The 72,089-nt window shown below is 40.6% G+C and overlaps 2 protein-coding genes across 5 annotated transcripts in view; both read left to right on the forward strand.

The window, feature by feature from the left end:
* The window catches only part of LOC119657553, an 11,738-nt gene extending 6,011 nt beyond the window's left edge, over nucleotides 1-5,727 (forward strand). For both annotated transcript variants that reach the window (XM_038064510.1, XM_038064509.1), the window contains exons 5-6: nucleotides 3,622-3,844; nucleotides 3,915-5,727. In XM_038064510.1, coding sequence (XP_037920438.1) covers nucleotides 3,622-3,844; nucleotides 3,915-4,082 — 391 coding nt within the window. In that variant the 3' untranslated portion in view covers nucleotides 4,083-5,727. The remainder of the gene's footprint in view (nucleotides 1-3,621; nucleotides 3,845-3,914) is intronic.
* Nucleotides 5,728-15,548: 9,821 nt separating this feature from the next.
* Nucleotides 15,549-55,899, forward strand: LOC119657262 (CREB-binding protein). Of its 3 annotated transcripts, none has more exons than XM_038064091.1 (17): nucleotides 15,549-15,976; nucleotides 17,361-18,765; nucleotides 18,925-19,151; nucleotides 28,785-28,971; nucleotides 29,057-29,374; nucleotides 29,541-32,855; nucleotides 32,950-33,239; nucleotides 41,189-41,346; nucleotides 42,015-42,125; nucleotides 42,272-43,217; nucleotides 43,285-43,518; nucleotides 43,581-43,811; nucleotides 43,886-44,283; nucleotides 44,381-44,654; nucleotides 44,717-44,989; nucleotides 45,091-45,570; nucleotides 52,181-55,899. In XM_038064091.1, exons 2-17 carry the CDS (start codon nucleotides 18,696-18,698, stop codon nucleotides 52,754-52,756), a joined length of 8,088 nt encoding a protein of 2,695 aa, XP_037920019.1. In that variant the 5' UTR covers nucleotides 15,549-15,976; nucleotides 17,361-18,695; the 3' UTR covers nucleotides 52,757-55,899. The 3 variants fall into 3 exon arrangements, with proteins under 3 accessions (XP_037920019.1, XP_037920021.1, XP_037920020.1); XM_038064093.1 differs by having other exon boundaries at nucleotides 42,045-42,125; XM_038064092.1 differs by having other exon boundaries at nucleotides 18,943-19,151.
* Nucleotides 55,900-72,089: the final 16,190 nt, after the last annotated feature.

A 72,089-nucleotide genomic window follows, 5' to 3' on the forward strand; every position in this document is an offset into this window, starting at 1 on the left:
CTCCATGTCAACGCAACTAAAATCGAGGAAGTAGTAAAACGAATGGAATTGGGGAAAGCAACAGGATCTGACGACATCATGTCTGATCTCTAGAAAGCGAAGAGCTGGGACCTAACACTGTGGCTCAGTGAGTTCTTTAATCGGGTTATTGAGGAAGGTAGAACACCATCTGACTGGGAAAAAAAGTAACACAGTTCCAATATGGAAAAAGGAAGCTAATCCAGCAGAATGGCCAAATTACCGTCCGATACTTTCCCATACCATGAAGATTTTTGGACGCATTCTTGACAACCGTATTCGCGAAATCGTTGAAATACTCGTGAATCAAGCGGGATTTGCCAAAAACTACGGAACAACTGACGCAATACAGGCTGCGTGATTACTAATGGAGAAGAATCGTCCTCTTTACATTACATTTCTTAATCCGGAGAAAGCGTTTGGCCGTGTACCACACGAACTCATCTGGTATGATCTATGACAATACTTAATGTCATAATAACTCGTGCGCTGGGTTCAATTGCTATACCACGATCCGAAAAGTAAAGTTCAAAGTGTGGCAGGTATATCAAAACCGCTTCGTGTCTCTGTTGCTGTTCATCAAGCAAGCGCTCTCTCACCACTCCTCTTTGTTCTTGTTATGGACACCGTCACAAAAAAGAATTATCTCAAGCAACTTATTCAAAAATGGAATGATCGCCTCATGCAACACGGTCTCAGATTGAATTTGAATAAAACTGAATTTTTGGCAACCAATCATTATAAACAAGCACAATTACTGTCAGCAGTAGTGACCTGCCCAGAACTGAGCGATTTAAATACCTCGGGTCAATACTATCAGCCACTGGGGAACTGCGTTATGAAATTGCTTCACGCATTAACGCAACCGAGAAAGAAGAAGAACAAGAAGAAATTGTTGTTTTCAGTGTGTGCACCCACGAATCTTTCTAATAAATTATCAGAAGACAGATTCTTGTATATCGGTTTCACCAATTGTACAATCTGAGATCGATGAGAATTCTGGCATGGTAAAAACTCGTGAAAATCCCTTGATCTTTAAGGCTGATGCCACTTGATGAGCGAAGCGGTCGTACACCACTGAGTACTCGAAAAGGCCGCACGTGTTCATATTCCTCCCTTCGAAATACCTATGAAAGAACGTGTTTTTTACGAAATCCTTCTTATGACGTATTCTCAATATTATCTACTTTCAAAAAAGAATCGATTTGTTGAACGACGGTAAAAGACTCCCTTAAGTAACCCGGATGTTATCCCTACTTCTAAAATTCTCATGTCACAATGTTAGTTACCATACTCCTCCGAAATGGCTTGACCGATTCTTTTGAAATTTTATATGCATATTCAGTAGGTATGAGAATCGGCTACTATCTATTTTTTGTAGCCCTAAGTGATAAGGGTTGTCCACTGTTAACATTTTTTTTTTAATTTTGGACAAAATTTTTTATTTTTATTTTTCTATAATGTGGCATTAAAAAATATATACAACCCTAAATTTTTACAATTCTATCACCAACCCCTATTTTTTAGTAATTTGATCATTTTTCATCCAGCTCGATAACTGATCAATTATCGTCTGTTTTGTAAATGTTTTGCCCTCTATTTCGGATTTTCCTGTTAAAATTTCCCTGAGCTTAAATTTTTTTATTTATAAAAATAAATATTTGTTTTTGTTATTATAGTTTATTCCTGATATATACTTAGTGTTACCAGTGCTAGATTTTTAAAATATTCCGCGCTTTTACTGGATCAACACTCATTTGCCAGACTATATCGGTGTCACTTCCCAGTAAACAGCACGGAGTAGAAAAGAGACCAAAGCCGATCTCCTGTTTCTCTCATACAATAAGACTTCTCTCACTCCCTACAGAGTTTTCGGCCATCATTATTTTTTATGCATCAAGTGTAGTAGTAACGTTTACAATTATCATTTTGCTACCTCAGTGTAACTCTCATATTAACTATTAATTATTCCTATTTTATTAATAATTATAACATTATTAATTTTGAGTGTATTTTGCACGATTAGTTAATCAAGTGATTTACATAACCTCGAAAGCACTCAAAACGTACAAACGCTTCCCGCCATTCCACGTTCAACATACGCTGATGAGATCAACGCTTGCTTAAAATCATCTCCATTGTGGCGTAATGTTGAAAAAGTACAGCTGAAAGTAAATATGCGCGTTCAAATGCTTCAAGATCCATCCACTCAAACATTCTCAAAACAACTCTTAGACATCGGTGATGGGAAAAGTTGCTATAGATGAAACTAGATGCATAAAATTACCGACCGATTTCTGCACAATCGTTGATTCGCAAGATACTCTCATTGAACAAATATTTTCCAATGTGCACACAGTATGTTACATAAATCATAAGTGGCTTGCAGAAAGAGCAATTTTAGCGGCAAAAAATATAGGCGTTGACAATTTAAATCTGAAGATACAACAGTTGTTGCCTGGGAACTTGGTATCATACAAATCTATTGATACGGTTTGCGATGCCAGCGAAGCTGTAAATTTTCCTACAGAGTTTTTGAAGTCACTGGATTTGCCAGGCATGCCACCGCATAATTTACAATTGAAAGTTGGATCTCCGATTATCTTGCTTTGTAATTTGAACCCGCCACGACTGTGCAACGGTACGCGATTAGTCATTCAAAAATTGGCAAGTTCCGAGGTGAAAATATATTAATACCACGGATTGCTATTATACCTACAGATGTGCCAATTCAATTCAAACGTATTCAGTTTCCGATTAGATTGGCATTTGCAATGACTATCAACAAATCCCAAGGCCAAACGATGTCTGTTTGTGGCTTAGATTTGAGCACACCATGTTTTTCACACGGACAGTATACGTGGCATGCTTTCGAGTTTGTAAACCATCCAGTTTGTGTTAGCAAAAGATGGGCGGGCTAACAAAAAATATTGTTCACGCTATAGCATTAAGATTGATATTGTTTGTTAGTGTTACTGTCGGAATTAATTAATGATATATAATTTTAAGGAATACAAATTATAATAACTTAAAAATAATAATGTTTGGCGTTTGTTATTTTTATATTCCCTCATCGTTCACAGAGCACCATGCCTATTTCACGCATATACCGCTTCCTTACACACTTCCAATAAGTTAGTTATTTTTTGCCTACACTAGAAATTACCTAGAAATAATTCATATGGCAAAACAACGTTTGCCGGGTCATCTAGTTATTCTTATAATATTACTGGGCCATTTTATATTTAACTGCAAGCTGGCGGTGAAGTTTCAATTCTTGTTCCTTTCATACTTGGGACTGCTTTCAACGGAGCAAATGTTATTAATGACGTGAAATATTTTCAATAAATATATCCAATTTGCAAACCGTATAAAAAGAGTTAAAGTTAGTTCAAGGTGCAAATTTACAGAAATTCCACCTAGCCAAAATCTTGCATTCAACTCTAATCTCTAGAAGTTCTTTAAACTGTTTTGAAGCAAAGCAAGGAGAATGAATTATTTGTTCCTGCTTTGCCATATTTTTTACTGAGACTAAACTGAAAGAGTACAACAAGAAATTCCATTGTTGCTGTTACTTATCACAGGTTGCTCTTTTCATTCCAGATCTCTTGAAGTTCATCCACCAGATCGTAGCGCGTGGCAACAGTATTTTACTTTGGGTGAAATTTTCAAGGCATACGGGCATTTTCACGAAGCGTTGCAGAACTTTCAACAAGCCTCCTTGCTATTTCCTCAGCACGAACCTATTTTAAAAGCTTTGCGTGAATTTGAGCCGACACCTACATCATCGCTGCACGTCTACACTATATTTATAATAGTCGCTTTGGTAAGTCGCCTGAAAATTAGAACTTACTTGACATATTTCGCTAAATTCATTATTTCACTAACTCCACTAGGTACTAGCCGTTTTTATTGTAATCATCACATCCAATGACAATTCGGATTCAAATAATTTTCAATCCGAATTTGAACCAAAGATGCAAAGACATTTCAATCGAGCGATGGCCATGCGCTCATTGAAAGGATTCTCCTCGCGAAGCTTTAAACATCATCGGAAATACTAAATTGTTTAAATTGAAATATTTCAAAAGCATATAATATTTATCCCAAAAAGCAATGAGAATGGAGCAACAATTGGTTAAGAGGAAGCGAACTCGGAACAGCATTAAGGTGGAAAATGTTTAGTGAGTCGAAGATCAGGAATAATTTTTATCTTATTGGTTGTACATAGTCTGCTATATTTGACACTGTAAATTTTTCAATGTGATAATTTATTATAATAATTTCTCATCGATTATTGGTAATTAGAAAGGGAGAGGGAAAACGTAGGAGTATGAAAATCGACAAGAGAAAAATCAATGGGCGGGAACTGAATACTCGAAATTAAACGGCGAGCCATCAAGTAAAATGTAGTTTGATTAAGGCGGAATCAACACATATGAACAAATTATCAGACTTCAATGAAGTTTTGCTTTTGTTTTTCATTATTATTATTATTGTCTACTCGATAGGCAAACGAATTGTTTAAGATTGTTATATGCCTTGACGCCACTGATATTTGATTTTCATGAAGTTCTATTTAAAATTCACGGAGATCGACAATGTGCAAGTACTTAAAATCAAGAGGATGCATTACTTTGCGCGCTTCTCAGTTTTGTTTGACTAAGAATTAGTGCTTCTGGTAAAAAATGAGTTCTCATATCATCGTGTTTTTATCTATTGAACGTTGAAATTGATACTTTGTCATAGAACGGAGATTATATTGCTACGAATTTGAGTTGTTTCAATCAAACCTTGCTTAAAGGGTTCTCTAGCGCAAGTTCAAGAATATTTCCTGATGAAATTCGTTGATTCTTATCACTAGTTCTTACCTTCGGAAATGTGGCGGCATTAGAAGTAAAGATAGCCTTAAAGCCAAAAACATTGGGAATTATCATTAGGTTTAAGTACATTTGTGATCCAAAAGTAATGCTCCCCTTATTACTTTACTTAACTTTAGTTGCCATACACGGTTCTTGTTTGAAATTAAACAAAACACTCATCAGTCATGTAATTATTTATTAATTACTCACGGCTTATCACATGAATATTTATTTTCGTTTACATACGTACCAAAGAGCACATAATTTCGTATCTCATGTTTAATTTTAATTTAGTTTATTTTATTTCGTGTTTCGTTTCGGTAAGAATTTCCGTTATAACTGAATGACACCGACGACAACCAGTTATGTGAATGCACATGGGAATAATTGAAATGGTATCCAATTTGGTTCAGTAAAGCCTCGCTTTCAGTAAAGATTTAATGAAATAATGACTAGTTTAGTAACAGCAAAGAAAATAATGTTTGCAATGCGTTACGTTCTCTCGTGTTTGTTCAATATGAAAAACTGCAGGATGCAAGCTTTCTGTTAATTCAAAAAGATAAAAATACTGCATACATTGAAACTTGAGTAAAATAATGTACTTCAATATAGGGTTTTGAATTCCTTAGAACTGGATAAAATGTTTTCCGACATAATTATGCTCAATTTGATAATTGAATTTGATCAATAGATACCTATTTCCATTATATATTTCAACAAGTTGAATTTTACATTTGAAACGAGACGAGAAAATATGGTGATAATGAAGAAATGGATGTATAACACAAAAAAGAAAAAAAAGAATAAATGCGGCAGATATTTTCTTTCGTTTTGAGCAAAAATTAAATCAATGTATTTTCTTTCAATATTTCAGGGTTTTGTCAAATAATTTGTTTATTTTCTAGGGAAAAAATAATGCTAACTTCTTTTCCAGTGTGAAGATTAAAGAAAATAACCTCACCCCATCTGCGTGTTCCAAATAAAAAGATAAAACATTATTTGTGTAAGTACAACGTGACAGCAGGAACAACAAAATCGTTTCCTTTATACATGTTCGTTGTAATCTATCTCGTTTAGAATATTCCGAAGAGGGATTATAGGCAAGAGTATACGAAAGCGTGGAAATATGGAACAACGTCCATTACTTTCCAGGTTCTACTCCCATATAAAATACAGAAATGCACAGGAACTTTACATTAGTGTAAAGTTACAGAACTTTTAAATATTAGTTTGAAATCATCAACGGCGCAACAACCGGTATCCGGTCTAGGCCTGCCTTAATAAGGAACTCCAAACATTCCGGTTTTGCGCCGAGGTCCACTAATTCGATATCCCTAAAAGCTGTCTGGCGTCCTGACCTACGCCATCGCTCCATCTCAGGCAAGGTCTGCTTTGTCTTCTTTTTCTACCCTTATAGGCTTTCCGGGTTGGTTCATCCTCATCGACGGATTAGGTGACCCGCCCACCATAACCTATTGAGCCGGATTTTATCCACTACCTAACGGTCATGGTATCGCTCATAGATTTCGTCGTTATGTGGGCTACGGAATCGTCAATCCTCATGTAAAGGGGCAAAAATTCGCAATTTTTCTTGCTATACTTCTTGCAATACGAAACTGAGGCCTGCTTTGAGGCTAAAGACAAATCGTACTATAAAAAGGGTATCGAAAAATTATATAACCACTATAATCACTGTGTCGACCTTGAAGGCAATTATATTGAATAATAATATCAAATTTTATAAAAAAAAATGTTTTCTATGCCTAGCCTACGAACTTTTCAGCTCATCTGATAATCGTTTCTCAGTTTGCCAGTCCCAAAGATGCGATTAATTATCAAAATCGTGCTCCTTTATACCGTTACAGCTGGTTCAGATGTTTGGCTTCTCGAATTCGTTTCCTTCAAAAATCTCAGATTAACGATTGAGTCTGCCAGTTTTTTTTTAACCGAATAGTGAAGCACTGCCTGTGCGAAATGACTCCCACTATTTTTTTGCCTGGACTGATCATCATCATCATCGATTTTCTCCTTGAACACTCTCTTGAGTATTTTCAAGTCGCCCATTCATTAAACGTAGCCGGTCCATTGAAGCTTTCGTAATTATTTTATAACTTGTCCGAGGAGGGTGTTTAGTGCTCGATGTCTCTATAAAGACTGTACATTCCAAGATCCATGAGAATAGTCCAGTATCCATTGCATGGTCGTTTCCATTAATTCAATCCGTTGCGAGGTTTATATTCAGAATAGGGTACAAGGAGTTAGCGGTCCCCCCACGGATATTCGAAAATATAGCATGAGGAGTTGGTGGCTCGATTTTGTCTGCCTAGTCGTGGAACAAGCACTTTCGTAAGTGGACCAACAGAAAATCGAAAAGAACTCCAAAAAAATCAAAGACAATATGATGAGTTGAAATTATAAGACATATAATTGTCAAATTAATTTGGTGAAAAAACGGCATAACGAGGCTTTTCGTAGCCGCTGCAGTTTCTATTATATATAAAAGATATTTGGATGGATATGGCCGCAATAGTCTCTGAAAACATGCCTCTTATTTCAATATTGTTGTAAAATCAAATATAATGTTCAGTTTTTAAGGTTTTGTTTGCAAAACAAAAATCGGTTCAATGTCTGTCTGTTTGTCACACGTACTTTTCTTAGAAACGGCTATACAGATTGACACGGAATTTGGTGAAAAGGTGGGAACTGTGAACGCCTACACATGCGGTAAGTTACATGTTTCTAGGTTGAGCGTAAGGGGATGTCCTCATACATGGAAAAGGAGATGTAAATTTTTTTTATTAAATTTAGCCATGTTGGGTATCAAAAGAAAGGTCTCTTCGCGAAGCTAGTCTTAGTTTTGACATTTGTTGAAAAGGAGGGGAGTGCGGGTAGTCGAAAGTGATGATTTCTTTAACGGACCCATTCTGAGAAACTACCCAAACGAAAAATCTGAAATCCACATCGATATCGGCTTAAATTAATTGCCACCAGTGAGATTTGAACCGCGACCTTCCGTACGACAGCCTTGTGCTCTAGATTTAGGTAATCCTTTTCCGAATCAAGTTAGATTCTTAAGATATAATTAAACAACGAATATTATAATAATATGTACTCCTATGTGTTATAGGTCTTATATATCCCTAAAAAAATCAGAATAACTGGAAAATTTCTTCGTTTTCGACAGAGGAGTAGCCTTCCATCATAGAAGATTGAAATAGAAAATAAATAAAAATCGGTAACAGTAATCAGGTCATTAAAACTTTCATTTTACATTTAAATTTTAAATCGTTTGGTAGAACTTCTCCATTATTCTCAGCTATTCGTTTTTCGCAAAACTTCAAAACAGGGCCATTTTACATTTTTAAATAAATTTTGTTTTTTTTTTCGGTGAATATTTGCTGATTTTTAATTGAATTGTTTGTGATATTGGGTAGAGCAAATAATATCAAAATTTTAGGAAGTCGCATGTTACGTAGTTTTTTTCTCTTCCCTTCATTCACCCATTAACGTTTCCAAGAAATTGGGCAAAAAAGGGATATTATATTACATTCGAAACAAGCGCTTCGACAGTCACATATTTCAATTGTAATTCGTATTCAGGAATAGGAAAGTCAAAATTAGTCAGCCTACTATGTCTAGAATATCGAAAACCACCAATTCCCTGAATGTCCGGATGGTCCAGTGATTAGAGCGCTGAGCTGTCATGTATGTACACACGCAAAATCATTGGGATAAGGAGAGCATTATAAATAATGATTCTTTTGAAATTTGGTGAAGTATCCTTCAACCATATCATTTTATAAATATTTTCCTATTTTTTGGATGATCTTTAGTGACGAATGCCGACTGGAAACGGTGACACCGGTACCCAATCAAGTCGGCGCTCTGATTGCGGTCACTAAATCAATCCGTATCCGCTGAATTATGCCTACACATCAGGTACTCACGTTAAACACCTAGGGTCTTCACGTACTCAGCGGGATGACCCGTTGACTAAAATTTCTTAAGGAATTTCCCTTTTAAATTGAGATTCATATCAAAAACCTACATAGCAGTATGAATGAAGGAGACAGCCCCTTAAAAAAGAAGAAACCGAGGCAAACTATTAATTTAAAAACAAAAGTTAATGTAATTACACGTTTCGAAGGGGGAGAGAGTCGCGCAAATTACTGTTCCCATAGGATTGAAAGAACCTACTGCCAGAACGATAAGAAGGAATGCAGAAAAAAATCGCAAAAACATTGAGGAGGAGGCGGGTTACATAGAACAACCATGAGAGTTCGAGCCAACTTATTTGGAAAATCTCACCAAAGTACTTGAATGAAACCTTTGTCATCGTTGAGATTGCAGTTTATGTGGCAGCCTGTGCCTTCAATGAAGATTATTTGCTTTACTAACCTTTATACAAGGCATGTGAACCAGTAGTGGACGCACTAAGCCGAGCGCAGCCGGGAGCTGAAAAACAAACTAAGGAAGTGACTGATGGTTTCGTCTAGCCCAGAGATAACTCATCAGACGCTGCGTCACCTCTGCCTTGGGAGCAGCGCGACCGAAAGTGGTTATAGGTGGTAATCGCTGCTTTATGTATAATCGCAAACACGACATGAATGCGAATTATATTCAAGTGAAATCCGCCTTATACCACAAATGTTGAAGAAAATTTCTTCCCAATGGCCCGCTCAGACATCAACTATATGCAGACTTAAGACTCCCTCAATCTTCAAACAAAAATAAAGATTAATTAAGGATTCATCGTGCATAGAAGCCAAAAGGTGCTTTAGATATCATGGATGATAGCAACATCCTTTATGGGCCCAGCATCGATAATTCAGTGTGAGCTAAGTCAACAAAAGTCGCTTATGGACGTTTTATTCCAAATTTTTTAGTGCTCAAAGCGTTTTTCCCATAACTCATGTTTTCAAAGGCGGTACCCCTCATGTAGCCAAAATGACTGCACTGTTCCTTTTAAAATTTGGACACTATTTCTGTATATAATTTGTGAAGTAACGCTGAATATTTTTTTTCCAAATTTGTTATTTTTTTTTTTTTATTTTGTAATAATAAATTAGCCGATTGTTTTCCACAAAAATCGCGCTTTTCACTTCAAAGTGTTCCCAAAAAGTATTAAAATGAAATTTCGAAAAACCCTTCCAGCGTTAGCTGAGGAAAGCGATCATCTAATGAAAGAACTTTAAATTTTTTTGATTTCAGATGATCCTGCACCGAGTTATGAGGTGCCTCGCAATTCTACTTCTTTTCGGAGATGCTTCCGAATAATTGCCACCCCTGCTTTTTTTTTAATATTTCTTTATGAAAGTTTTACACAATATTCTTCGAATGTCATACCACTTTCTTTGTTCACACGAAAAACCCCTGCAGTAATGTTGGAAAAGCGGAAGTGCTTGCAGAATTCTTTGAGTGGTATCTCAATGTACCTACCCCTGGAAACAACTCGGCTGGAACTTCGATTGTTGAATCAACAGGTCAAAGAATTCATTTCCATAAATTCTCAAATAACTCACTCACTACCTTCAACTAAACCCTCGCACTCGTAGAACTTTCTAAGTTTACCGCAACTTACAACTCTCACCAAAAGTCTGAATGGTAAGAAGTCAGCTGGCTCTGGAGAAGTTCCTAACTTCATCATTAGGAATCTTTCCTACAGCTTTATTTAAGTCTATTTTTGTGGTTATTCTTTCCCACCATTTGAAAAATAGTCTAAAATAATTGCCATTAGAAAAGAAGGTAGGTCTCACGAACCAGAAAATTTTAGTCCTATTACCTTATTAAAACTTTTTGAGAGAGCATAGACATCTGGGTTGGTCCAGCACTGTGACCTCAAAACCACCAGTTTGGATTCCGGTTTAAACATGGAACACAGCACGTTTTTAACTACCTCCACAATTCCGGGAGCAACCGACTTAATCGGAATTGGTGGTCATCGGCGGAAAACCGGGATGTCTAGAGTTCCTTATTAAGGCAGGCCTAGGCCGGATACCAGTTGTTGCGCCGTTGATGATGATGATTCTTCCACGTTCCACGTCCAGCCATTACGGCTGGAAAGTGAGATAATTTCTTCTTCCTTCTCACGAAACTGCCTGCATATAATGCATGGCGGATCAGTGCGTTCCTCACGCTGTTTTCTGTTTAAATGTAAGTCACTATTGAAAAATAGAGTCATATCATATCAAGAAGCACTTTCAAGTCACAATCAAAAATATAAAAAAAATCTGTTTCCTTAAAGGGTTATACAGTTGCAGTAGGTGATATAACAACGTTTTCTCTATTTTTTTTAAAAAGCTGAGTAAATGTTGATTAAAAACTGGTAGCCAAACCGATTAATACATATTGCGGGGTCTTGTGCATTTTTTAATTGTTTTAAATTTAAAAATAGTAAATCTACAGCTGTTTCCCAGAAGTTTTTGGAATGGCTTGTAGTGGACACGATAACTCGATAACGGCTAATCCCAAATCAGAATTTCAAATAATTTTCGTTAGTACTATCGTACTATCTAGTCCCTGAACGAAGGATTTATTGAAATAGGAACTTTTTAACAAATGGGAGCCGTTTTAACTAAATACTTTTTTAACTACTAAGAAATAATTGAAAATGCTCAGTTCAAGCACTAGCGACTATTATAATAAATAAAGTAAAAGTTTGTTGTTGATTAGACTAGTAGTTTTTCCACCGCGAAGTTACTTTAAAAAAAACACGATTATGAGATAATCACCTTTAACGCTTCGATTTTCTTCATACTAAAAATTAACTTGTTCACTTAAGTCGAGTCTTCAATTTCAGGGACATTCAGTATCCCTTCTAGAGGATAATCAGATTCCACATTGAGGGTAACTCCGAAATAAAAAGAATAATAAGGTATCCCAGGAGGAAGGATTGGGAATCCTAGGCAACGCACCTGAGCAACAACATCGCCTACCTTCAAGGAGGCGGTGAAATCAGGAGCGAAATGGAACTAGAAATATTGGTGGAAAACATCAACACAGTCGTCATTGACGTATATGAGGCCAGCTGTCCGGCTAAGACAGTTAAGTCATCAAGGGATGTACCATGATGGAACAAGAACCTGGCCAGAATGAGAACAGAGGCACGAAAACTCTTCAACCGGGCAAAACAAACCGGGGACTGGCAGAGGTACAAAAATGCACTGACTGCGCATATCAACACGATGAGGGAAGCGAAACGAAACAGCTTCAGGGAATTCTGTGAAGGGATCGAACAGATCACAGAAGCAACCAGGCGGTACAAGGCTGTAGCCAAAGACGGGGGAATATCCTCTGTCTGTTTGAAGAAGGAGGATAGAACATTTACCGAGAATGAGGAGAAGAGGGTACGCCTGCTTCTCAGAATTCATTTCCCGAGGTCCTACCCCACGGTGGCAGGCGACAACATTGTACCCGACACCCCAACAACGGATAAAAGGGGAAGAAAGGAGAGCTGGAAACTAGCAAAATAGGTATGCTCAGAAGCTAGGCTAAGGTGGGCAGTGTGAACTTTTAAACCACTGAAATCTTTCGCAGTAGATGGCATTTTCCCAGCACTAATCCAGAGAGGCCTAGGAATTATCTTAGAGTCTCTTCTGAGGGTGGTAAGGGGGAGCATAGCACTGGGATACATACCAAGGGCATGGAGACGGGCAAAAGTGGTCTTTATTCCGAAAGCGGGTAAAAAGGATCCTTTTCACCCTAAATCTTTCAGACCAATTTGCCTAACATCGTTCGTTCTCAAAACGGTGGAGAAAGTCATAGACAACTATATTAGAACTAACGTTCTAAAGCGTAATCCCCTACCCCAGGGGATGGGGGCAAGACGGTCAACTGAAACTGGTCTAGATGCCATAGAAACAAAAGAAATTGCACTGTGCGCGTTTTTGGATATCGAAGAAGCATTTGACAGCACATCACACACAGAGATACAAGATGCCCTGAGCCGCTAAGGAGTGGGTAACACAATGGCATTCTGGATGGGCAAAATGCTAGAAAGCAGGCAAATATAAGTACCGACAGGTACAAATTTTATTGTTATGAACACCACCCAAGGCTGTCCATAGGGTGGGGTACATCGCCGCTGATGTGGAGTATGGTAGTGGATGAACTCCTGGACGTGTTAACAAATACTGGAATACAAGCCCAGGGTTACGCGAACAACATTATTTTAATCTGTAGGGTCAAATATGAAGATACCCTATGTGATAGAATCCAAACTGGATTAAGGGTTACTAGTGCCTGTTGCAGGAAGGTGAGACTGCGGATCAACCCAGCCAAAACCACCATAGTACCATTCACTAGGAGGCGTAAGCTTGATCACCTGACAACCATAAGATTACACGATATGGAGGTGAAACGAGAAATAGAGGTCAAATATTTGGGAATTACGCTAGACCAAAAATTACTCTGGAAGACACATGTCGGATAGCCACGAGGGCTCTGATTACTTGCAGGTCCACAGCAGGAAAAAATGGGGTTGCAGCCCGAAGATACTACTTTGGATATGGACTGCAATAGTAGGGCCAATGATTACCTGTGGATCGGTAATCTGGGCAGAAAGAACCAAACTCAGCACACAAGCCAGGGATTTAGATAAGCTCCAAAGGCCCTGGAGGTCCTTCTGTGATTAACCCCTCTTCATTTGCACATACAGATGCAGGCAAGGAGGGCAATATTCAGGATGGCCGGTAGTATGAGTGAGGCGGGGAGCTGCCTAAATCGAAGGAAGATTGATATTCTTTCTAGGCGGTATCCCGAATTACTGATACCAAGGGATAACACGATAACGAGGTTTCATTTCGATAAGAAGTTTGAAACACGTTGGAGTAGCAAGGCAAACTGGGAGATGATTACTTGGTACACAGACGGATCCCTCACAGCAGAAGGAGCGGATGCCGGTGTCATTGGTCCAAGGAAAATGTACTTTGAGCCAATGGGCAGGTACACTAGCATATTCCAGGCGGAAATATACGCCATAGACAAATGTGCCTCGTTTAATCTGCAAAGGAACTACAGGGGGCAAAACATAGCTATTCTCACCGATTGCCAAGCAGCGACCAGGGCACTTAGGTCCAACCAGGTTAACTCTTAACTGGTGTGGGAATGCCTTGAGAGATTGAATACACTCGGTTCGTCCAACAAGGTCTGGATACTTTGGGTTCCAGGCCATGCTGAGTTGGAAGGCAACGAGGCAGCGGAAGAACTAGTCAAGAAGGGAGCAGGGACGCCTTTACACGGGCCAGAACCCTTCTGTGGAATCAGAAATGGTTTCATGGCCATGAATCTAAGAAATGAAGAGGAACGGTAGAGAGAACTATACTGGGCGGGTCTACCAGGGATGGAGCAGTCCAGGGTGTTATTGGGGGATACGAACCCATGCGCACAAGGGATTGCTTAAACCTCACCAAAAAGACCCTCCGAATCATAGTGGGAATTCTCACTGGTCATTATCGGCTGAACTATCACCTAGGGAAGTTAGGGATATCTACGGACAGTGCCTGCAGGTTTTGTGAGGAGTATGACGAAACCTCTATACTATAGTAGGTCGAGGCATCTGGAAGAACACTTAATACCAGATGCAAAGCTGAAAGATCTGGAAGTAGCGAACATACTAAAGTTCCTGACGGTTTTAGGCCTGCTTGAGATACTATGATCAACAGGTACACTATATCCAGTAAAAGGGGCACAATAGTTCTTTAAGGACGCGGTGCGATTTTCCCTTAACAGAATAATAATAATAATCCCTTCTAGAGACTCTTAAAATCAATTTGATGCTCCCTACAAGCCACTCCAGCTTCTCTTGTGGCTGCGACCACAAGCGTTACGTAAGGCGATGCAGGTTCGAAAGTCTATACACAACTACGCTGAAAATAATGCGAACCTAATGCTCCAATCGTTATGAAAATATTCTTGTTATGATGCACTTTCAGATTATGCAATAAAATGTTTTCGACTTGGAGGAGGTTTTCGCCATTCTGTAGGCCATGGCATTGTATGTTGCCATTTTCTGGTAGAAATCTTTTCTTAAAATGTATGAAATTGTTCATTAGGCACTTGCCGATTTTCTGAAGATTTTATATTCGATCTTTTCATCTTCCCGGAATATCTTTTCCCATTGTATACTGTATGTTCTTGTGTGCTTCGTTCAGTTTTTTTGTACCCAAAAACAGCATACGCATGGTTCTTTTTCATCAAATTTAAAGCATTGACAAAGTCGCTCCATGCTTCACTTACGACAAAACCTATTATTTCTGAAGCCTAAAGATTTCCGTTTCCTAGCTTGGTTTTATATGTACCCAAGGGAACACAAGCGGGAGGAGCCCAATTTTCCGGATAGAAGTTAAGGGTTTTGTTCTCATGATCATTGTAACTAAACTTCAGAAGAGTTTCGCCTGCCTTTTTTAATTCCCCGCGATGTTTAATCTCTGAAGAAGGGTTTTTATCCAGTAAGATGTACACAACTCCGAAGAGAGTTCTTCTGAGAAGTGACGATTATGCCATTTTTAAAATCAAAATGCGAACAGGTCATTGGATAACAGTTCATTTCGATTACTCTGGAGTCATCAACATATTTGTAGATATTTATGTTTCGCTGGATACGTTTATGTCGACTGAAATTTGTTTAAACAATTTTTCTTTTCAAACTTTTTGTATTTTCACGCGCCAACCATCACTTCCCCTCACTGAAACATTTTTAGCACATGCTCTTTTCACGTTTCCATGTGGCATCTCATAACTCGCCTGTACTAAACGCACGTGCTGCCATCTCTTGTCTTGCGTAAGAACCGACCGCCTGGACCAATCGCATCTCTTCGTTTAGGTCACGTGCACGAAATCGACCAATCACAGGCGTCGCCACTTAAAAATTGCCGCGGACATTTTCCTTTATGACAATCGTAGAAAAAGTTTTTCACATCAACACAGCGGCCGCCATTTTGATAAATCTCGAGTCTCGGGCGAGTTGTGAATTTTCGGCTGCAAATCTACAAAAAAATTCCAATTTTATCGTCGATATTTTATACCTAATTCGTAAGGAAATAGTGCGTGAGTGGTGCGGAAATGTGTTTTTGGCGAAAAGATTCGCGTGGAAAATGGTGAGATGTGAAAACTTTTCGCTGTGAAGAAAAATAATAAAAAGACGTTTTGTGCTGTGTTTCGTCGTCGCGGAGGAGTCGAGTCAGAGGCAGCATTTAGAGCAGCTACGGCCACGGACCGAGTCGCAGAGCCAGAGTCGGAGTGCGGACTCGGGTCGGTTGGTTCGCGGCAGCAATGGCAGAAATCAGCGGGAATGAAAGAAAATCGGCGTAGGAACGGCCGCGGCCATGGCTAGGGCGAAATAAACGCCAGCCAGCCGCCGAGAAAATTGGCCGCAGCTTCTGGCCGTCTGGCGGCCGAACTTTTATTTTTATGTTGGTGCCGAAATTCACTGTGCCGTGCGCGCCGTCGTCGCAAGTGTCGTGCGCTCGAGCAGGCGACGGCCAAGCAGAAGTCGTGCGGTCTGCATTTGCCTCCCGAGTTCATTGTGAGCATGCAAGTTCGATAAGTGGCGGCCGCGGTCAGTCGGCCAGTGGATTTCCTTCCATTTTGCCGTGGGTCTGCCGGAGATGGCCGGGCCGGACGGCATGGGCCAGGTCCGACCCGCACAGCTCCTGCCATGTCCGTAAATAATGCGAGGCGGAATTGTGTATTTTCCTCAAGTCGGGTTCGGGCGCAATTTGGCGCTTCTCGCCGCCGAGACAAAAGCAACGCACGGGGCAGCGATGAAAACTTTCTTCAGAGTTTCGGGCCGCTCGCTTGACGGACGGACGGCAGTTTTGACGGCTGGCGCGGCAGCGACTCGGTCCCGAAAGCTCCGCAGATTCCTGCAATTCCGCGAATTTCGGCGCTCCAAGTGCCATTCCGACTCGGAAAATTCGCGTTCGCACCCAAGGTGTCCTCGAGGTTTCCTATTGCATTGAACTCGGCGGTTCCGTGCCACCGCTCTAGCCCTGAATCTTCTCCGCGAACGCACGGGTCGCGCTCTTGGCTCACGTAATGGAGATCAGATGCGACGAGCGAATTTTCGAAGATTGTTTTCTAGGCCACCGCTCGGTTTTGGGTGTCTTCTCATTGCTGCCGAGATGTTGACGTTCCTCGTGTGCTCTGGGGTAGTTCGCGAAATTGTTTAGCATTTGTCAGGCCCGGAAAGGTTTCATGCAATCGAAAAATGTTTTGAAGTCGAGCACTTCGTTGACATCTTGCGGGAACGCGCACAAATGTGGAAAACAAAGTGCTCGCCGCTCGGGCTCAGCCTGCTCCGCGCGCAGCTTTCACATCGCACGAAACGCAGCACAAAATACGGCGCAAGTTGCTTGCCGACATGTTCTGACTGATCGCCAGCGCTCTGGCGTCTGACGAAAACAAAACTTTGTTTTCGCCAGGCCGACAGTGGCCTGTGCCCATTCCAGCTTGCTAAGATTTTTGATTTCCTTTTGACAGAAAAACAGCGGCGATTTGCAGCACGCCTGACAGCAGCAGTCAAGCGAGGGTTACAGGAACTCCTCGGAATTATCAGCTCCCGGTCGAGTCCCCAAAGAATCGTTTGGGTTCCCATTGGTGTTCCGGATCTAATTCGACCCTGGAGGACTGACTATTTGTGTTCGTGTTGAAAAGTGACTTGTGAAGTGAGACTTACATGCCCGGGAAGGTGGTGGAAATGAACGATTATAAACGGACTCGCCTACGTGTCGCGGCCAAGTGAAGTGTGAATGTTTGTAACCAGACGTGAGTGCTCTGCCCTACGTACGGGAAGCATGCGGTCTAGTGCGCCTGATTAAGGTGATCCTCCCGCCCGTAGACACGAGGGAATGATGTGATTTGCAGCAAGTGAAGACTCTATGTACGCTAAGGACAGCTTCCCCAGTGCCCCCGAAAACACAGACTAAAGACTGAACTTGTAGGAATCAGTTGGCTAGGAATCGTCTAATTTTAAGGTGAATATTCTGTCGGGCCGCAAAATAAATGGAACTCTTAGTGCATTGTGTTCGCGAAAGGTTGGTGCCGCATTTTGCGGCTGCCCGGCGACGATCCTTGTGAACGTGTGTGGCTCGCGTTACGTCGCGCCCCGCGAGTGACTGACAACGTCAACAACGTCGCGAGGAAGCCGTGCGTGTGTGCAGCTCGCTCCGAGGATTCCCGGCCGATGGATTGGCAGTTCAAGATGCATTCGTCGCCACGCTGCATATCTTTGAAAGTCTTGAGAACTCGAAAGAAATTCCTGTACAGGACGGCCACCACTGCTCAGCTGAGAGCCCATCGCCGACGAACTCTGCCAGTCCGTGCGAACTTGAACGAATCACGCCACCGCACCGCATACCGGCCGTTGTGAAGGACACAGCCGGCCAAGTAACATTCAGTCCATCTCCCGCTAGCGATCCGGGATAAACTCGGAACATAGCGTCTCCAGCTTTTGCCTTGCGAATTCGATTTTGATGTTTATTCGAGTTGGTTTTTGTGCATCAAATGTCGTTCGCGACAGCCTGAACGCAGCTTTTGTTTTTTTTTCGCGAAATCCAAAATATTTCCATTTTTCGGAAGGGCAAGGATCCTGAACTAATCAATTCTTTGAGTAAAACATTGAAATATCAGAAAACACGGCTCGACCTATTAACGCGGGAGTATCTGAGTGCAAACTAGAAAAGGACATAATTGAACCGCGATCAAATGTGAATCGCAATCAATCCACATAACAAACTGAACTTAAATTCGAGACGAAGAGACGAAAAGTGAGTGGAAAACATTGGACGTCAAGAGGAGTAGCAAGAAGTTGTCAGGATGGCGGATCATCTGGACGAGCCGCCTCAGAAGCGAATGAAGTATCAGCAGACGGGGGTTGGCGATCAAGGTAATTGGCCTCTCTTTACTATTTAACAATTCTACATTGCGAAATCATCTCCAAATTAAAGAAAAGATTGAATTCGGGCAAATATTCATTCGACTCATCAAAAAATTGGTCATGCACGTTTTGAACGCTTCTTTTGAATTCCCTAATCTCCACAACTAGGTGCCTATCTCGTTTCAGATGGCCTATCCAACTACGATATTCTCGGGTTGGAGGAGAACCTACCGGACGAGCTGGTCTACCAAACCGACGCACCAGTCGGAAATAAGCCGGGACAAGGCCCAGGAGGGCCGCAACTAAATGGGGAAGATACTGGGGTACCGAATGTTGCATTACGACAAATGCAACAGCAGCAAATGCATCATCTTCTACAGCAGCAGCAACAACAGGTGAGTGTGATTCTTTTTATACAAATTCGTTGAGGGGTAATTTCATGTGTTATCTTTCGATAAATTCCTTTAAAAATCCTGATCTAAAAGTACTCGGTTAAAATAATGATTAGGCATTAAGTGGGAGAGTCAATTTTAGAAGGATCGCTATCAGACAGATTAGACAATTCGGGGGTTTCCTCGACTTAAATAAGGCAGCGTTGAGGGGATGAGAACTACGTCGTCTGCGGCACGAAGCTAGCCGAAATCTACCTCTCCTTTAATAGAGAGTGGAACGGAAAGCGGCTAACTATGCCTGTAGGCTTGATACAATAGGTGCATGGAAAGGCAGCCAATTGTGTAGTCATGCGTCCATCTGAAAGTCATCAGGTGATTTGATGTCTGCTGATTTGGTTTCCAGATTTGTCTTTGAGAATACATACTCCGTGGTGATCATACGCCTTCTTTGGTTCTGAATGTTAGTCGATTATCAAAGGGAATGAACAGTGCCCCGCGGTATTTGAAACGAAGATGTTCCGTTGGATCAGTTGCGTAATTGCCATGATCATATTCAAAATGAGGACATCAGCAATTGATATGGGATTTTACCTATCATTGAAAAATTTTAAGAGGCGCGTTTTCCATGGTATGGATATGTAGTTCCCACTGATGAGATCTCACTCACTAAGGTTGGTTTGAGGGCCGAAGTTGATGGGAAATGACTAAATGGTCGACCGAAACAACGATGGTTTGATTATTTGGATGGTTCTTTCTTGAATCCGCCTAGATCATGCCTATGGCCTATGGCCGAGAAAAGTGATGCGATCCAGACGAGCCGACCCCGCTATTGAATACGAAGAAGAAGATTGTGTCGTAATGACCGAAAAAGTGGTTGGAAAATGGTCAAGAGTCTTTTGATATTACAGACATAATAATGTTTGACGGACTGAGCCGATCCCCCGGAAAAATGATGACGATATTTAGTGTAAACACAAAACCTTATTAAAATCGGTTTACTGTCTGTCCGTCACACGCATTTTGCTCGGAGACGGTTGTAGCGATTGACACCAAATTTGGTAGAAAGGTGGGAACTGTGAACGCTCACGCATGTAGTGAGTTACATTCTTTTACGACGAATTTAAGGGGGGCTCCCCATACATGCAAAAGAGGTGTGTAAATTTTTTTTTCATCAAATGTAGTCATGTGGGGTATCAAATTAAAGGTCTCGGTTAGTACTTTACGAAGCCGGTCGTAGTTTTGACTTCTGTTGAAAAGGTAGGGAGTGCGGGGGGTTGAAAGTGGTCATTTTTTTAACGAACCCATTCTCAGGAACTACCAAACCGAAAAACCTGAAAAAAATCAGGGGGCTACCACTATATGGTGCCTAAGCTCCGAAATACCCTCCATATCGATACCTTTTCAAATAAAGTTAATAATAATATATTACTATAATTTTTAGTAATTGACAGGAAAACCCCCTTAAGTTCACCCCAGAATCACAAAATTTTGCAGCAATGTAGGCTACAGTATAGAGCATAATCATGCCAAATTTGGTGAAAATTGCACTATTACTAACAAAGTTATACTAGGTCAAAACTGTCGCTCCTCTGCAAATTCAAGACTATGAATGTCAATATCACTTGAAAGTAGCTATTTTCAGATAATATATGCATAGTTCACGTGCTACATGCTAATGGGGCAAATGCACACTCAAATCTCTTTATAAAAGAAATACACAAAACCTTTCATACCTGAAGCGTCTAGCTTCCGGTTTCCCAACTTGTTTTTTTTTGACTATCGTCTTCGGCGTTTATCCTGTGGCCAACCATTTTTCTTTTTATCTCATATTGACGTATAGGCACCATTTCTTATCCACCGTCACGATTCAGTACTAGAAATGTTTATTTAATTTAACGGACAACAAACAGAGTAAACTCCAATTACTTATTGTCCTCGGGAGGAGGAGAAAGCAATAATCTTATTTTATGCTTAAAACTACTGATAGTAGAGAAGTTAAAATGGCCAAACTATTGTGCGTTGTAATTTCGGCAAAGCCTAGGAATTCGGGGAATGAAAGTAGACTTCGAGCTCTGTGAAGGACACGTTGAAAATGTCTGCGTTGCGTGTGTTATAAGACGCAGAACGGCAGGTGATATCGTTAGTGACGAAGCAGTCCATCAGACCCGAGGAAAGTTTAAAAAAATGTGCATAGACCCAGATAGGAGGATAGGTAGGAAGGGAAGGTTCAGAAAGCGGAGGCGGGAGGGGTAGTCCACACGAGGGAAGCTGTTGTTAAAGAAGAGGGAACGGGTGGTTTTACATTGCACATTTTCAAGGGCAAGACGAGGTTTTTATTGAAAATAAGAGATAGGGAAAGGGAGATGGACTTACCAGTTTTGAGCAAAAAGGGAAGCCTATCGTATCGGGGCAAATTCCATGCATCTTCATGCTGATGACTCGCATATAATACTATCTCCGCAAATGTCGCAAATGTTTCGACCAGCCGCAGCAGGTTTTTGACCTCGATGAAAAGCGAATAACAGCAGACGTCGAAGATGTAGATTTCTACCGCCTCTGAATATACTATTCCTTAGAATAAAAAATGACGAAAAAAAAATTTGCTTAAAAAACAATTAGCAAAGTTGTAGAGCAGAATAATTATAAACATTTTCCCGAAAAAAAATTGTTTTAAAATAAATTAAAACAAAACGCCACCAGTGTATTGGCCAACCGAATATATATGTCAGGTGCTGAGAAATAGGTTATTTTAATTAATACGACATTCTCAGAAACTACTCAGCTAAAAAATTGAAAAAATTCTAATATCTGCTCAAATAAAACTAATAAAAGAATATGACATGAAACCCCCCTTAAGTCCATGCTAGAATTGTAAAATTTTGCAGCGATACAGGCTAATGTACAACATTATATTGTCAAGTTTGATCACATTATCACAATAAAGGGAATAATCTGATATATTCAGTATAAATGTGCTAAAATTTAGCACACAAATAGTTTTACATAAAATCCCAAAAAAAAATCATACCTAAAACGCCCAACTTCCGCTTTTCGACTTGAGCTAAGCACTTGAAATTTCGGCTTTTTCTAATGTTTTGACCATTGACCGATACATTTAGGAAATTTTTCCTCTTCCCTTGGTATTTTCCTGATAAAAAATAAACCAAGTCCCAAGTTAGACGCATGCGTTGGTATACTTTTGGCTACTGGAATTTCGCATAATAATATGCAAAAGTCAGAAATTCTGTGGAGAACGGATGTCATGGCAGAGCCAAATTGGTGCGATATATTCAATCAGTACCAGCGAAATATGAAATTCAAGTTTGATGGGCACGTGATTTGAAAAGTAAAGAATGTTCTGTAAGGCAAATTATACAAATGTACACGGGAAGGACAAGAGCCTGGAAAAAGAAAAAAAGTGAAAACGTATTGGTCCAGTTTGCGAATTGAATCATAGTCATAGCGGCCGCGCAATCAATGTTGGCAACTTCTTCATAGCATTAGATGGAACAGCGACTTTCTGATATTGGTATTTTATTCGTTGGCACCATTCGTCTCACTCGTCCTGCTCTTTCAATCCATTTTTAAACTCCATTGTAATATTCCGATTTCGGACTTTGTCTGCTAACAATATTACAAGGTGGACTGCTTCACATTCATAAATTAGCATGCAGGGGCCTTAATTAGGGCCTTTCTGTGGGACATTTCTCCGCATAGAAAAAGTCGGGGTATTGGTTGCAGCTAATAGCCGATATGAGAAAGAGGAGGAGACACCCGCATTTCATATGTAGCTGCCTGGCTGCATCAGGCCTTACACGAAGATACCACGGAAAGGTTTTCTTCGAGGAAGAATCTACATGCTCTGTCTTTGGGAGATGTTTTCAGAATCACAAAAGCTTGCAAACATCGCAAACGGGTTGAATAATTCATAATTCTAATATAATGCCTGAGTGCTCAAGCTAATCTAGCCTAAATGAAGTAGCACGAGAATCTGCCTAAGAATAAGTTAAAAAAAAAACGGAATGGAAACTCATGATATAAACGGAAAGATAAGCTCAAATATGACAAAAATTGACAATGGTGAACTTCAATGTAAGAAATGCGGACTATGTCATCTGCCCATGGGCAAACATAGCGAAAGATGATAGCGGAAAGAACAAAATTTAGCGGCGGATGATGGCGAACATATCCTTAAGTAGTAGTCCTAGAGATAATTAGAAACAAGAAAGGACACAGGAGTAAATAGTTCGGGATTTACAAACCAATTGTAGGACCTGTATTACCGTCTGTCTCTTAGTCGTGGACTTGTAAGGCAGGCGTTAGAGATCGATTACTTCGGATGGAGCTGATTGGAGAAATCGATTCAGTGATACGTCTTAAAGCCTTAGTGATTTCCCAGCAAAATTAATTGCTATAAAACTGCGTTGATTGTAGGGAGTTGTTCATATACAATGAGAAGCCAACGAGCGAATATCAAAAAGGGCATTCGAAGGTACAGTCAAAAAGGGAGCTGACTAGTGTGAAAGCCACGCAGCCAATGGAAAGGTTCGCAGTGTGATGCCAGTGGAAAATCGCTGAAATTTGCAAACTGGAGACCCCGGTGGAAGGATCGAAATGCCTTCTGTAGGCCAAGGGCCAATTTACCTGTTGCGCCATAGGAGAAAGGAAGAAGACGGTTTAGATAATGAATTGGTTTGTATTCAAATGCAAAAGAAAAAGAATGGCTTTGTTAGAAGCAGTGAAAAAAGTAAAGATCTTTGATAAGTAGCATTATGACGTATTTATTGATTTTAAAATTCGGCTGACAAAGTGAAAGGCTTTTTAAAGAACTTTTCTGTGAAAACCCAATTCAATATCAATCGTTGAAATTTCAAAACGGCCGGGAGTCGCATTTGGAAGTCCATTTTCAGCTCTTAATATTTGTAGTGCCATTTCGGCATGCTCAAGTTCTGGGGCGGATATCGCTTATTCATGAATTGCGTATCAAATTGCAAATAGAATAGAAATTGAAAATAGTAGAATCTCGATGAAGGAATTTAATAGCTTTGGCTACCGGCCAATTTGTATGAAATTAGTCAGAAATATTAGTATTAGGAAATACTCAAGATTAGTATTATTGGTAAGTTGGATCGTGCGAATTGTCGTTGTTCTTGACACGAGTTTTGATCAAAATAATCTTCCAATTCTGCGTTTTTGAAATCTTTATCTCTATCTGCTGTGCCTTTGTTGTGCGAATTGTTCTTGGTCCTGCTCTTGACACGAGTTTGGGTCAAGTAATTCCTCCAATTCTACATCTTCGACGACCTTCTCTCTTCCTTCCTCCTGTCAAAATCAATGTTCTTGTAGCGTTGAATTCAGTCGTGATGCGTTCTTTCATTAACAGTGATCTCTCCATAACATTTGAGGGTTTGAGAACTTGGCTAAACTGACATTTTCAATTGAAAATGACTTTATGATGCAGATACAAATCGACTGTCTCCATAGGATTATGTTGACATATCCCAAAGCTTACTGTATGACGTTTTGCCGCTGAGGCCATTTGTTGGAAAACTGCGGAAGCAAACTTGTACACCTTATATTCCAACATCAAACCGCACTGGTCAAACAGGAAGAATAAAGATAGGAGACTACAACTTTGAGACCGTTGATAATTTCTCCTATTGTCGAAAATCACAACTGATAACAGCTACGACCTGTAATCCGCGCACGCTCGAAACGTCTCACTAAAGGGTCAAAGCTCTTATTATACACACAATGATCTTGCCAGTTCTCATGTATTCCTCGGAAACCTCGGTTCTTGGCAAAAAAATTGCCAACTTTTGGCCGTATTCGAGAGAAGAATCCTCCGAAGAATTTTTGGCCCCCTACATGAGGATGGACGATTCCGTAGCCTACATAACGGAGAAATCTATGAGCGATACCATGACCGCCAGGTTGTAGATAAAATCCGACTCAATACGTTGCTGTGGGTGGGTTAGTTAATTTGTATGGATGAGTATGATTCCACCCGAAGAGTCTATAAGGGCAATATCTATGATAGAAAAAGAAGACGAGGCAGACCTGCCTGAGATGAAGCGATGGCGTAGGTCACGACGCCAGACAGCTTTTTGGGATATAGAATTGGTGGGCCTCGGAGCAAAGCCGGGATGTCTAGAATTCCTTATTAAGGCAGCTCTAGATCGGATACCGTTGATGATGATGATAAAATTGTCCTTATTTGACAGATAATGTTCTATCATTAATGTTTGAATATACTTTCGGACACGTGGCCGCTGCGACTGCCGTTTGCATGGTGTAAAATGAAAATCCAATTTTCACATTTTTCCGCATTAAATCATGCTATATTTCGTTAATATTGCGCCGAATGTTGGCTTCCAAAATAATGTAAAAGATTCAAGTCAGTTAACAGGTTCATTTCGCGGAATTAGTCGTTCGTCAAATTTTCATTCAATAAATTAATTATATTGCGCGCTGTGTGGCATGTCTTGATGAAACCACTTGTTGCTAACATGTGTCTTCTAATTGGGACAGGCAGCACCATCTTGCGTCGTCCTGACCATAATTATTGTTTGAATACAATGGTTCCACCGGCCCATAAAATGCATCTTTTTCTGGATATAATGGTGTAATGACAATTTCTTGTGGATTATCATCGCTTTAAATGTGGTAATTCTGTTCACTGATGTAGCAATTTAACCTAAAATGTGCTTCATCACTAAACAAAGTTTTCAAATGAAATTGGAGATCAATAATAATGTTTTCTTCGGTTCATTCACAAAATGTGCGATATGAATGATGATCATGGGTCTTTAGTTCCAACCAACCAACCAAGATCTTTACGCAAAATTTTGCATAAAGTGGATGGACACAAGCTCCGTTATTGACACGTTGAGGAATTGGCACATTTGAATCATCATCAACACTACGCTGTACACCATTAATCGTTTGTTGTATGCGCAGTGTACAACGTTTTACGGGATGCATATTATTGTTTAGAGCAAATTTATTGCGAAAGCGATCCATAGTTTCTCGAATTAATTGCTTGGAGGGACGGTTATGAGCACCATAAAATACATGTAATATCTGATGAATTTCTTGGATTGAACGATGTTTTTCAAAATAAAGAAAACCATTTGCAATCGTTGTTCCAATGTAAGTCTATTCATAATAAATTGACAAGCCGCACTACCCTTAAAACGGCTAAAAACTGTCGGTTACAGAAAACAATGTCAATTTAATGTTCTCCGCCGCTAAAAAATCTCCCTGTGCAACGTCTACTTTGGCAATGGGATATGAAATAACGATTTGCAACGTGGAATGCCCGTTACTTGTTTGGGGCAAATGTTCAGATGATTCATCGATCAGTTAAGTATTTGATTCCCAAAAGCAAAAAATACAGTTTTGTTGGCTTAATTTAACGCATTCATCGTTTTTAAGGTTTTGTGTAAAACAAATTCACTGTCTGTCTGTCTTTCACACGCACGTTTCTCCAAAACTGAACCGATCCGAATGAAATTTGGTGGACAGATGGGAACTATGAAATCCCATGCATACAGCGAGTGACATAAATTAAGGTGGAGTTTAAAGGGGGGCTCTCCATACATGCAAACCGGGGATTTAAAAAATTATTCAACCGGATACAGTCGTGTAGGGTATCAAATGAAAGGTTTCGATTAGTACTTTCCGAAACATCAAGATATTAGTTTTGGCGTGAATTCTAAAGTGCGTGAGTAAGTAAGTAAGTCAAACTGTACGCACTTACAGTGAGATAGGATTTATTTTCGGAAACTACTCACTCCAAAAAATTCGAAAAAATCGGGGTAGTGCGCTTAGATGAAATCTAGGCCTCAAAATATGTTCCATTCCGATATCTGCTCAAATAAACTTATACTTAATAGTATATTGCCAACTTTTAGAAATTTACTCAAAACCCCCCTTAAAATCATCCTAGGACTATCCAATTTCGCACCAGCATAGAGCATCGCTAAGTTTTGGGCAGGTTACTGCTATTGAGAGAACTGAACGATTTAAATCTTTCGAGTCAATGCTATCAGCCAATGGAGAACTGCGTTATGCTCCTCACATAGAGAAACACAAAATCTTTTATACCTGAAGCGTCAAGCCTCCGGTTTCCCGACTTGTTTTTGCTTTCTTTCCTCTTGACATCCATTGCATACATGTATTAACAGGCAAGTCCTGCAAATATGTTAGGCTGAGACTGGACAAGATGATTTTGTTGAAGAACAAAACCTACAATTTCTAGAAGAGGCCAAGTTATGGAGACGCTATTCGTCTGGTGGTAGACTTCCTGGGTAAAAATAAAACTAGGTAGCTTGCTCCTACTACAATATATTTGAATAGTTAGTAAATACGTATTTCGAAAGCTAGTTACTTTCTTCCTCAGTACTTAAGCTACTCTATTATATAACTATTTTAAGACTTCCTGGGATTTGACCCTATCAATAATTTAAAATATAAGGAATCATAAAAAAATAAGAGAAGGAAAAAAGAGAGGAACTTCCTCATCCCTTCAAAGCTGCAATTGCCACTAATGAGGACGATATCGTTTAATTCTCCATCGATGAAGACGTCGAAGGTTGTTTAGTATGACTCATACCTTCGATGATTACGCGCCTTTTCTGTGAATGCCTTCCAAAACTTGCAAATCTGTGTATACTTCCCAAAAATTTTTAGTGAATTGCAATACAAAATTTAATGCAAACTGGTTTGCTTAATAATTTCCTCCATTGAGAAAAATGTGAAACTCCTCTGTGTTCTGTCACTGTGAATCCTTTTGTTTATTGATAAATCCCAAAGGATATATGTTTTTTTTTAAAGATTGTGGGATCCTTAGTCCGCATCCACTTGATGTCGGACCGGACCAAATAGGAAGCAACTTACTCTCTCTTTTTCTGGTCCACAGGCCCCTCGTTTAGAGCTTAGCATCGAAACTTTACAAATATTAGACGAAGACGGCTATACGGTTTCTTACCTGGGCAGAGGTTGCCTCAATCTTGCCCTGGGAGCAGCGTGACCGAGGTGGCTCGCAGATGTTAAGTGCTCCTTTATATAATTCACAGAACACGGCATGACATTATATTGAGCGTAAATCCTCCCATACTTGGGCATATTTGCAATTCTTAAAAAAATATGTTCAGCTCTGGCTCAAAGTATGGGCGGATTTATGAGCGCTTAACATCTGCGAGCCGTTTCGATCACGCTGCTCCAAGGGCAGAGATGAGGCAGCTTCTGCTCTGGTAAGAAATCGTCTTCGTCGAATATTCCCAAAGGATATCCTTTTCATGTGATGCTCTTTGTAATAATTCTTCGGGAAATAAGCCCTGAGTTCCTCGTGATACCAACTGAATCTCTCATGATCGCTCTTGAGCCAGCGACAAGGAGAGGGGGACGTGGTGGAGAACGTTCGCTGCCTTCATCTTCACTAGTTGTTCCGTTTATGCATCAGCGTGCAATTATGGTATAATGGGGATCAGAATCCCCATCAAACTGACGTCATTGTGGGGTACCAAGTGAAAGATTTCAATATCAAAATGTCTGGATTTCAATTAGTATAAAAATCTATTTTCGATTTCACAGTGTTTAAACGAAAGAATTAATAAATTATTTTTTTTACAGAGTAATAAAAATGCTCTTCCAGCAAATGTTCTCAACATGGGTCCATTGGGCCAGAAAAATGTCAATTTACTATCACCGCCAAATATGGCAGGCAACATGCCGGCTAACATGGGTGTTGGAGGAATGGTCAACTCCATGCCCATGTCTATTTCAAACAATGGAACTCAAACGCTGAGTTCTATGCAAAGTAAGTATTCACTTTAGGAAGTTTTCCAGAAATTGAAAACTAATTAATGATTCATTTCTTAATTTCTCCTCTCACTTCTATAAAGGTATGAATAGCATCGCACAAGGTAATGTGGGTAATATGATTTTAACAAATAGTAATATGGGAATGGGCGGTGCTATGTCATCGGGCGGTTTAGTTTCTAATACACTTAAACAACAAATTGGTACGTCGCCGTTATTGGGTGCTGTACAGTCGAATCAAGGAAATCAAGGTCTACATCATGGATCTCATCAAGTAGGTTTACAAAATGGCCCAATTATGGGTGTGGCTGTTGGTCAAATCGTTCGTCAGCAGCATATCGTCCGCGGTCCAAATCCTCATCTTATGGGTAGCGGACCAAGAATGCAATCTCCTAATATCGGTGAGTAGTTTTCAATTGTTTTACTCCATATCTCGGTCTTTAGATAAAGAAAAATATTTATTGATCAAATTTAAGTGAAATTTTTGATCATTAAGTATCACTGTCTGACTAATCCTGCCGCTAATGTTTGTATTCATGGATTATATAATTTTCCTCCCTCAATTAGGTCAAATTAATAGCATGGGCGGCCCGAATGGCCCATATGGCTATGGCAATCCAAATCAACAAAGTATGAATGTGAACGCGGGTGGCGGCGGACCGCAACAACCGATGCTAGTTAATTCAATCTCACAACAGCGAATACCCCCAAACATAGTGATGCAGGGAAATCGACCTGGGGGCCCCATTGGTACCAATATTGGTCTAGGCGCGATTGGGAATGATGGAGGACTACAGCAGGGTGGTCAAGGACAACCAACGGGTGTTCAGCAAACGTCGTCTCAGCCTCAACCAGTAGGACCAGCGGGTGCCCAACCAAGACCTCAAGGGACAGCTGTTCAACAGAATCCGGGTGGCATGCAGCAGCAGCCACAACAGCAGAACCCCGGGACTGCCCAACAATCGGGGAGTCCTAGTGCAGCTATTGACAAGAAAAAACAGATTCAGCAGCAACTTATGCTTTTATTACACGCTCATAAGTGTCATCGACGGGAAAGTGAGAATCTTAACAATATGAAGTGTACAGTTCTGCACTGTAAAACAATGAAGGATGTTCTAAGCCACATGGCTAACTGTAAAGCGAATAAAGACTGCGATTATGCGCACTGTATTTCATCCCGCCAGATTCTTCTTCACTGGAAGAATTGCACGCGGCAAGATTGTGCAATTTGTTTACCGTTTAGGCAAACTGATAAATATCGTGCTCCAGTGTCGAATGCTAACAATGCAGGAGGCGCTCCATCGGGAGCACAACAGCAACAACAACAGCAGCAGCAGCAGCAACAACAACAAGTTGGCGGGAATGTTAATATGGCAGGCAGTTCTATGCCGGGTGCCCCATCACCAGCCGCCCTAGGTGCAGCGAAGCAGAACCAAGACTTAGCTCAGTTGCAGCAACAACAACAGCAGCAACAAAATGTTGTTCAGAATCAGGATGTTCGTCGATTTGAGTTGCAAAGCATGCAGGGCGGAACTGTTTCATCGGCCTCCAGCATTCTTCCTTCAAACGCAGGAGCGCCGCAAGTAGCGCAGGGCATGCGGATGTCGGGTCCATCGGTACGAGTTATTGTTCCGAATCAAGGCGTTCCACAAAATTCTAATCAAATGCTGGCGAACAATGTTTTGATGGGCAACGACATGGCGAATAATTCGATATCACCCATTGTCGGAGGTGGTGCAAGTGGTGGCAACCATGTTTTATCAGTTGGAAATCAACAAGGGCAACCTGGCATGCCTAATCAATCTAGTGTTGGAGCTCCACAACAGTCCAATCAGCAGCCTCAGCAACAAGGAAACATTCCACAAACTGTCGGTGTGCAAATGTTCAACACAGCGAATGCAGAAAGCGCGGTCAAAGCAATGGCCAACAATCCACTCGCCCAAATGAAAATGGGTGTTCTGCCGAACCAGCAGCTGGGCGGATCGATTCCAACTTCTGGGAATACGAAAGATTGGCATAATACCGTTACTCCTGATCTGCGCAACCACCTCGTTCATAAACTCGTGCAAGCAATTTTCCCCACCTCTGATCAAGCAACAATGATGGACAAACGTATGCACAATTTGGTATCATATGCCGAAAAGGTAGAACGCGATATGTATGAAATGGCTAATTCGCGATCAGAGTATTATCATCTTTTGGCTGAGAAGATCTATAAGATTCAGAAGGAGCTTGATGAGAAACGACAGCGTCGAAAAGAGCAGCAGATGATCTTACAGCAACAGCAACAACAAGCTCAACAGCAAGCAGGTGGAGCATGTGGACCGTCTCCACAATCTCTGCCAGGCCATCAACAAATGCGACCAGTCGGACAGCCTGCGGGAATGGTTAGTCCGATGGGAGGTACTCAGGGTGTGTGTCCGACCAGTGCTCTGGGATCTGTTATGCAACGAGCGCCTGGAATTATTGGTCAAGGACCTCAGACCGCGGGCATGCGAAGCCACTCTCCTGGCATGGTGAATGTAGGAATGCAACCCAATCGTATGCAATTCAACCCTAATCAACAAACGAGCATAGGGAACATTGTTGTTGGTCCATCAGGGCCAAGTCCAAATAGTACATCGCAGCAAAACTTGGTTGTTCAAAACCCAGTCTTGTCGCCGTTCACCGGTCAGGCAATGTCTGCAGGTAATAGCACGGCGAACATAACACCACCCACTAGTGTTGCGGCTACAGCACAGTTCATGAACGCAAATGGCGCTTCGATAACAGGCGTAACCGGCACTATTTCTCAGCAGACACTGGCACAACAAAATCAATTTAATGATGTAATGAAGGCGAGACTGCTATCAGGGGCAGCTGGCGGTCCCAACCAACAGTCGCAACAGCCACAGTCGCAACCGCCGCAGCAACAGCAGCCGCCTCAACCGCAGAACACTAGTCAGCAAATTGTTTCGTCGTCGTCAGCTGCGAATGTATCTGTGCAGCAGAACGTGCCACCTCAGGCGCCATCCCCATTCAGCTCTGTCGGACAGATGCCTACAAACCAATCGTCGAACAGTAATGCATTTAATACAATGTCGCGAAACAGCAGTAGTAATTTACCGCCTACACCAACCAGTCTTGAAGCTTTAGGCAGCGTAAGCAGTGCTTCTATGGTGCCTGTAGCTAGTCCTTCACCAATTCTATCATCAAACGGACCAATACCGGTTAGCACTCCGAATCCGCCGAGTGTATCGTCCCTGCTACAACCAAAAGTAGAACCTTTATCTCCTTCGCTTATGACCTCTCCTTCCCAGACAACTACGAATGTAACCCAATCACTGTCTGCTGCTCTGGGAGCCAGTCAACAGAGTGCTAGTTCTCTGGGGAAAGGCGGGGGTAGTTCCAATTCGACTGTTTCTCTACCATCCAGTCGGCCGTCATCGAGTAGCAACCTCTCGTCTCAAATGGCTGCTCTGGAAGCTGCAGCTCGTGATCGTGATGATAACACGCCATCTCCAGATATGGGAGGCGCAGGTGCCGCTCAAAAAGGCAAATTGGATTCCATCAAGCAAGAAGACGATTGCAAGAAAGAAATCGATGACAATGAAAGTGGATCGCAACATGATAATTCGAATAGCGGTGGTGGCAAGAATGTGAATAGTGAAGGAATGAATAATATCAAGATTGAAATTAAGTCTGAGCCAATGGAAGTTGAAGGTGGCAGCGGTGCAACAAATAATATAGAAGGTTCAATGGATACAAAGGATGATATCAAAGTTAAGGATGAACCGATGTCGCCGTCACAGGGTGATACCAAGATTGGTATTAAGATGGAAGTGAAACCGGTCGTTCCTGAACCAATCGTACCGAATGCTTCGGATAAGAAGAAAAAATGCCGTAAGTATATTCATTTCCAATGTCCGCTTGCACATATACAGATTTTGATCAGAAAACTAATATCTATTTTGTATTATTGCTATTTTTTTTACAGTTTTCAAACCTGAAGAATTACGTCAAGCCCTAATGCCTACTCTAGAGAAACTACTTCAACAAGATCCAGAATCGTTGCCATTCAAATCGCCTGTTGATCCTCAAGCGTTGGGCATTCCTGACTATTTCGATATTGTTAAGAAACCAATGGATTTGAGTACGATTCGAAATAAACTGATGACTGGACAATATTCAGATCCATGGGAGTACGTCGATGATGTTTGGCTCATGTTTGACAATGCATGGCTTTACAATCGAAAAACGTCACGTGTTTATCGTTATTGTACAAAAGTGAGTATATAATTTCCTTTTTTTTGGATATTTTCTATTGAATAAGTGATTAAGAAGGAGCGGAACTAAACTGAATTTATTAATTTGCGGCCTTAAGTAGCGTATCCAAAAGGTAAACCTGTCGGTGTCAATGCGGAATTGCTTCTCTTGACTTACTATTATCAGTTGCTGAACATATCCCATACGTATTTATCGTTTGAATGTGGCAGGCGTTCAGAGAATACAATCGATTTGAAGTTGTCCTTCAAGCGAGTTACATCCTTTTTATAGCAGCGTGAAAGTATTTCGGATTTAACAATTCCCTTAGATGCGGTTGCGCTTATTTAGACATACACAAGTCGTGCAAGAGCTTCTAGATCGTTTTTTGCATCCAATTTAAATCAAAAGAGGGAGGTTAATTTTATATTTATTTACCAGATGTACAAGCTTAAGTCCGCTGTTTTTTTTCGAGATAAATCTCCCAGTATCTCCCATTTGAGCGTTTCTAAGCAGTTTCGAACTTTTTTCAATGTGTGTGGCGGAGCATTATAATGGAGGAAAATAGATTTTTCATGTTTTTGTTGATATTCCGGCCGTTTTTCATTCAGAGCACGATGCAAATTGATGAGTTGTTGGTGACAACGGTAGGCATCGACAGTTTTACCAGGTTTCAACAGTTCATAGTAGACAATACGCCACTGATCCCACCAAATGCACAGCATCGTCTTCTGTGCGAAGCGATTTGGTCTTGTGGAAGATGTCGCTGGTTGGCCGGCATCAACTGACGATTTTTCTCGTTTAGGATTCTCAAAATAAATTCATTTTTTGCCGCCAGTCATAATCCGATGCAAAAACATCTTTTTTTGTGTCTGGTAAGCAAGATTTCGCATATGTTTTGTCGCCGCTTCATCTGCATATCGTTCAATTCACACGGCAGCCATTTTCCGAACTTTTGAACCTTACCCATTGCACGTACATGCAGGGAAACTGCTTGTTGAGAGACGCCTAATTGCTTGGTGAGCATTTTCTGCGTTTGAGTATCGTACTCGTCCAAAAGAGCCTCCAAATCGTGGTCCTTAACTTCCCCAGGCCGATTTTCACGCTCCTTGTCGCTTAGATCGAAATCGCCATCTTTGAACCGATGGAACCAGTCTCGGCATGTTGTTTCCGATAGAGCATTGTCGCCGTAGGTCTCCACAAGCATTCGATGTAATTCAGCGGCTGATTCCTGCAAATTGAAGCAAAAAAACAGAGCCGCCAGCAAATACTTCTTTCCCGGAATAAAACTGGACATGATTATTGAAGAGAAAAAAATATGCTTTTGCGTGAAATTGCTGATGATATGCACTGGAAAATGTCGAACTAGAAAAAAATATGGCGTGCTCATAGCAGTTTCATACGCTTACTGACGCCACCTGTGAGCGAACAGCGGATTTAAGCTTGTACACCTGGTATTTATAATTTTATTATAAAGGCCCCATTAGATTATATTATATGGAATTGATAAGGAGCGAGCTGTCCTCTGTTTTTATGAAGTCCAGAATTCGCTGTCTGAAAATTTCGCACATTTTTTTCAGATTCTCCGCTGTCATTGCGTCTCACTCATGCTGTATTCAATCAAATGGTGCCTATTATTTTTAGGTTTGGACTCCATAAATGTACTCTTGCTTCAACCTGGACCACACTTTTACTATGAGATTCAAGTCGAAAGAGTTGTTCGGCCAATTTGTGAAGCGCTCGTAAATCGCTTCGTAAGTTGCCAAAGTTGTATGCGGTCGACCCTATCCATAAACTGATGGACATTATTGACGCGTTGTGCTTACTCTGGCAGGGTATTTTCATTATAGTATGTTTCAATAATGAACACTCCTGTCTCGGCAAAGCAGTAGGTTCTTAACATGGCAGCTCACTTCGCTAGGTACCGTTAGTTTTATGTGAAATTTTACGTACTGCATTGGGGGAATACTCGTATTTTTGTTCGTTGTTATCGTTCTATTCTGCTAATTGGGTGCGGATGTAATCATCCGTAAACTGGTTCACATGATTGCGGATGTTCTTTCCATTAAGTAATGGCTTCACACTTTGCCTATTATATTTTCCTTTCTGTTACTCGGGATTTTTATGCCATTGCTATTGGAAATTTGATTATTTCTCTACCTAAGGATTGAGGAGAGCGATGATTTTCTAAGTAGTTTTTTCGAGGTACATTCATTCAGGTGGAGATCTAGAAACTATTTTTCCAGTATGTCCAGCAAATGTGCAGTTGCGGTGTCTAGGACGTCAAATTTTTGGTTCTGGCCATATACTTTGCTTCTGTTGATGATATAGCCATTACATTTGGCTTGCGATATGCCCATGAAAAGGATCGAGATGAAAATGTATCGTATATAGGGTCGTTTTTTTATGGGCTCATTGACATTCGCGACACCGATGTAGTGCTTGATCTTCCTTATTGTTCTGTAATATTTGAATTTTGGCTCTAATTTCTTATATAGGTGTCATAGCATTCGTTTGGTTATAGTTCAATGTCTCCATCGTAGCATGTGTTAAACTGGTAAAAGATTAATGGCGCATCTCAAGCTTTGTATTCACGATTAAATACATGAACCGATTTATCAATTCTTGATAAGGATCTTTCGATTTTTCCTCTCTGTTTCCTCAGCTTTCTCAATTCTGTAATTCGCTCCGGATGGTGTGGCTTTTGATTTTGCAATTGATATTCTGGAGCATTTCAAGATTCTTCTAATAATGATTGCTCTGGACCAAAAAAAAGAAATGCATGCGTTTTCGCCTTCAAGATTCTGTATTTCAAGGCCGTCTGTTAAATGCCCGTACAACTCGTCAGCGGAGAAGCTTTTTTTGCATACGACGATAATATCGCAGTAATTAGCATGTTCCCCTTATTAACATTTTTGGTAAATATGCATAGATCGGTCATCGATCTCTTAGCACTGCACGGTGTTGCTGGTTTCTCATCTTCCAGCCTTACAAAATTTGTATATATATTTTTGTAGACAACTCCAGATGCGGCGTCTTTCTATGTGGATATGATTTTTCTTGGGATGGGTTACCTTCCTTTTTGGACAAACACTGTTTTGTTAGAATTTCAGTTGAGGAATGGAGTCCTAATCTAGAGATGCTAAATCTTCATTTAGTGTTTGGTTGGGACTGAGACAATAAGTCGAATTGATTTAAATTGAACTACGGGGACGAATCTTCCGTCTAAATCTATGCTGTTTTATACGTTTCTACCGTGCCGTTTTGGTGAAGAAATTTAGGTCCTCCTGTAATGACGTAATTGGAATCATATTTATTAAATTGAAAAGGGCAAAACAATCATTGGTGAATATTATTCGAGTTGTTGGGCAGATTTGACACTGTTTTGAAACAGAAATGACCGCATTTAGCAAAGAAAGCACTTTTTTTTCATAAGGACAATACGTGTGTAGTCACTATGGCAAACATTCATCAAGTGGGCTATGAACTGCTACTTTTTATCATATTCTAAAGATTTAGCACCCTCAGGCTATTTTTTCTTTCCAAACTTGAAGAAATGGCTGGGTGGTAAAAGAGGACATCGCTGAAACAAACGCTTGTTAAGTGTTAAGTGTCTTGAGGAATCTTGTTATTTTTAAGGAATAACAAAAATAGGAACAGGTTGGACTAATATCGAACTTAAAGGTGATTTTGTAGAAAAATAAAATGACTTTATGCTAAAAAACAGGTTTTCCTTTAAAAGTCGTACTAACAAATTCCGAACAACTGGTGTTAATATTTTTGAAACTTGCTGATCCATTTTTCATAGGGCGTTCTCTTTTTAATCACTCGGTCTTTGTTTCGTAAGTATTTCATAGTATGTTTTACTCTGATTACATTCTATTAAATAATAAATATGCTTCATAACCCCAGAAATTGAAGGTTTAAGGGTTGAATATCCGGGCCATATTCGTTAGTCTTAAGAGATGTTTCACTAGGCGCACCCGGTGAAATTCCTTTTTAGGGTCTATTATCCCCCCAAAGTATGCCTACATCGCGTATGTGTGGATAGTTCAGTAAATGAGAAGCCGGTTTAGTCTTCCTCGTTGTCGAACTTCATGTTGGGATCCTCAATATGATTTTCACAGTTATGAATTTGCTAATTCCAAGTCCAGGTTCTGGTTCTATAAATAATGATTTTAGTCTCTTGTTTGAAAGTCCCTCCTTCTTTTGAAGGCAATCAACATCGTTATGTGCTGTCATTCACTTCAACGTTACGCCGGTTTGAGTTGCGTCCACAAATTTTTCCTTTATTGTTAAAATGGTGATTTTAGTTTCAGTTAAGCACTCGACAATCGATTGACTGTGTCTGTCTGCCAGTCTGTTACACCTACTTTACTTCAAGACGGCTACATCGATTCGAACGAAATTTGTTAGACATAGGGGAACTTTGAAATCCCACAGTGAGTGACATAAATTTACGTGCAATTTAAAGGGGGCCCTCATACATGCATGTGGGGTATCAAATGAAAGGCCTCGATGAGTACTTTTTGCCACTGATAGTTTTGACATAAATTGCAAAATACGCGAATAAGAGACCAAAATGTGCACACTTAAATTGAGACAGGACTCATTTTTGGAAACTACCCATTCCAGAAATCAAAATGATGCGCTTGTACGAAATCTAGGCCCCAAAATATGTCCTATTTCGTTATCTACTGAAATAAATTTGCTAATTGTATATTACCTTTTTTTCCAAGTTGCCTAGAAAACCCCCCTTTACTTTATCCAAGAACTACCAAATTTTCCAACAGCATAGAGGACATAATACTGATTTCATGGAAATCCGGCTATCACTTTGAAAGTTTCAGCAATTAAAACTTATCAATTTCACCCGAATTATTAAAAAAAATATTAAAATTCCATTCATGAAGGATCTACTTCTCCCCAGCCCTTTCTAGGTTTTATGTAAAACAAAATCTTATTAAAATCGGTTTACTGTCTGTCTGTCCGTCACAAGCATTTTTCTCGGAGACGGTTTAAGCGGTTTGGTGGACCTCGTCGCAAAACCGGGATGTCTGGGGGAAATTGATCATCTCTTTAAAGGACTCATTCTCAGAAACTACCTAACCGAAAAATCCTAGCCTATGCTCCGAAATTCCCTCTATACCGATATCCCTCCAAATAAAGTTAATAATAGTATATTACTATAATTTTTAATAATTGTCTGCAAAACCCCCTTAAGTTCATTTTCACCCAACGAATAAAAATAATGTAGGCTATAACAGAGCATGATCCTACCAAGTTTGGTGGAAAATGCACTATTAATAAGAAAGTTATAATAGGTCAAAGTTGTCGCTTCTGTGCAAATTCAAGACTTTGAATGTCAATATCATCCGAAAGTGGATACTTTCACATAATATATATACGCTCATTTGTCTTTATAAAAAAAATAAACAAAAGCTGTACTCGGAAATGGCTGAACCAATTGCCACGAAAAATGGTGAGAACATGTGGTCTGTGAATTCCTTTACATACAGCAAGTGGCGTGATTTTCTGTCGCCACAAATGTGTAAGGGGGTGTGCATTTTTTTACGGTCATGTGGGGTATCAAATGGAAGGGCTCAATTAGTATTGCTCAAAACTGATGATATTTTTAATACCGTGGTGAAAAATGGGGGGGTTGGGGACCCAAAATGTGGTGGTATTTCTCACATAAGATAAACACAAACTTTATACCTGAAGGTTCCAGCTTCCGGTATTCCCACTTGTTTACTTCTTTTGGTAGAAAAATATTTCAAGAATACCTATTTCAAATTTTAAATCGATATTTAATTTAGTTTTAACTTCACAATGATTACGAAGCAGCGGCGTCTTCCTCTTTCTTTGGGGCTATTTTTTCCAAGAAATCTTGTTGAAAGTATCAATTCCGCCCGGCGAATAAGGTATTGTTCAGGGGATCAACAACCTCTTTCAACATGGTTTGGTATACGTTGGAATTCGTTGTTACGCCAGTTTTACATAAGTGAATATCGGTAATTATATGGTAAGAAACTCCCTACCAGACCATTACACTAGTCGAAAGGTGACTATGCTTAACTCTCTGGAATTTTCCCCTTTGCTTCGTAACAACTTTAGGCATATACTCTATCGTTTTGTTCAATAACCTTTTCTTAGATAGTGAAATTTTTTTCGCCGCCAAAGAGAATATCGCGGTGTTTTTTTTCCGTGAAAATGTATCAGGAGTGCCACACATCACATGTTAACTGCATTTTTTTCATTCGAGGAGGTTATACATCGTCTGTACGCGTCAACCTGAAGATCTTCCTCTAAAAAAAAAGAAGACGGATGCTGCGTGTAGACTCGCTCATTTCGGCTGTTAGTCACAGTTGAGTGGTGAGGTCGAGGATTGCGACAAACACGTTCACGAACAAAGTGCACACGATTTTCGAAATCCATCGGGATGTGTTGGTACTTTTTTGACAGCCTACAATTTCTCTCGATATGAACGGACTGGCAAAATTTATTGGCCATACTAGGTGTGGGCGTTGAGTAGTACTTTGATCACTTTAAAAATCGTTCAGGAATGTAGAAACCGATTGAATTCTGTTTCTAGATTCAATACGGTGGATTTACTCTGGGTACCTGTTCATGCCCGGACCAGAACCAGCAATTGGGGTGTCGGTAGCATTGGCTGATGCTGCTATCAAAAACTGGGAACAAGCTTCTCTTAATGACAGGTGGCGAAGCCTTAATGTTGCTAGACAGACCAAACTCTTCCTGTCAGAATCAAACAAACATACTGCAAAGTTTATCCTGTCGAAAAGCAGGAAGACTTCCATAAGTATTGTGAGCATTCGGACTGGCCATACTTCACTAGCTGGGCATATGTTCAGAATAAGAATTATCCAAGATGATACGTGTCCATCCTGTAATGAGGAAGCGGAATCCACGGAATATTTTCTATGTGAGTGCCCCGCTCACGGACGCATCAGACATCAGATTTTGGGTGCTGATGTGCTCGAACTGCAGGGGATAGCATCACATCCACTAACGGAAATCCTGCGATACATAAACCCATCCGGGATATTCCATTTGACGGGGGAATCGAGTACAATGGAGCTCTAAGGTTTGAGTGCTCAGATGCTTTGCCTCTCCCCCACCTCGAACACACACACGTGTGATTAATTTATTTCGACCAGTATTTAAAGCTAAAGTAACTATCCAATTTCTAGATCTATGCTTCGCCAGTTCTGAGCAGCATCAATGGCGCTACAACCGATATCCGGTCTACGCCTGCGCCAAGGTCCACCAATTCAATATCCCTAACTACGCTGTCGCTGCATCTGCCGCAGGGTGTGTTACGTCTTTTTTTTCTATTTTCTACTAAAGATATAGACATTTTGGGCTTATTCATCCTTATCCATATGCACCTGCCCACCGCAGCGTATTCAGGGCGATTTTATCCACAACCAAACGGTCGTGGTAACGCTCATAAATTTCGTCGTTATCTAGGCTGTGAAATCGTTGATCTTCCCGTAGGGAACCGAAGATTCTTTAGAGGATTCTTCTCTCGGACGCGGCTAAGAGTTTGTAATAAGTCGTGGATTCGCGTGTGACATTAAGAGTTTCTAGAGTTTTTTTCCTATAGCAATGAAAAACTTCATTATCCCCCCATGTATTTGATTTGTAGGAGTTAGTTCTTGGGCCTCGCCAAATTGATGGCGTTGCATAATTTCTCTTTCGTCGCTTATAATCCCGAGGATCATAACTGGGGCGGTAAATGAGAATACCCTGCTCAGAAAAATCTCGTTCAAGTTTGTATCCTTACGGAATTTTCTGATCATTGATTTCCAACAATTTTAAAAAGAAATTCATCTATTGGACATGTCTTATCCGTAGATTCCAGTCTTCTATATTCTGTGATCCTAATTTAATTCAATAAAACGACGAAATTTCTGGGTTCTAACTTTTTTTTTAATTTCTACTTTCAGCTTTCAGAGGTATTCGAACAAGAAATCGATCCAGTTATGAATATGTTAGGATATTGTTGCGGCCGTAAATACACATTCAATCCTCAAGTTCTGTGCTGTTACGGGAAGCAGCTATGCACGATCCCAAGAGATGCTAAGTACTACAGTTATCAGAACAGGTAATTATCACTCTATAGTAAACCTCCTTCGTTTGTATTTAAAGTTTTGTGCGAATATCATTTTTTAGCCTAGTACAAAGTTGTTTTCTAGCTCACTAGTAGTAAAAATTGAATCCCCATCGCATCGTCGGACTTGTTGCAATTTTGTTTCATTTCGGGTTTGATTGGCTTGATTGAGGAACATCGGTTTTAGATTAGTAACTGAAATTTGTCTCTGACATCTAGTTCCGACGATGTGTGTGATCTATTCAAAATCAAACTATTCTAAATTTCTCCCAAAAAGAAAGAATCATTAAATTTTTTGGTACTAACTATTTTCTTCATTTCTTTTCCATACACACAATTTTATTTTGTGCTTCCGTCTCTTATCGTCCCCGCATAAATTTTTCATGGCTATGAAATAAAAAATCCTCGAAACCTCAAAAATTGAACGAAAAATCAATAATTCGTAATTCGAAATCTTGTAACCAATCATATTAATTGTATTATAATTATCGCACCACATCCACATTCCTTTTTGAAACACAAAAAATATTGTTTTTGGGCCATCGAAATGTATTTTTAATTTTTGTACAAATTTAATCAATTGAAAACGTTGACATTTGAAAATGTACTTGAAAATACGACACGATAACACGAAACTCCGTAACAAAAAAATGAATATGTAGTCTAAAAGCATATGGTGTTGTATCTGACAGATATACTTTCTGCCAAAAATGTTTTAACGATATCCCCGGAGATACTGTGACATTGGGAGACGATCCGCTGCAGTCGCAAACGTAAGTATTTTACTGAATTGATTGTCGCTGAAAGGTTGCTTGGAAACGTATTACTCGAAGCTGTATTAAAGCTATCAAGATGATGATCTGAGCAATCTTTCGTTAGTGTTTGCTGTTTGATGCTTCAATATTTCCCGAATTTCCAGGCAAATCAAAAAAGATCAATTCAAAGAGATGAAAAACGATCACCTCGAGCTGGAGCCGTTCGTTGATTGCCTAGAATGCGGTCGAAAGCAACATCAAATATGCGTCCTTTACCTGGAAACTGTCTATCCAGGTGGTTTTTATTGTGATAATTGTCTTAAAAAGAAGGGTGTTAAGCGTAAGGAGAATAAGTTCAATGCGAAACGGTTACCTACCACGAAATTGGGTATTTATATTGAAACTCGAGTCAACAATTTCCTGAAGAAGAAAGAAGCCGGTGCTGGCGAAGTGCATATTCGGGTCGTGTCGAGTTCCGACAAAACGGTAGAAGTGAAACCAGGAATGCGGCGGCGATTCACCGAAAACAAGGAATTTTCCTCAGAGTTTCCATATCGAGCGAAAGCCTTATTTGCTTTCGAGGAAGTTGACGGAGTTGATGTGTGTTTCTTTGGCATGCACGTGCAGGAATATGGCTCGGAATGTCCTGCGCCCAATACAAGACGCGTCTATATTGCCTACTTAGATTCCGTACATTTCTTCCGACCACGACAATTCCGTACTGCTGTGTACCATGAGATCCTCCTAGGTTATATGGATTATGTGAAACAATTAGGTTATACAATGGCCCATATTTGGGCGTGTCCACCATCGGAAGGAGACGATTACATCTTCCATTGTCATCCGCCCGATCAAAAGATACCGAAGCCTAAGCGGTTGCAAGAGTGGTATAGGAAAATGTTAGATAAGGGCATGATTGAGCGCACAATTCAGGACTACAAGGATATTCTGAAGCAAGCAATGGAAGACAAGTTGTCATCTGCTACAGAGTTGCCTTATTTCGAAGGTGATTTTTGGCCCAATGTTCTTGAAGAAAGTATTAAGGAGCTTGACCAGGAGGAAGAGGAGAAGCGAAAACAAGCGGAGGCAGCAGAAGCAGCAGCAAACGCGGTAAGACTACCACATAATCTTTCATTTTTTCCTGATTTTTAACCGTATTCGATTTGGATCCCTTTAGATGTTTTCGATGAACGATGACAACGAAGCTAGTTGCGATGGTAAGAAGAAGGGACAAAAGAAAGCTAAAAAATCGAATAAGTCAAAGGCAGCTCAGCGAAAGAACAACAAGAAAGCGAATGAACAACAGACTGGAAACGATTTGAGTGCGAAAATTTACGCTACCATGGAGAAACACAAAGAAGTGTTCTTCGTAATCCGTTTGCATTCAGCACAATCCGCTGCCAGCTTAGCGGTGAGCATAATTTTTGGTGGAAGTCGTTGTATGGTACTCATTCATTTCTTTTTCTCCTGCAGCCAATTCAAGACCCTGACCCTCCAATGAATTGTGATCTCATGGACGGTCGCGATGCATTTTTGACAATGGCGCGTGATAAACACTACGAATTCTCGTCACTGCGTCGTGCTCAGTTCAGTACACTTTGCATGCTGTATGAGCTGCACAACCAGGGACAAGATAAATTCGTCTACACTTGTAATAATTGTAAAACGCCAGTTGAGACTCGTTTCCACTGCACTGTCTGTGATGTAAGTTTTCGTTATTTTCTCTCTCAGTTGTTTGATGACATCGTGATTTCTAATATTCTGTTTTGCATCTTCAGGATTTCGATTTATGTACTGTATGTAAGGACAAAGTGGGTCATCCACATAGGTTGGAGAAATTAGGTTTCGATTTAGACGATGGTTCCTCGCCTGCGGATATGAAGCAGGCCAATCCGCAAGAGGCACGAAAGCAATCGATCCAACGTTGTATACAATCGTTGGTGCATGCATGTCAATGTCGCGATGCAAATTGCCGTTTGCCATCGTGCCAGAAGATGAAGCGTGTTGTAACGCATACGAAGAATTGCAAACGGAAAACGAACGGTGGATGTCCGATTTGCAAACAACTTATTGCATTATGTTGCTATCATGCTAAGCACTGTCAAGAAGCTAAATGTCCGGTACCGTTCTGTCCGAATATTAAACATAAGCTTAAGCAGCAACAGCTACAGCAACGGTAGGTTTTTCGTATTTAATTGAACAAAGTGTTGGGTTCTCATTGATCCCTTTCGTGGTTTTACTTATTCATTTATTTTGTTTTTTCCTAATTCTAGATTGCAACAAGCCCAACTGTTACGACGTCGTATGGCTGTAATGAATACAACTCGAACTGCGCCTCCAACAGCACCTGGATTGCCTGCAGCTGGAGTTCCCGCCTTACCAGCACTGCCAGCTGGCTCCACACAAGGAGCGGGTGGTATGAGTCCGTCCGCGGTACCCTCGCCTGCTTCATCGATGAGCGGCATGACGAGTCCTCATCGAGCTGGCATCGGTCATAAACCAGGAACTCAAACACCGCCGGAACACGTATTGCAAGTCGTGAAACAGGTATGCCGTCTTAGATCTTATAGTTTGATCAAGTTGTAACTGGTTTACTTTAATTTGAGCAGGTTCAGGAGGAAGCGGCACGGCAGCAAGTACCACATGGCGGTGGCTTTGGTAAACTAACACCAACTGGACCTCAAATGGCACCGCCTGTTATGCAACGCCAACTCATACCTAATCAGCAGCTACAGCAACGTCTTCCTTTCGAAAATCCAGGCAACGTTCCGAACATGTTGATGGATCAGTGGGGACGTTACCCGAACAATGGTAATCAAGGTGGTGGTCTTCGGCCGCCCATTCAAAATCAAATGATGCAACCGAATACGATGCAGCAACAGGTGAGTGTTCAGGTGTTTCCGAAGGCTATAATATTGTAAAATTTAACATTTTATCTGTTTACTGATTCCATTGAATTTGTTTTTATTTTTTCTCCCCGCAGCAAAGTATGGGTGGAGTTGTCGGTTCAAGTTCAAATCAAATCATGTGCGGTATGCGACCCGCTGGCCAAACACCAATTGCCAATCAATTAAATCCTCAACAGATCTCACAAATTATGCAACAAATTAAGAATGGCAGTTCAGCGGAAACAACCAAAATACTTCAAGTGCTTAAATCTCAACCGTTACTAATGGCTGCCATCATTAAACAGCGACAACAAAGTCAAAATGCTAATGCAGCGAATCAAAATAATCAACAGCAACAACAACAGCAGCAGCAACAACAACAGCAGCAACAACAACATCAACAACAACAGCAGCAACAGGCTGGCCATCTACCGCACATGATGGGTCAGCCACAGCAGCAACAACAGCAGAATCAACAGATTCTGCCCAACCAGGCGGTACATAATCGAATGCCAATGCAAAATGCCATGATGGGACAGTGCGGGACAAATCAGCTGCAGCAGCAGCAACAGGGCGTAAGTACTTTTTTGAATTATTAAAATGCATGTAGAGTTGGAGTTGGGGACGGTTGAATTGAGGAAAGTACGGCGAAGATATAGAGTGAAGATAAACGATTAATACTTGTGGCAATTAGAATTCATTTTCCAGTAGAAGAGTCTAGAAATCCATATCAATGCTGGACTGTGCAGGAATGCTTTCACACTTTTCAGTTTTTATGAACGAGATTTTTGGAAATTAAGCTAATACATTTTTCTACAAAAAAGAAACATTTTCTTCAGTGGATTGGGTGAATTTGGACTTCAATATTATAAAATAAAAGGGGTTCCGTCAGTAATCAATGGCCTATCGTCATCGTTTTGAAATCATTGTCTTCCTAGCGCCCTTTAGGAACGCCATGAAATTGTAGAGGGGCCGATAGGTGACGGTTATAGGAAGGATTGCTGTTGAATTAAGTAAAAAGTTCGGTTTTTTGTTTTTGCTTTATTTCGACGATGAAATTGATGTAGTAAGGATTATCCGATTTAGATCAAATGTGGGCCCATATATTCGATAAGTTTTGTCTGTTTTGAAGGCATTTTGATAATTCTGCATTTGAAGAAGTCCTCGACCCTATTGGTAAAAAATTTGATCAGTTCATTTTGACAAGTTTCTTTTAACGCCAGTTTTTTGAAAAGGGGGTAGTCGCTTGGTGTTGTTCTGGCTGGACTATATAGTGCGTGCGATAAAAGGTTCCATTCAAGCTGTTTGGATTTGTGGTACGTCTGCTGACTGGTGTTTTCTTGATAGAACACAACGCCGATTTTGGTCGACCGCTTGTTTCAATTTAGTCAGCTGCTGACAGTAGAGTTCACAGTTCAATGATTCGCTAGACGGCGGCGTGTGTGTTTGCCTTACAATCTCACCAAATACACAGCAAGAAGGTTTGGCAGTTAATTCGAGCTTGGTGGTCGTTTGGGCTCTTCAAAAAATGGGTAGATTTTGTTCGTTCTCTTTTGCATAAATTCGCATGGTGTCCATGCATTGAGCTTTTTTTGAAACCCAACCACCAAAGCGTGCTTCATCGTGAACGCCCATATTACCAGAACGGAAGAACACTGTAACATACAACTTGCTTCCCCAAACACAATGGAGTTTTTTTGAAGTGTAATATCACCTTCCAGCCGCCATTTAGTACGATTCCATGCGATAAACGCATTTTGAGATTACTAAAGATATCTCACTTCGCCTGATGCGATTGACCCTTTGGTAATTTTTTAATGTCAATATTGAGCTCACAGAGAATTTGCTAGCCATCTCGTTAAAAAGATAGATTGTTGTTATTCAGTCATTTTTGCTAGATGTACGTATTCTGAGACTATTAGAAGCTGTAAATAAACAGATAATTTTGTTTGTTGACATGTTGGAGCCTCGTCAGAGTAGATTATATTCATGAATTTGCTACTTTCGTATAAGTGGTAAACATTCATTCTTTGTTGAATCTTTCATCGGTTAACAGTACTGTTAGGAGACGGTGTATCATTGAATGATATGCAGCAGCGTTGTGTTAGTATGAGTAATTCGATCTAAATATTTATGATAGTCCCTTGTTTCGAGCTGTCTTCCCTAAAAATATCAAATTTTGTTGTTATTATAAATGATCTTGGATGAGTTGGAGTCGGCAATAATCTCCCTCATTTCGTTGCTTGGTTTATGGATTTTCGGTTGGCATCGAATTCACGGAAGTGACGGGTTAGGCATTCTAAGTTTAGCAAGATTTGGGATAATCGATTTACACTATACTGAAAGAGGTTAAGTAGACTAAGCTTGACCCTTACGAAAGTTTCTTTATAAATAGACAAACTCGGGAAACCTGGCTAAACATCGATTTAGGAAACTAATTCCTAGATAGATTTATTACGATGGTATAAATTACATAATTATCGGTAGTGACGCTTCTGCGTGTTCCATAGATTGATTTGCAAAGCTTATGAATGTACTAATTTGGGACACTATCTCCAGAACCTATCTACCCGAACGAAATAAGAAATTGAACATGTAAAAAGATTTCGCATCATTTAGGGACACAATTCCCATATTTTGCTGGTTCCGAACGATTCTAAACTTTTGCATTCAATTTCCGGGAAGATCCCAGTAGTGGCTCGTAGATTGCCATATTTTGGTACGAAATTTTTGTGTGCAGTTTCTTATAAGTAAATTCCGTATTTCACGAACTGAAGCCAAATTATCAATCTTTCGCCTTTTGCACGGGTTTCTTTCTCATCAAAGGGTAAACGAGTTAAATTGGTGGTAGTGCTAACTATCCACCCATTACGGGGTGAACACTTTACGGGTGCCATGCACGGAGTTGAATTTTAAGGCTTCAATATAAATTAGCACCAGTGTGCTACGCACATCGAGGTTATGACTTTGTGCCCACAAGAGTCATGGACTTATCTTTGTACAAAACTTCACGTGTCCTTAACCCATGTGTGGGTCCGCACGAACAAACCTGCGAGGTAAACCTTAAAATTAAGAACGAAAAAAAACGGCTCGATCGCGCACCTTTAAACTCCGGGCCCGAGTGCCGCAATCGAGAGGTAGAGATGCTTCTGCTGCCTCGTGTACAATAAGGCGCGGCCCCTGTATAAGTGTGAGTGTTGCGGGTTAGAGAAAGGAAAGGAAAGGTTCACACGAACAGTGGTGAATTGTGTCTTTTCTGCAAATGAATTCTGTCCCTGTGGGATCGTTCAAGTTTTGGAACAAACGGTTTGATTTTGTTTTTTTGATCAGTTTTTGCTACAAGATAGCGAGTGTTCGAAACACGCAGTAGGTTAAAACATCGGAACGAAACACCAAATTTCATGGTCTAATTCAGGAAATTCGGGAAGCGAAAATCACTTCAATCACTGCCTTCTTTCAACCCGAAACAATAACGAAGGTAATGAATCAAAGCATCCTGCACGAACCCTTTTCTATTCTGGGTTTGTATTTAGCTCGAAACTCCAACTTTCGAGAACCTGCAAACCCTTGGGAGCAACTAACGGTTACAGTAACAAATTCGACGTCAGATGGAATTGCATGACACAAATAAGAGTGCATACTCAAGCAAAGTAATCTGCAAAACGTACGCTTCTTGGCACGAAAAGGGGCATTCTGCTTACATATGGTGCCACCTTGCTGATGCCAGTTTTTGAGCCACTGCGAGCAAAGGTGGATGGGAAATAGCCATTATTAATGCAGTTACTGAAAATCGCAAGCAGGAACTTAATGGAGGTTACTGGAAGGTTTTTTAAGACGAAATTCGTAATTCTATGTGGGCCTGCTGACTTTTTGCCGTTAAGGTTATGAGTATAATAATAGCAGTGAGTTGTGATAAACTCAGAAATTTGTTCGAATCAGTAGGCTTGTTGTGAGGGTTCTGGGCAGAAAAAGACGTGATTCTGTAGCAGCTCCTAGAAGTGAAATCTCTGACAGTCTCAGTGAGAGCCGTTCTGTTGCTCGGAGGTGTCGCGTTTAGCTGTCGCTCAAAGAATTCCCCAAGTGTTTTTGCTTTCTCAGTATCACTGCAGACTCGTACTTTGTTTTGCGTTAGAACGAAATTCGGAGCTTTGTATTTCCTCGTTAACCTGTTGATATTTTGGAACATATCGGCGCCAGGCTTAATGTCTGCAAGTTTGCGGGCCAATTCCTTGCTACGGAAGGTCGCCACCATACCTCGAATTAGCGTATTGAGACAGTTAATCCCGGGAGAGTAATGCTTTATATTCCGCATTGATTTTATTCCCGTGCTCATGAAATTTGCGCTTGAGATTGCGCCTCCAAATCTGCCAACTTTCAAATGGAACAATATCTCATGTGTAAGAGAATTGAATTCAAACTCATCGACTTTTATCAGTTCCTGCGAGTAGCAGTGTCAATAGCGTCAGACGCCAAGCAAGTAGCCTCGTCCATTTCTTTGACCGACAGATTGCGATTATTTGAGAGCTTTTTCAAGTTGAGTGTTGGTGCTAACTCAGCCCTGAATTTATCCCAGTCGGTGTGGGCGAAAGACCTAATTGTGGTCATTACTCTCTTTTTTAGAGAAAAAGATGAGGACAGTTTGAGATTGATCGCGCGCATGCCTGGTAAGGTATCACAAGATATTACCTGAAAGCATTGCTTCATATCCATAGACAGAAGGAAGTAGTCTATTATAGAGTGACTACTGGTCGTGGGTCGTGTCGCCCCAGTGAGTGTGCCTGGAGTTGAAGTCGTCTCCAAAGCCAAGGTAATTAGATTTCAACTGGATCACTCAAGACTTTTAAGTCATGGCCCAGTTCCTCTTTTCTAGATTGGCACCTAATATAAACGGAGACAATGAGAATACGTTTACTGTCTGCCGTTTTAATGAAAGCCGCCGCAGCGGAGCAAGTTAGCAGGTTGTCTATGGCGAATTTCTCGAATTCATAATCTTTTTTGATTAATAGGGCGGAGCCGGTGTTGTTATCGTTCCGGATGGTATATCGGGTGAAGTTCACGTTAAGCCTGCTTTTAAGGTGAGTCTTCGAAATGCAATAAATGTCTGCTTTCAGAGAGTCGATCAACACCTGGGCAGTGACACGTTGGGCGTGAGATACAAGGGACTCGGTGTTAAAAGTAACGATACTTAACTCCATAGATTAAGGATAAGTTTGATGGCAGCGAATTGCCGTCGTTCGTTCGTGGTGGCTGAGGCAAGGGTTCCAACCAATTCACGGAATTCTGCCGGCTATTTTGGGAGAGACGGAGGTGGAGTTGCAGGATCCACCCGGGGCAGTTAGTGTTTCATGGCTTGGGCGTAAGATACGCCTGGTTCGGCCAAACTTTGCAACAGCTGTGCTACTGCCTGTTTGGTCTGCTATGCCTCTTTAGACTTGCGGGCTTTGGCAGCCTCTTTTCGGGCCACCATACCTTTATATGTCGGGCAACCGCGGAAGCTGGTTGGATGTCCGACTTTGCTGCAGTTGCAGAGTTGCGGCACCTCCGATGAGGGGCGTGGGCAGTCGCCACGCAGGTGTTTTTTGGTGGACTTAACGCACCGATGTACAATTGTACAATTTTGAGTAACGTGCCCAAAATTTTTACAGTTGAAACATTGAATCTGTTCCAGCGGCCTTAGTTTTTCTAAGCTAACCTTCTGGTGTAGAATGTATTTCATCTTGAAGGCGTCGTTGAGCTCTTCAGAGGGCTCGAAGGTTACTATGAAAAGTCCCGATTGAGACTTAATTGGGAGAGTAGGATTCTCCTTATGTAAAGCTTTATCCTGTTTGGTCAGGAAGTTGGCCACTGATCGGATTTTAAGCTGCGGATGCTCAGCTTTGAGCTTCACCAGGATCTCTGCAGCATCAGTTCCCCAAGGTAGTCCTCGAACAATAAGGGACTGCGTCGTCAGGGATTGAGGGGTGTTTGTTGTGGCGTTTAAGCCTTGCTCTTTGATAAGAGCGAAGATTTTGCCGTGATCCTCGATGGATTTGGCGAAAATGAGGGTTTTATCTGCCCTCGTATTGTTGAACGTTGCTTTATACCTTTTTGCCTTAAGGGACCTTAGCAAATTAATTATTAATTACCGGTATCTTCGGTTTTTTGGGTTTCTGAGCGGGGGTTGGGGGAATATTGGCCTGCGGAGTGCTTTCATTGATTTTGGCACTTTTAGCATTAACCTTGTTTCTTTTTGATTTTTGTCTTGTGATGAAGTTGAATGCGTCCTCGCCCTTCGATGTTGCGGTAGTGATGTTGCTGGTTCCAATGTTGCTGGCTCCGATGTTGCTGGCTTCTATGATGCTTGGCTTTATCAAAACAACTTCGGCGAAAGCAGACGCACATCTCACGATGTCGTCCACTTTGATAGGTTGTCCGGCTTGCAGGTTTTGCTTCTCCTCCCGTTTTTCCCGTTCTGCCCTGAACTTTGCACGGAGCTTCACGATCTCCTCCTTCAGCATCTTGATTATTTCGAGCAGATCTGCTCGACTCTCGTCTCCGGGGCTCGGGCTCCTCTCTTTGTCAGAGGGGAACCCGGTCTTCACCCTCTTGGCGGACATCCTGTCCCCAAGCCCGTCCTGCGCGGATGTCAGAAATTCTCCGGTTTACACTCTGTCTGCTCCGTCCCTTGTCGTCACTTATTTTTTGTATTTTAAAACATCTTCACTGTTTTTATTCCGCAACACAAGTCTGCTCACCTCGAGATCTCGAAGCGAACTGAGGCAACAGGTGAACAAACGCTCCCTTATTTCATCGCAAAAACACGACAAGGTTGCGAATTATATTGAACTAAACGTGGGAGCAAGTTGCTCCCCATTTGGTCCGGTCCACCATCATGTGGATGAGGACTTAGGATCCCGCATATTCTAAGCAACTCAAAAATCCTATTTTTTACTTTACCTCTCAGATGTACTAATCATCATAAAAGGTTTCATGTTGGTTTATTTTACATGTGGCGGTATCGGCCTAGGTTATATCCGCTCGTAGAAGTAATTTGTACTTTTCAATGTATCAACATTTTCTAGGGATGCCTAATACTTTTGGCCAAGGCTGTTTATCTGCCCATATAGATACTTATAAAAATCTTTTGCTTTCTATTTCTTTCTTTTTAAAATTACCAGATATGAATTTTTCTTCACTTATCCACAGGTCGGACCAAATCCATGGTATAAACAGAATATGTTCCGGCAGATGCCAATGAATTATCCGGCGCCGCCATACACGCAACGACCACGTGCACCGCAGATGGGTGGTTTCCAAGGTGGCGGATTCCCAGCTGAACAACAATACGCTGCTATGCAACAAGGTCTGAAAACCAATAATCCTCAGCAAGGAGGTGTTGTGATGTCATCGCAGCAACTGCTGCAGGGACAGCAAAACCAAAATGTTATGGGCCCGCCTACGCCACATTCCTCGATGCAACAACAACTAATGCAATCGGTTCGATCACCGCCGCCAATACGCAGTCCACAACCGACACCATCACCTCGTTCTGCTCCATCACCACGTGCCCAGCCTTCAGCATCACCACGAGCGCAACCATCACCTCATCACCTGCCCAGTCATTCGCCTGCACCGCAACCGGGCGGTCCTGATTTGCATAATCATATGCATCCCCACCAATCTCCCATTCCCGGCGGTCCCGGTGACGCGGTCGGACCGGGCGGCGATGCCCAACCAATGACCGCTCAAGATCAACTAACGAAATTCGTTGAACAATTGTAGTAGTAATAAAACTGTGTGCGAACATGATTTCAGTAATTACAATAACAATTACGTTTTATGTTAATTAAGGAGCAGATGAAGAGTGTTAGGAAAGAAAACAATGAAACAATTCTTTTTGTACATATTACTATTAAATTAGTTTCTAATTATTAAACAAATTAACGCGTCTAGTTGCATAAGCTAAACCAAAATAGATTTTCAACAAATTCATTTAAAGCAAATTTCGTTCTAGACTATACGATATATAATTAACGCTAAAATAAACATGTATAAAATATCACTCTTGTTATTAAATGATGTATTTTTGTTCCGATTCTCCTTTTGTATTCGATAGGTGTACGATATTAGATCCAATCCAGCTAGTTATTTTCTCTTCCTTCCCTGATTTCGTATCACATTAACGTTAGGGCGACTGTTGCGCCGCTAGAGATTCACAGAAAGCAGAGATCTGTATACAAGATGAGAGCAAAGTAGCGATAGAACCACGTCTAGTATAAATAAATTAATGAGAAGAGTTAAGTGAATTGAGGATCATCGTATTTACAAGCTAAAATAATCACTACCCTCTTTCTAAGAGTTTTTCATACATGATAAGTAAAAAACGCAAAAAACAAAAACAAAACGGCCGTGTTATTAGTAATTAATATGAAATTAATATAAAATGTGTAAAGAAATTGTGAGTTGTGTAAAATTGTGTACTGTAGAGAAAAAGTGGAAAATGTATGATGTAAGTTGTATGTCGATTTAGGTATTTAATTAATATTATTGACAGAATGAAAATAATTATAAAGAATTAACGATTACCATTGTTTGTTGCACGAGTAAGAGCGGAGACAGGTCGTACGAAGCGAAACAAATGCCGATAAACTGATAAAACTGATTTAACATAAGAACTAGGACGTGTACGAGAGTTGTGCAGGATGTAAGTGACTAGACAAAATGATGACAAATTTCTAATTTTTAAACTAAACTGCTAAAGGCAAAATACAAGTATTTATTTCTCGAATTTCTTTTTCACACATACGCCTCGAACGTCACGTTTGTGCGTGGAAATATTTTAGGCTAGCGACTGTGAAAGGTGGAATCGGTCGGACAAAAACCGGGGATAGGAAAAGTATAAATGATTTAGATGAAAATTCAGTGTTTTTAGTACATTAGAATCGGTATGTTAGGGCACAAGTTGCTATTATCGTACTCTGGCTTTAGGTAATGCTCGCCCTGCTTTCTAGTGCGCGAAAAGGAGAGACAGAGAGAGGGTAGGGTCACATCGTTTTTTGGTATTTTTCTATTCTAATTTTTGTGCGGGAACGGATTTCTTCTTTCCGGTGAACTAAATTAAATGTAAGGACGAGACTTCGGGAAGAGAACTCAACTTACTGCTTGCATTGTATCACATCCAACCGGAACATGTTCTTTCAATCATGTGTTTCCTTTTTTGTTTATATTCTTCACTTACTACTTAACCTTGTTAGAGTAAATCGTCGTGATAATGCTTATCCAAACCCTAGCGTTTAAGTGTAAAGTTATTTTGTTCTATTTTATTTCGATTATGTTCATTTTCTCAGCTGATAACTTGCATTATACAAAGTTAGCAATCAAATGTGTTATACATGTGAAAGGGGAGGAGATGGCGAAGATTTCTTGCATTAAAATTGAGATAAATTTCTTTTTATTAATCTGTAAGGATAAAGCTTTGTGTATTTATATGAAATTATATTGAAAGATACTATATATATACTCTTTTTGTTTTTTTTTTTGCTCGCTCGATCATGAGTTCATTTACGGAGAAGAGATAAGTGTCTAGCGTTAGAGAAACTGATAATTTCTACGAAACAAAGCTTGTATTTTCTACCGTCAGCGAGTAAGCGACCGTAACTTTAAATTAAATATCACTTTAGTAAGGAAAAGAGAAAATGAGGAGTAATGTGACGATATAATTATTATTGCTATTCGATATACGAATTACAAATGAATTCTAAAAGTTTGTAAGAGAAAATGCTGCGTAATATTACCCCAGTAGAAATCTTCCAATATATATTACAATTATGTTTCTGTTTATTGATATACAATAATTTAGTAGTTTTGTTTTTTAATAACTATTTTTTTTTCTTTTGTATTAGACGAATAAATAATAAAAATATTTCCACAGATCATGAATGTAAGTAGTGTATTTTCTTTACTTTCGATAAGTAAGCAAATCTATTATTTTGTAAAGCAATTAATTACATGCATTATATTATTACGATAAAAAATTGTATTTTCTTTCGATTTGTAAACTAACCATTGATCCCGACTTAAAATTTTCGTTCCTGCCCTCTTGATATCCTCTTAGCCCTAGTTGTGTACAGGAGACGAGACATGTAATAATTTCGAGGAAACAAACCAATTATGATGGCATGAAATCTGAGACTTACTATTTAGACAAAAAAAAAAAAACAAAAAAACCAGGAGAAAATGCAAAAAATGTGAAAGCAAATCGAGTGCATGAAATACATGAAATACTTACTAAAAAAGAAACAAGAAACAAGCGGAACTTGCAACAAGAAAAGTCATTAAGATATAAAGTTTATATATTATATAGAAACAAATTAACACAACACACACACATGTAATGTTTAAGGAGTTCTTATTGAATACACATATACGTTGTTTTTATAATTATCGAAGAAAACAAAAAAAAAAATTGATAACTACAAAAATCATCATGATTTCATTTCGAAATCTCTCTCATACTCTTCATTTCAACGATAGTTTTCTTGGCTGAATTCAAATCAATGTAGCGGTTCTAGTTAGTTGTATGTATTGTATATGAAACGTATCCGTGTTGTCCTTTCTGGTTAGTTCTTCTCGTTCCTTTTTTTTTTGGTTCTGCGATTTTCTGTTCCGTTTTCTACTATGCATTATACTATATGTGTATATATATAAATGAAAATCAACAAGTAAATGAGTTTGTTTTCATATCTTTTAAAGAAAAAAAAAATTGGAAAATCAGAAAAAAAAACTGAAAAATGATACGCGTAAAGATTTAAAAAGAAAGCAAGATTTCAAAAAGTATAAGAAACAATTATTATATATTTAGTGTATATATATTGATAATTTTATTGAAGTAAAGAGAAATAAGATGAATAATTATTAAACAGAAATATTTTCTTTTCGTATTCATTTAACCAACATACATTGTCCACGGCGGAATCGTTTGCTTCCAGTCGGTCATTCTTGTTGGTTCTGAATTTGAAGGAGCGGTTACAGATTGTTATTATTCTGTTAAGGGAAAGTCGCACCGCATCCTTAAAGAACTATTGTGTCCCTTTTGCTTCAGAAACTTTAGTATATTCTTTACTTCCAGATTTTTCAACTTTGCGTGTAGTATTAAGTATTCTCCCAAATGCCTCAACCTACTTTGCGCAAGTGCCGGACACTGTCCCAGGACGTGTATAGAGGTTTCATCACACTCCGCACAAAACCTGCAGGCAGTGTCTGTAGATATCCCTAGCTTCCCTAGGTGATAGTTTAGCCGATCAGTGAGAATTTCCACTATGATTCGTATGTTGTTTTTGGTGAGGTTTAAGCAATCCTTCGTGCGCATGGGTTCGTATCCCCCAAAAAGCACCCTGGACTGCTCCATTCCTGGTAGAGTCGCCTCTCGCCCCCCCCCCCCCCCCCCCTCAACCGTTCCTCTTCTTTACGTAATGTCATAGCCATGAAACCGTTTCCGATTCCACAGAAGGGTTCTGACCCGTGTAAAGGCGTCCCTGGTCCCTTCTTGGCTAGTTCGACCGCTCCCTCATTGCCTTCAAACCCAGCATGCCCCGGAACCCACCTTGTTGGACGAATCGAGCGTATTCAGTGTCTTAAGGGGGTCATCCCGTGTGTCGGATCCCCGGAATCGAATTTTTTTTTTCGGCATCAATTGTATCTAGATATAGTGTAGAATATATAGGCAAAGTGATTTTTTGATATTTGGAGTCGTTCGGAAATTATAGTGTTAAACACGTGATAAGTCGCATGCTAGATTTATGTCGATCGCCGTAATAAAGCTCGTATTTATCGGTCCGAATGACTTCGCTAAAAGGACAAGAATTGAAGCCAAGGTCGTACATGTGTTTCTTCAAGAAACCTAAGGTTTATGGATTAGGTATAGCAGATTGCTGGTCAGTTAAGGTTTTATGGCTAAAACTCGCATTCTACTTTTTAAATGCGTTTTTCTGAAACCCGCATGTTGAAAATCGGCTGCCACCATAGCCCAAAATCTATTCAACGAAATTCTTTGAAATTTTCAGGACTTATTCAGAACATATTTCTACGGTCCGCAAACTAGGATAATTGCGATTCATTCAGTAATTTTTTTTTATTCATTGGAAAAACCGTAAAAAAACACCAAAATCCAAAAAAAAGTTTAACACGGCACCAAAAATTTAGTTTTTAATATTTTTTAATAATCATAGTTTGCGGACTGTATTTAAGCCTCTACGTTAAAATGCCGTTTACTTTTTTCCGCTAAGATGATCGCGCCCTTTTTTTGGAGATGGGTGTATAAATTGCTCTGTATTTCAATAACGAACTATGTAATCGGGGTGAAAAAATTACTATGTACGCTCAAGATATTAGTAAATCTATGATGAAAAATTCGTACTTGTATCTTTCTCCAGTTCTTCACAAAAAAATTTCTAAAAAAAGCTAAAAAACGGCCTTCACACGGGATACTAGTTTAGAGTTCACCTGATTGGACTTCAGTGCCTTGATCGCTGCTTGGCTGTAGGTGAGAATTGCAATGTAGTTCCTTTGGATATTAAATGAGGCACATCTGTCTATGGCGTATATTTCCTCCTGGAATATGCTAGTGTGCCTACCCATTGGGTCCAGGTACACTTTCCTTGAACCAGTGACACCGGCACCCGCTCCCTGTACTGTGAGGGATCCGTCAGTGTACCAAGTAATTAGTTTAAGGGGGTCATCCCGTGTGAAGGCCGTTTTTTTTGCTTTTTTTTGAAAAATTATTTTGGAGGACTGGATAAAGATAGAAACGTGACTTTTTCACCATGTGTTTATTGATATCTCTAGTATATGTGATAAATTTTTCAGCTTGATATCGTAGCTAGTTTTCGGAATACGTATCAATTTATGCACCCATCTCCAAAAAAGGTGTTTTTCTGCTGCCACGCTGGAGGGCGCTGTTTTCATCTGAGGAAAAAAACTAAACGGCATTTTAATGTGGACAATATTCCACGGTCCGCAAACTAGGATAATTAGAAAATATTAAAAGGTAAATTTTTGGTGGGCTTTTAAACTTATTTTTTTAGATTTTGGTGATTTTTTACGGCTTTTTTATGAATAAAAAAAAACGACCCGTCCGATTGCAATTATCCTAGTTTGCGGACCGTGGAAATATGTATTAAAAAAGTCGTGAAAATTACAAAGAATTTGGTTGGATAGATTTTGAGCTATGGTGGCAGCCAATTTTCAAGATGCAGTTTCGAGAAAAACGAAGTTGAAAATTTAAATGTGATTATCAACAGTAAAATTTTAACTCACCATTAATCTGCTACACCTGGTCCATAGAGAGCACCCTCCGTTTCTTCAAAAAAGTCTTGTAAGGCCGATTGTTGCTTTCTGGTTTCAATTTTGGCTCTTGTAGCGAGGTCAGTCGATCGCCGTTCGGAATGCCAAATTCGCGCTCCATTACGGCGGTCGGCATAAACCTGACATATGTGACCAACTTGACATCCCATTGTCACTAGGATTTTGAGAATGCCATTGAATCCTTCATTGAAAATAATTACAGCCAGAAAAGTGGCTATTTCTACGACCTTGGCCCCAGAATGAAGGTGTTTAGCAGCGAAAGTCCAGATCAATGCATTTAACGACTCATTGTTATTCTGGGTCTCTGCTCCTAAACATCTGTTCAAGAGATCATCTCGTGACAAATCTTCGTAGATTGGTTTGATGACTGTTTGAACTTCTTCAGTCAAAGGTGCCTTCTCCTTTAGCTTCCTCTTTGCGCCATTTGCACCAACTGTCCTCGCCAGCTGGACAACTTTGATGCTGAGGATTTTCGTCGGTAGAACATTTATGGAAGAAAGTTTTCCAAATTTCTTGCTTCATTCCTTTTATCGAATTTGCGTGTCGACAAATAGCTAGCCCAAAAAATGTACGGATGTCGTTAATAACCTTATCAGTAAGTTTTCCAGCCCCTTTTCCACCAATGCCTTTGTGATTCTTCTCTTGCATTTCTAAGCCGCGATCCCATTCTTTTCTCGACATGTCCTACTCATTCCTTTTTTACTACCACGTATATTTTATTATTTGCAGAAATTTGCATAAATACCGGAGAAAACTCCAGCAAAATCCAATATACAATATACAAAACTTGTCGCAATTGGAACATCCATGTTCATGCTTGCTAAAAGTTTCTTTGCTGATGTTGATGCGAAGTCCTTTTTCTTCTCTGATAAATATCGATTCCCATGAAATACTCGTTTTTTAGTGGGAGCAAGACGTTGAACGTTAAAGCGATCTCCCTTCGTACGATCCATTTGAAAAAATCATTGAATACACAAACGGCACAATACTTACAACAAAATATAACTGAGTATAGCTTAAAAGCCTTTCAGTGCTCACTCTAGACTGGATTTTCCTTTTTACTCCAAACAGCAAATAAGTTTAGACAATTGATTGGTTTTCTATCTTTTTATATTTATACCTGTGTTCGAATTTATAATACTCAGGTAAAAAACTAACAGTACGAGTCTGTTCATAAGCGCAACGACATGGGAAGATGTTGCGACATGCACGGGTTGGCAGGTTCACTTCAATTTTAGAGTATATGCAGAGTATTGTTAGGTTACGCCCGGTAAGAAGAAAACCGTTAGTCTCCAACAATAATCGAGAAGAAAGCGTGCTATACAAATTGAAGACTTTTTGTGTTCAATTCTGTCGTCTGGTAAAAATAAATACCTTTATTTAGTGGATTTTACCTAACCACATGAACATTTCGGTAGCTACTTGCAGTTGATTTGTTTGGGAGGGGGGCATTGACGAAGGTAGGCGTAGATAAAACAGAAACAAGTTGAGACACCGGAAGCTTGACGCTTCAGGTATAAAAGGTTTTGTGTTTCCCTTTGTGAGGAACATACCGCAGTTCTCCATTGGCCGATAGCATTGACTTGAGATATGTAAATTGCTCAACGCTGTCAGCTGCAGTAACCTGCCGAGAACTGAGCGATTCAAATATTGGGTTGGGGGGAAAGTAATGTCGTATTTGTGATCGAATTTTAACGGTTTATTTAACATACTTAAAATTATCCGATTTAAGTCAAATATGCCCCGTTTTGTTCGCAAACTTGTTGCCATTTAGAACTCCATTATCTCCCTCTTACAAAACCCCCCTCCTTATTTGCAAAAAACTCAGACAATCAGTTTTCGCAAGCTTCTTTTGAGGCGAACTTAGTAGCACCAAGAGCGTTTTGGATGGACCGGAAGAGATGGTAATCACTTCGTGCCAGGTGCAGACTATACGGTGGGTGCGATAGGACATCCCATCCGAGCTCCCGTAGCTTCTGGCGGGTCATCAAAGATGTGTGAGACCGAGCGTTGTCCTGGTGGAACAGAACACCGTTCCTATTGACCAATCCTGGCTGCTTCTGGTCAATCGCTTGCTTCAAACGGTCGAGTTGATCACAGTAGACGACCGAGTTGAGGATCTGGCCATAGTTGAGCAGCTCATAGTGGATGACTCCCTTTCAATCCCACCAAACACACAGCAAAATCTTTCTGGTCGTCAATCCGAGTTTGGTGATGGTTTGGGCTCGTCGCGCTTCGACCACGATGTTTTTTGCTGGAGGTTGACGTACGTGATCCACTTTTCATCACCAGTTACCATCCGCTTCGAGAATGGGTCGAATTCGTTCTGTTTCAGCAGTGCATCGCAGGCGTTGATTCGGTCCAAGAGATTTTTTTCCGTCAACTCGTGTGGCACCCAAACATAGTTTTTTTTTGGAATCCAATCTTCTGCAAATGGTTCCAAACGGTTTTATGGTCCTTACCCAGTTCCTGGCCAATCGAGCGAATGCTCACATGCCAGTCTACTTGGATGATTTCGACGATTTTATCGGTTTCTACGACAATTGGCCTACCAGTACGGGGTGTATCTTCGACATCCACTACACCAGAACGAAATCGATCGAACGAACGTTGTGCTGTGCGAATTGTTATAGTATCGGACCCATAAACTTCACAAATTTTTTTGCCCGCCTTCGTTGCATTTTTACCTCTCAGGTAGTAAAAATATAAAATATGACGAATTTCTTCCTTGGTGGACTCCATCTTTGACGCGCTATAAGTTGAGACTGAAACGTACGATCATAAAACTGTCAAGGAGACACCTGTCGGCACTTATTTGACAAAATACGACATTACTTTTTCCCCAACCTAATAGTTGCAAATCTCACATAATCCTTCATATTTTTACAAACTACAAGACATACGTACATATTACAGCCATAGATATTACGCTCACCCTAAACAAACAAACTGCCTATTTCCGAATATTATACATATATATGACGTATATAAATTGATTGTACCCATATTTCCGATTTACTTCTTGCGCAAAAGCATACATATGGGCATATATAGTACGTATATTAAATGCAATCAATCATTCTTTGCGACCCCACTCATAAGAACTCATTTCGTTGTGGTATTGACGAATTGATATGTGATGATGACGTCATCCAGGTTGTAGAGTGCACGAAATTCACAAAAGTGGCGAAGTTTTACCCGCTATAACTTTGTTAATAATGGCTGGATTTTCTTCAACCTTGACCAAATTGTGCATTATGTTTTACCTTATCCCCATACATACTGGGATGGACATAAGGGGGGTTGCCGGGTAAATTTCTAAAATGTGGAAATATACTATCATTAACTTTATTTGTGCAGATATCAGAACCGGATGTATTTTGAGGCCTAGATTTCATAGAGATGCACCACTGTGATTTTTTTTCAAATTTTTCCGTTGGATAGGTTCTGAGAACGGGACCTGTTACACTTTTTACGAGTTATATTTTGAGCCCTCACTCCCCTATGTTTCACCCAATATCAAATATGGAACCAGTTTGGAAAAGTACTGACCGAGCCCTTTAATTTCATACCCCACATGGCCACATTCTTTTTGTCTACCATAGATATTGCCATTATAGACTTTCTGGGCAGGACCATCCTCAACCATACGGATTAAGTGACCCGCCCACCGTATCCTATTGAACCGGATTTTATCCACAACCTGACGGTCATGGTATCGCTCATAGATTCCACCGTTATGTAGGCTACGGAATCGTTCATCCTCATGTAGGGGGCCAAAAATTCTTCGGAGAACCGAGGTTTCCGAGGAATACATGAGGACTGGGAAGATCATTGTCTTGTAGAGTTAGACGTTTCGAGCGGAACAATTTTTGTAAACTGAAATAGGCTCTGTTGGCTGACAACAACCGTGCGCGGATTTCATCATCGTAGCTGTTATTGGTTGTGATTTTTGACCCTAGATAGGAGAAATAATCAACGGTTTCAAAGTTGTAGTCTCCTATCTTTATTCTTCCCGTTTGACCAGTGCGGTTTGATGTTGGTTGGTTGGTGTTCGGTGCTGACGTTGCCATCATATCATTGATATGCAGCCCAAGATCTCGCGCTGATCGTCGCCTGCTCGATCTGGATGAAGGAAATTTGTACATCTCGGGTCGTTCTTCCCATGATGTCGATATCGTCAGCATAGGCCAGTAGTTGGGCGGACTCAAAGAGGATCGTACCTCTTGCATTTACCTCAGTATCTCGGATCACTTGCTCGAGGGCCAGGTTAAAGAGGACGCATGATAAGGCATCCCCTTGTCGTAGACCGTTGTTGTTATCGAATGGTCTTGAGAGTTATCCTGCTGCTTTTATCTGGCCTCGCACATTCTGACTGTAGACTGTGGGCTGACTTCACTTAACTTGAATCGATCTTTCAATTCTCTGAGTGGAGTGAATTCGGACCAAGAGCGGATCGATGAATGGAAGTCGAATGCAATGCACGGTAAACACGTGAATTGTCTTTGGCAGCCAATTGTTGATTTGCATTTTTCGAACAGATGGCTGTGCGCTGGGGACCTCTTTGCTAAGACAGAGGGATTCATGTGTGCCACTCAGGAAGGCGTAGACGCCACCTGAACTTATAAAAAGCTTACAATGAAAGAGCGGGTGGAGAACGATCACTGTAGAATGTGTGGTTCCGCATTAGAGACGTTGGACCATCTCATTTCTGGCTGCACTAGTATAGCACCGGTGCAATACATGAACAAGTATAATGCTGTAATGCTGTGTGTAGGTGCTTCATCAAAACTTTGCATACAAGCATGGACTGATCACGGGAACATGTCCGGTTTACCGATATGAGCCGCAAGCAGTGCTTGATAGTTCTAACTGGTTGTCATATTCTGTACAACAAGCTTGACGTACTGTTAGTTGACAAGACGAATCGCTCCGCGTAGATTATTGATGTTGCTTTCGCCTATAATAGCAACATTGAACGGAAATACATAAAGAAGAAGGTGACCTATGAGCCACTGGCTCGAGTAATCAAAGAAATTTGGCATCTCGAGCGAGTGGTTATAGTTCCTATAATATTGTCAGTTACAGATATTGTACCTAAATCCCTCACGGCTTCCCTTGATCTCCTGGGACTTTCACCTAGTTTGGTTCAAACCATGCAGAAGTACACCATTCTGCATAGGGCTCGATATTGCAGGGAGTTCTCGACGGATTCTCTCATTGATCTACCACCAGCGTCCTTTATAATTTAAGTAGGTAGGATCCTCCGAGCCTAAATGCTTGGCACTTAGTGCTAGTATTAGGTAAAATTCGGATCTGCCGAGATTGTGACAACTCGGAAAAAATAAAAAAATTACAAAATTATTGGGCGATTCTTCCCGAAGTTTGCCGGGCTTCATTTCATTGCCGTACTCGCTGGCTGATTGTGAACAAGTATAGTTTTCAATATTGTTTGGGGTAATCTTTTCTATGCTTTTGCAATGGTCAGTATCTGTGGGTTGGAGATAGATTTGGCTCAGGACGAAGAGTTGGGTGAGACTTATGGGAGAGTGGTGGGCTGGTGAGGCCGAATTTGTTTTTAGAAGAGTCAGCTTTTGTATGTAGGTTAGGGGCAAGTTTTTGGATAGCAATGCGATGGGTTGTTCTGTAACATTATAATAAGAATGAGAAAATTGTGACAAAATAAAAACTCAAGTTTTCCTCTAGAAATGTGGTATGAAAAACTGTATAGGAATCTTGAAGTTATGTGTGAGTTGGCATTAATGCTATGAGGAGTGGTGTTTGTAGTTGTTAGCTATGTAAGAGGTCCTAGGCAGCTCTTCACTGGAGAGGAGTGTTTACCTGTGTGTATCTAGAGCTAAGACGAGATTGGAATTTTGGAGTGGGCTGCTTTTCCTGTAGCCATCCTTTTTTATCAATCAAACAAGTCATCGCTAATGAATATAAATACAATCTGTTTAGGTTTTGTCGATCATTTGCTTTGTCTTCCATGTGTTATCATTATTACGTGAGAACAAATGGTCTTTTCATTTTTGCAATGTACTAACAATACTGACAACCACATTATGCGATATATATGGTCATGACAGAAAAAAATCTTTCCTTTTTGCTTGAACTTAAGTACGCTCATAAAAAGTGCCATTTAGTCCCTTTTTGTTACATTACAGCAATATACAGATCGCTGCATCCCGTGTGACAGTGTCCATAACAAAAACAAAGATGAGTGTGTTAAGGGCCTTTCTTGTTGAACATTAATGGGGGAACGAAGCGGTTTTGATAAACCTGCCACACTTCGAACCTTACTCTTCGGATCGCTGTAGACACTATGTGCTGTCGTAGAGCATACCAGATGAGATTGTGTGGTACACGGTCAAACGCATTATCTAGATCCAGATGTGGACGGGACGATGTTTCTCACGGTGTTTCTCGATGAGTAACCGCGCAGTGTATATTGCGTCAGTAGTTCCACAGTTCTTAACAAACTCGGCCTGATTCACGGTTGTTTGAATTTGAAAACGGTTGTCAAGAACCGTAAGGGAAAACATCCAATTTGTATTGTAATTTGAACATTCTTCTTCCATATTGGAACGGTGCCACCTTCTTGTAGCTTTCTCCAACTACAATATATGATATTTCAATGGTTAGCAAATACGTATTTCGAGAGCTACTTAGCTGAAGGGTAGCTTAAGTACTAAGGAATTTAAGCTACTGTAACTTTAAACAGCGAAGATGCCTTCACGGTTTCGTACCAGGACAGAGGCAACTCGTCAAACGCTACCCTACCCCTGTTCTGGGAGTAGTGTGACCAAAGCGGTTCGCAGATGTAAAATTGTGACAAGCAGCATCTGAGGTTGGGGAGCTTCTAGGATGAATTTAAGGAGGATTTCTAATAGGAAGTCATCCTCGAAAAATATTTCTTAGAAGTTGCTCTAAGTGCTCTATACCCTCCTACTGTTCAAATGATAGTATAGCAGCTCTCGTTTCTTCATTGGTAACAACCGCTCTCGTAGTGTCCCAATTTCCCTTGCAACACCTTCGTTTTGCAAGGTTTGCGGAAACTGCCAATTCTCTTCTTCCCACTTCTGAGACCTGTTCTCCCGGGTGGTGTACTTCCTAGAGAGTCTGTATAGACTCAACTCGGGAGTTCGTGAAAGTACCATCCGGTTTCCTAAGAGAGTCCAAATTGGCCGACTAATTTTTATTAAGGGCTTTGCACAGCCTGGAAGCTTCCCTTTCAACTTCAAGTTCGTCACAGTATGTTCTAAAAGAGTCTCGGTTCGACCGATTTAAGAGCGTCTTATATTATAGTCTTATATTCACGCTGTGAGTCTGGGAAATTCAGCCAGTCTTCATCTTTATTGCTTTTGCAAGCAAGTCGCCTGGTTGATTTTCTGTGTCTCTGCAGTTCCACCATGGAACCGTTTTACCACTTTGGCCTCGGGAAATAGGACAAGTCCCTCCAAAGCACTCTAAAATTGTGCGATTCAGAGTTTTCAATTGATCTTCTATCACCTTAGTCGTCTAGGGAGCTCAACTTTGTCCCCAAGAAGTTCATTGAACTGTGTTCAATCCGTTTTGAATTACAGGCTGTTCGTCTGCAATAGTCAGACTAAATTCTAAGTAACGGCGATCTGAGAATGAGACTTCATCTAACACTCGCTAGTTTCTAATCAACTTAAACAACTTTGAAGCGCAGATTGTTATGTCAATTACTTCACTTCTTTTTGGCCCCACGAACGTAGAAACACACCCTACGTTCGCGGTCATCAAAACAGCTGAAGTGATAAAATCAAACAGCTTCTCTTCTTTAGGGTTGCATTTGCTACTGCCTCAACAAATTTGCTGAGCGTTCGCTTCACAACCTATTAAAAGTTCAAGGCCACTTGATTCTGCATACAGTACCAGATCCCTTACTTCTTGTGCCGGCGGAGGGCACAAAGAGTCATAGTGTAAGTAAGTAGAGGCAACTATGACGTTTCTCCTATTACCATTAACCTGGTATTGTAAGTTGACTGCAACAAGGTTCTGGGAACAGAATTGTCTCAGCATGGTTGCCTCTAACAATTATGACAGAACGCAGGCCCTCGGTATCGAAGGTCTTTCATCGAAGAAGATCCTAGTCCTCTTGACGGATCCAATACCACAGATTCTGTTAAAACGAACCCATGAATCAGAAATATATAAGGACAGTCTTGCAACTTTGCCAGCATTGCCGCCAGTAGATAGGAAGAAGCTTTGGCATTCTGCAGGTTAATTTGACTATCTCTTATATTTATAGCAATAAGTGCAGTCTAATATGAAAATCATCGCTAACTGAAAAGTCTGCTGCGTTCTGTGTGGATCTCCCCGGGATTACCAGCTCACCTTCTGCCGAAAGTTCCGCTTCCTTGCGTCCGATTTCTCTAGATATCGCCTCACTTGGTGGTGTAACAATATTGATGTCCTCATTCCCAAGAAACTTCGCCTTCTTTCGCAGCGCCTTCCGTTGTTGTCGGCTGGAAGCCATCCCAGGTTCTCGGTGTCCGTGCTGCATGGATCTGTTTCCACATACCGGCGTTAGACCAGTTGCGTCCACATTACCAGCTTCCCTTTCTTCCCTTTTTCCGGGTACAGGCGGAGGAGAAGGTTCTGATAGGCAAGCCTGTAGACGCTTCTCCTTTGCGGGTAAAGTTTCCTTCTGCCGAGCCTTCCTCTCCCGTGCCTCGACCACGACCTGATTTCTCAAAGTCGCGGGTGGATCCGATGTCTGTGACTTTTTACCGCTTGGAGAGTTACAATCCTTTGTTTCCATCTTCATGTGTTTTTGGATACCCTTAGTGTAGTAGTAAACTACCACAGGCTCCCCCACCACGACAAGGTGGCATCCGAGGGAATTACGTGTTCGGACCGAACGGGAAGGTTTTTTTAAAAGCCCCACCAGATTTATAAAACACAATAAACTTTATTAGAAACGAAAATTGAATTACACGTAACTTATCTACGAAAATTTATTTAAGAGACTGGTCCGCTGGAGGTGACATTGCACCTGCGTTTATCATGAATAATTTGCTGATCTCGCGTTTGGACTTTGTAATGAATTATTTGCTGATATTCATTTTGCATTTCCCACGTTTTCCAGAAATTGTCTAATGTTGCACATTGCGGTTTCGTATTCTATTGGGTCAAATGTAGACGGATACGTAACTAGGGAGAGTTTCCAGCCAGAAAGCCTTTGCTTCGTATTATGTTTTCTTCGTGTAAAAATCCTATCTGAACGAAGAATGAAATTAATTTAGATCCATTCCTTTACAGAAGCAAAAATAATCTCACTTCTACAGTTATAACTTGTGAACTAATCGACAGATTGTCATGAAATTTCAACAGCATTCATTGAAGGAATGTTCCTAATGAATAGTGAAGTACGTTATATTTTCTAGTGCTACCATCTATGTTTCAGTTCCGGAACGTTTCAACAGTAAGTAGGTGAGTGGGTTATTGCCATCTAATTCCCAGTGTAAATAATTCGGCTGGGTTGCCCAAACTGGCTCTTTGAGTCGTCTGAACATTTTTTGTCCATTCAGACTTTTTTCTCAATCGGGGTTGACGACACCTTTAGAGGGGTTGGTTTTTATTGTCTTTTTTTTGTGGAGTGCAATAAAAGTTTAACTAAAAATGACTAAAATTGGTTTATATTGGAAGCAAACTATTATTTATAGAAAATCAATAACAAGCTCCACACGTAAAAAAAAAATATGGAGACCCATACATGGTGAAGATAATATTTAACAATAATTGTTAATCTTCACGAGTGCAGTGTTATCGACCGCATTAATCCTCAACTGACGCAATCTGTTCAATTTTGATATCGTCTATTTTCTGCCAAGTCAGGGAAGTCTAGTAACACAGTGAAATCTAAAGTGAATACCCTGAGGTGACCATGAACCCATTTCAAATATAATACTTCGTGCACTCCTGATAACTATCTCTAAGATGAGTGCCTAAACCCACAGGGGTGTTATCAGCATTTCTCGATCGAATAGAATTCAAACAATTAACGAATTGCCATATATCTGCCGATACTGAACTTCCAAATGAGCAAGGTGTAATTGGATTTTTTAATCTTGTCGGTTGTTTTATTGATAATACGTACAAGATTCAGTGCATTATCTCAGCCGTTTTTAATAATTTACGAGTATTTAGTCGGTCAGGTAGGGGAAAGGGGTGTTTAGAATAACGTGTTTGTTTTTAATTGCTTGACGCGAATTTCCTCTAACTCAGCCGTTTAAGGGAATAAAACAAAGTACTTTGAATATCATTTTTTTCAAAAAGTGATGTGATATTTCATCACCAACTAACGGGATGTTTCACGGACCTCTGGTATTAGAAAGTGTAGACCGCACAGCTAAGACCGCACTTGACGAGGACAAATGTTGTGCAGTGATTACACTCAATGTAAAGAACGCCTTCAATTCCGCTAGATGGAGCAAGATACTTGAGTCCCTAATCAACTTAGGCATGTCGAAGTACCTGGTGCTTATCGTTGCCGACTTTCTAATCGACAGGGTTCTGTACTGCGAATCAGATGAAGGAATGAAATTATACCAAGTGACATGCGGAGTTCCACAAGGGTCCGTCTTAAGGCTACTCTTGTGGATTATTATGTATAGCGGAGTACTGACGCTAGGCCTACCTATTGGTGTGGCCTCCATTGGTTTCGCAGACGATATTGGTGCGACGGTTGTTGCACGCTTCCTTGAACAAGTCGAGCTTTATGCAAGTGAAGCAATCTATGAGATTAAATCCTGGTTAGAGAATGCTGGTCTACAGCTCGCAGAATATAAGACACAAGTTTTACTTATTACCAGATGGAGAAAGTTCACTTCCATGAAGATCAAAGTTGGAACACAAACAATTCATTCCAAACCTACGCTTAAATACTAATGATGGACCAGAGGTTAAACTTCAAATTGCATGTGGAGGGTGCAGCAACCAAAGCATATAACATCGGAGCGCTGATGACGAGAATGGTAACAAATATAGGTGGCCCAAGGCCGACCCGTCGACTACTTATTTCGAAGGTGGTCAGCCCGATCCCATTGTATGCAGCCCCAGTATTTGCAAAGGCACTGAAAAATACAGCAAATAAGGAAAAGATTGGAGCTGCGTATCATATAAGTGTACTCCGAACATGTTGCACTTACAGAACAATATCCAATGAAGCAGATTGTGTGATAGAAGGAATGGTCCCGATTGAGATGCTGGCGAAAGAAAGACAGCGACTTTACGATCGAGCGGAGAATCTCCTGTCCGTCCGTAACAGTTCGCACAAATTGAAGCTGTCGTGGAATGGTAGGAGAAGTGGGATGAATCAGAAAAAGGCCGCTGGACTCACAGAATCATATGGGATATCCGGAAATCGATCGAGTGACCCCACGGCGAAGGTTTCGACCTAACTCAATTCTTCAGCGGACACAGAAGCTATCGAGCATATCTGTGTCGATTTGGGCATGATGATTCACCATATTGGCCAAAGTGCCCAAATATTGTAGAGGACCCTGAACACATTTTTTCTTCATTGCCCAAGATTGCATTGGAAGCTGCAACCGGGGACCACTTTACACCCGAAAATACAATGGAACTTATGGTGAAAGCAAAGGGGATATGGACCGAAGTCGAAAAGGTGATTGTAGCCACCACTAAGAAGCTTAGGCAGGAAGAAGTCAGCCAGAATAAGAACGCGAGAGAAATACGAATGTTACCGCGAGTTCAGAATAAATTCTGATCCAGTTCTGCGACGTAATACCAAATTGAAGCCTCGTGGGGAGAGTGGAAGGAGAAGGAGATGTTTGGAGTGGGCCACTTATCGCGTAAATGTCAGAATCAGCTCAAGGCTAGCCCTTCCCCGTTCGTCCATACGCGTTAGTTTTGTTTGAGATTTTGTCCCCTCCATTATTAGGCCGCTTGACAGATTAGCTCCTTTGGCATTGAAATCTTCAGTGGCATCAACCCGCCTCGAGATTTCATGTCTTTATTAGAGTAGTTTACCCCGAGTGAGATTTTTTTTTACTACTGCCTTGAATCAGGCACTTAATAAAATCTCTTATATTTGAGAACCAAGAACCCCGGTCCTCATCTCGCCGAACCGCTAGCTTTCGGGTTTACTCCAGCCCATATTATCTCGTGCAGTCGGTGTCCACGACTGGCAAACCTGTTAGGGGAGTTTGCTTAGTTGACAGCCTTGGTCACCGTGTTGGTGCCAAGATGATGCAACGCCATACTCTCATCATAATAGAGTTGGTGCCTAACGTTGCGTGTCACAGTTGTTGCCTATGTAACAGTAGATGTCGATATGCAGAGCCTGGACACCTTTTAGACGCAGCTTCATGGTTTTTTCTCAGATTTTTCGTTTGGGTAGTTTTTGAGAATAGGTTCTTTAAAGAAATGGTCACAGTGGTTGAAACCAAGACTGGCTTCGGAAAGTGCTAAGCGAGACCTTTTATTTGATGCTCAACATGATAATATTCGGTGGAAACAAATTTTACAGCCCCTTTTATAAATAAAACCATAAAAAATTTATCCTGTCCGATATAATGACCAATAATGTGTGTTAAAAGTGGCAGTAAAATTTCATTAGCTTTAAGGACAAAAGGCGAATCTATGAGATTTGTTTGAGTTAAATGATTTCTTCAACAAAATTTTATTAATGAAGTCAAGGATCTTACAGTGAAGGACAAATGTATTTCCGATTAGACAAAATTGAGCCAATCGAAAAGTCTCTCTTTTCTAAAACTGTTCTATTCCATAAATTTACTGGCTATAAACTTCTTTATTTTGACACTCAATACGGTGTTGCATTGCCATCTCAGAGGGTTTTCGTGATGCCATTAAAGAAGTAGAACGATTTGATGACCGGCTGATGAAGCTCGCCATTATATCAGCTTATTCAGCGCGTACGCAACACAGTTAGGTCGACTTGATGCCTTTTGGCAACTTCTCGATGAAGAGACCTGCAACGTGCCTGCAAATGACTATGTCATTATTACCGGTGACCTTAACGGTCATGTGGGTGACAAGGCAGACGGTAACAGGTGCCATGGGGGAAAGGTGTTTGGAGCGCGCAATGAAGGTGGCGAGCGTATAATCGATTTTGCGGACACCCATGACCTTGTATTTATGAATACTTGGTTCATCAAACGATTGTCTCATCTTCCTATATTTTATACTGGGAATAGTAAAACACATAAGACGCCGATATTTTACCACCGTCACTGATTTCAAAGCCGTTCCATATGGAACCATCGCACCTCAACATCGGTCGTTGCTTGTCGTCTTACGAATCAAGCCTCCGATAAAAGAGCATGAGGAATGCATTGGCCGCCGCGCGTAATGGTAGCGGCTTCGTGAGAAGAAAGAAGAAATGATTTCACGATTACCAACCATTACGAATATGGAAGAATCGTGGCGATTGCTGTGACCCGAACAGTTCATTACAAAAATCTTTACGATAAACCGGACAGTCGGGATGGCGGGAGAGATCTGTATCGACCTGGCAAAAGTCGGAACGTACGCACACAGGATATTCAACACTTACTTTGTTTACGGACCATCGGGCCGCGGCGGATAAATGGCGAGAGTACTTTTAGAGCTCCACCTGTCAGCGTAACTCTTAGGGACTCAATCAGGGCTACGATAGAATATCGAGGTGGAGATAAAGCGGAAGCTGAGAGGCCGTTCGCAATTGCAGAACTGGAAGCTGCAGCCAACCGATTTCGGA

This window comes from Hermetia illucens, chromosome 5 (genome assembly GCF_905115235.1).
Source record: "Hermetia illucens chromosome 5, iHerIll2.2.curated.20191125, whole genome shotgun sequence".
Classification (NCBI taxonomy): domain Eukaryota; kingdom Metazoa; phylum Arthropoda; class Insecta; order Diptera; family Stratiomyidae; genus Hermetia; species Hermetia illucens.

Excerpts from the sequence above, each read along its gene's own strand:
- LOC119657262 (XM_038064091.1), top strand. The coding sequence starts at position 18,696 with ATGGCGGATCATCTGGACGAGCCGCCTCAGAAGCGAATGAAGTATCAG. Across the intron at positions 44,655-44,716 it reads TATTGCAAGTCGTGAAACAG|GTTCAGGAGGAAGCGGCACG; the intron begins GTATGCCGTCTT and ends TAATTTGAGCAG. Across the intron at positions 44,990-45,090 it reads CGAATACGATGCAGCAACAG|CAAAGTATGGGTGGAGTTGT; the intron begins GTGAGTGTTCAG and ends TTCTCCCCGCAG.